The sequence below is a fragment of the Mercenaria mercenaria genome, chromosome 11 (assembly GCF_021730395.1).
Source record: "Mercenaria mercenaria strain notata chromosome 11, MADL_Memer_1, whole genome shotgun sequence".
Classification (NCBI taxonomy): domain Eukaryota; kingdom Metazoa; phylum Mollusca; class Bivalvia; order Venerida; family Veneridae; genus Mercenaria; species Mercenaria mercenaria.
In genome coordinates, this window is record NC_069371.1 from 47,279,748 (window position 1) to 47,351,836 (window position 72,089).

Here is a 72,089-nt window from a genome sequence, read left to right on the forward strand (position 1 = left end):
ACAAGTGCAAAAGGTAACATTCAGTTATTCAAACGTCTAACAGAAAATGAATTCATATTTTAAAGTGTGATAATAGGAATCCATGCAGCCGTACAGATAGCATATTAAAGATGTTGTCTGCTGTAATATACAGGATTCAATCGCATCTTCAAGAAAATTGACAAAAATAGCGCCAAATGTTTAAATCATAAAACTGTTATGGAACTATTATAATATTTGATTGTTGTAAGTAAGAAACCTTTCATACCTGTATTATACTACAAAGTTGTTCTCTAACACACTATTAATTTTGTCATAGTTTCAATTTGGACCTTAGGCTTTCAGTAAGCGTGGTGAATGTGTTACGTTCTTGGCCTACATACCTTTGTTATACAAAGTAATTCTTAGGTCGTCACACAATCAATGATATTATATTGTAGAACTGAAATAGTTTAAGCAATCTGCTTTATTATAATACATGTATTTTATTCACGTGTGTATGTCTTATTTTCTCAATTATTTTTTAAAGATTTGCTATGGTATGTTTTTCAAGTTGAGGACAAAATAATGCTTCAGCAAAACTTCAGTCATTAACTGCGGACGTATTTTACTAAAATGTATTATCGTATTTCAGATTTGGGTTACACATTTAATGGCATTTAAAGAAAAATCTGCGAAAACGTATATAAAACCTGACTATTCTGGCAATCCATTCAGAAACTTCGAACGATTCGCACCATGTCAATTTGTTTATTATAATAATAATAATAAGTGATATAACATTTTTATTAAAAGCCGAACATTATGCTTTCATCTTCAATTGTGCCTGACGAAACGGATGGAGGATGAGCATTTTTGTGTTTACATATCGCGTCCTTGTTGCCATTTAGTGTGCTGTGGATAAACTTTGGTAGATTTATTTTTAACACAATACTGTTACTTTTGAAACATAGTTTGAATAAACAATAATGTTTGGTGAGTAGACCCAATGTGAAGCGCCTAGCAGGGTTTTAGCCACTAACCCAGAGCGGTGTCAAGTTTTGTTTATTTATTTGATAGCTTTATTCTCATCGTCTATATGTCTATATATTTTGCGTGCAATTATCATGTTCAAATTCTTATACACACTGCTATAAGATTTCAGTTTAAGAGGGCTGTTTTTCTACATAATATTTATCTTCAGTGTGTATACGTTTTAACTTTAAAAAAATTGTAACTTATTTTCTCTGGACGCAATTTACAGTTCAACCAGTCACACTGTAGTTACATGTGTATTGCAATTTTATGTTTTAATTGTGTATAGCATGACATGACAAAAGCAAATGAAATACTTTGTGCAAGTGTATGTTGATGTCTAATATTCAATACTCAATATATATAGATCTATATTACTCAATATATTTAAGAAATAATTTATAGCAAAAGAGTGTTTTAACACTATTCATGCACGATGTGTTGTTATACGTCGGGCGTAATAATGTCACGAGTGAAATTATTTGTTCGACGTATTTACCGCCTGAGTGTATAAATAGTGTTAAAACACGGGTTTGCTATAAATTATTTCGATTCTAATATGCCCTTAATCCAAAATAGTAGATAAAATATAGAAGCGCTCTTTCTTTGTCGCAACAAAATCTTTGACGTCATCGCACGTTAACGTGACGTCATTCTAGCGTAAGTGTGTTTTAACAGAGACAAACATATTAGAAATTGGATTAATGTTAGTTATGTACATATCTGCACAAACATTTGGCCATGGCTTCATTTCGGTGAAACTGCGTGTTTTGAATATGGCTATTTCTATTGGATATTTTCTTTGTTTTAAAAATGAAATAACATGATTTCCTTGGTATCGAGTGTTTACGTCAACCTTACTAACCCTTTAATATCATGTACTATCATGTCTGTTTAACAAAGATAAATTTAATGGCTTCAAACCCATGAATTTCATTTGTATCCTTTCATCATCCATATTTTGTGTTTAGATATTTGACGATAGTGATTCATCAAAACAGAGTATGGATAAAAAATAAAATAAATTTCGTCTATTGTTGATACAATCAAACAATCGATTAACATTTTAGATTTAATCTTAGACAATGATGTCAGTCTTACTTTGAAATGTAATTGTCTTTTTCGATGAAACAAAGTTATGAAAAATTATATTAGAATGTGGATCATAAAATGCTGTATACTGAACGAACCGAACAGTTTCTAATACTGTAAACGAAGAGAAAGGAATACACTCTTTATATTCCTCTGTGAAGATAAACTGAAGTGTTGAGGTCGACAGAAAAAGAATGAGATGTGGCCAAAAGGCATTGCATCTTATTATTTAATATACTTGATTCATTTGTATTATTTCATAAACTTGATGTTACTATGTATAAGTACACCATGTTTGAATTTGACAGTGCCATGCTTTCCGTTTAACTGGTTTATTTATAGTAAAAATAAATTACGCGAACACTTTAATAATGCAAAACAGATTATTAAAATCAAGAGCTCATTTTGCAAAACAAAATTTCACTTCATGTCAAAAATGATTTCATTAAGAGCTAAGTATTAAATAGCGAATAAGTTATACATGTACAAGTAAATTATAATATATTATATATTCAAAACTTCATGTGTGATTTACGTGTTAACGTGTAATGAAATGACATCAATGCAAGATCTATGTACTAGTTTGAGCAATAAGGATTTTTCCTAACGGACAGACAGATAGACGGACCAACAGATCAACGTTTGTGCAAATATAACCTATGTCATGATACGATTCATCAACGAACATTAGTAAATACCTCCTGAATAAATTACGTTTTGCATGTGTAAACAGTGTAAAGATCTATGTTGCAAACTTCTTGATTTCATTGCTATATATACGTGTATCGTAGATACCATGTAATGGCTCGTACCCAATTGTTTTGTATTTTGTAAGTGTTTCAAGCTGTTTTAAGTACCTATGAACAGTATTCATTAGGCGTAAAAAATGTTTGTTTGTTTGGCCCGACCCTAAATGTTTTTGGCCTTGGAGAATATTTTTTTCAACTTTTTAACAAAAAGTTTAAAAAAAAATGCATTTTATATGCTTTGAACATGGTCAGTGATGTTAGAAATCAACTTACTGATGTTCTAAAGGCATAACCCCCTTATTTGTATTCATGTTTTGACAGAAAAATAATTTCCGAAAAGTCTCACATAATAAAAAAAAATCCAAAAAAGACCTCAACTTTTTCCGACCTACCTACCCTATTTTTTGGAGCATGTTACCGGAAACATAGAATTGTTTTAGGCCTTACAGGGAGGACGTGTCAGAGAATTGAATTACATCTGATAAAACCAGTACAATGGAATAACAACTTAGAGCTAATATTTATTGATATAGTGAAATAAGGAATGATAAGAATACAGGATACACGCACTGATTCATTTGGAGCAAACCACATAATATCGTACTTTAAAGACCTGATAGTTTGTACCTATTTATTTTAGCTCGATTGTGATGAACATTTCAAGCTTATCTCGATTTCGGTTTCTGGAAAACCCAGAACTGATATCAGAGACGATGTGGTCGTTATCCCAATGGGACTCGAACCCACGACTCTCGGTATGAGAGGCAGACACTTTTACCACTAGACCACCGCTCCTATTAAAGTCCCATTAAAATAGATAGAAACCTCTACATACTAAATAAGATTTTATATATAAAGTCTTGAACTGTGTCAAATCGGTATTTCGTATTTCATTGATATTTTACTAACTTTAATATCTGATTATTATCTGTTTGTACCTTAAAATATACACATACTTCTCCAGTATAAAGCGAGACTTCAACCACCTGCTTGTCATAATATGTTTTATATAGAAATGTTCAACTTTTCCATAAACTGATCTGTCTGCGAGGCATTAGTCAGTCACTGTGCTGTTTTTGGTGCATTAATGATACTGTTTTTTTTACGACAAAACCTTTTACGAGTTCGGCTTACATAAAAAGTCGCCTGAAAAGGAAATTTGTCCGGTGAATGATGTCTGAATATTCCCTTCTTTTGTAATATAAATGAACTGCCTTTAGCATGTTTTTGAGAGACTGAATGCCAGTATACTATAAAGGATTATTTGGCTACCAAACTATGCACTCTTTGAACTGATGGAGTAGGTGGTACTACTAGGTAATGTTGCTTGATTAAAATTAGGTTCATTTATAAGTGTAGTGTTTTGCTACATGTTTGTCCTTTCATTAATTTAAAGTGAGTCTCGATTATGTCAAGAAATTCCCAAGCATTTTTCTTCAGAAACACAGACAATACACCATTGCTTTTCCTGTACATAACTCCGCTGCTGTGAAGGAATTGCCAGAAATGTGTTGTGTTATTATTGTGACCTTTGCATCTGAAAGCAAGTCTGTTGATAGGATAGAAAGTGGCTGCCATGATTAAGTGTCTCTTCTTCTGCGATAAATGATCGTGATTGAACACAGCAGAAAATGGATGTTTAACGTATAGAAATAATTCCAGAAAATTTAGCTTGTTGTACACTCTTACGCTACAATGTACGACCAGCGGTCTAATAATAAATTTCAATTCTCCATCATGTTACGGTTTAAGCATTTATATTTACATTCGTCCTATTTTTCCATTGAAAATTATGACGTTCATTTTGTATGAACAGCAAAAGGAAATGCGCTAAAGTTACGACAACGCTGCTTAGTGATAACGGACCGCTTTTTTGACGCCGTCCGTGTATAGTCAAGTAGAACGTTCCTTAGAATGGCCGGGTAGCTGATTTTAATATCAAAGGCAACAAAATGTGTGCAATTTATAATATAACCTTGTTCACAGATGGAAAGGAAATATAATGTAAATATAAGAAATGAATTAATATTTTTCGGAGTTCATGCGAAATAAACGACAAAATAGGATCGGCAAATTAAACATGGATTTGCCGATCACATTCTGGCGTTCATTTCGCATGAACACCTAAAAAATTATTTCATTTCTTAAATGTTGCTATTCTATTTTACTAATTATATAGATAATGCATTAATGACATATGTTTTGAATTTTGCAAAACGTGTATAAATGTATTAGTGTAATATGATTTTAGACATTCATGTTTCAAACCAGTCCCAGAGATTGACCACCTAAAAAGGAGAGAAGTAAAATAACGGGAAGTTGACGTATGCAACAATTGAATATTGAACGTACGGTAACTTTAATATCTCACGACAGCGACTATTAAATATTAAACTTCTATGTCTGAGAGCATTACATACTAACACATTTTTTCCCACATATATTCCAGTACTTCATCAAAAATAGATTCGACTGTCTGAGCAGAGACAGTTTTTGTGTTATAACTTATTAGTCTCCGGGCTAATTTCAAAGGCCAAGAGAATTGATTAATCGCAATTTTTCGTAGACGGAACAAGTACAGTGTATCAAAAAATTATTCACTGACATTGGGCCAGTTCGTTTCACTCAACCCTTGACATGCCGGTTGAGCGGCAAATTCTAGTCCGTTTATATATAAATGAACGCTTCAGCATACGCCGGCAACGTGAGCTGCAAATAAAAAATTATAAAAATAACTTTCGAATTTATTATGATTTTCTATTACGGCCTGTTCAAAATAAGTAAGCAAAATATTTATTGCAATTTTTACCCCAAATTTCTAAATATTTACCCGATTTTATACATGATTGTTCACTTGCTTGAATAATCAATTTAAAAATAAATTTGAAAAAATGTACGTAGGGCTTCTATAGGGTCCTATAAATGGCAAATAGACACATTTGGAAAAAAAATTCATTCCTGGACAACAATTAACAGTTAATGAACTTTAGGATGCATTCCTACAATTGTAACAAAGTGATGCAAATTGGCAGGAATACTGTTAATAATTATTGCAAAATATATTGAATGGCCCTTGTACTACAAACGTGTTCACATTCCCATTAGAGAGAGCAAGCAGTATGATTTGGTTACATTTCTGTCTAAATTCAGTTTACAACAGAGTAAAATTACAGTGCTCTATAATCAAGAAAAAGTTTCCAATTGCTACATGTAGTACAATTATAATGCACCTACGTGGATTCGAGTCTCAATCAGGGCGTTGAATTCTGCATGTGAGGAAGCCATCCAGCTGGCTTACGGAACGTCGATGTTTCTACCCAGCTATCGCCCATGATGAAATAATACATGGAGGTTCACCTTGTGTCTTCCGCCACCATTAAGCTGGAATGTTGCCATATGGTCTATAGTTGTGTTTGTTCGACGTTAACACCCTTCCCCTTGCAAAAAAACAATGACGCGTGTCCCTCTTCTACTTGGCGCGCACTAATTAATTCGTTAAAGTTATTCGTCAGACATTATCAGTTACAACGACTCTAAAATTCAACATTTTAATGAAAAGAAATGTTAAAGTTAATTCAATGATTAAAAAAGGCTCTCCGTCAGCCACGAACATGCTAAAATGTTGTATTGTTTCAGTCATTGTTAAAACCATGGCGCTATATAATGTAATTGCTGGGCTATCATAATGGTAACAAATCAAATGATGTTTCTCTTCTGTTCATTACGTTATTTATATTTATATCTCATCATGAACACGTAAGTCTGATCATTGCAACAGCATGCGTGACTGGTCATATCATCACGGACAGCAATGTTCTGCATTCTTAATTCCGTTAAACAATATGCATTTCGCGTCATATTATAACGCGTTGTGCAGGTAATTTCCGTATTTGGTCGTAGAGGACAAATGTCAACTCAGTCCGGATACAGTGTTAAGAAGAATATCTGTTCAATCATCTGCATTGCGTTTCTGCCATGAATGTGTATTTATTATATAGAATTAGAGTTTAAAGTTCTCTGTCAGTCATGGTGCTGCAATACCAAACTCACACTAGGTAATATGGGTTCATTAAATAAATACTAATTGAATGATAACTTATAAAAATAGTTTTGTATTTGTCAAATAATATGTTATTGGCATCTTCAAGAACGCTATGTCGTGAGTTTTTTATCAAAATTTATTATTACTGTATTCGAACGAGTTTCCTCAGAGATCCTTTAGATGATAAAAATATGAGTTACTCCATTAAGTAATCATACAATCAGCATTCAAAATATCTATCGTGCTATGTCGAGCAATTCACCAGAGGATAACTAGTGAAAACTGCTTACTGACCGACTTTTTTATTCAATAAAACAAAGTTTATTGATTCTCTACAAATGTCAAACTAAATACCCTTCAGGAGTTTTGATATATACTACATTGAAGCAAATCACCAGCCTCATTACAAGTCGTTCACATTTGCGTCTGATATCTTAAGACCGGGACCTCTTCGACAAACTGGGTAAGTATATATCAAAATATAAAAGGTTAAATATGAAATTTCAAAATAACATGTGACTATCTGATAGCAGTTGACTGCCTTTTAGCTCTCACTGTTTCATATCAAATCCTTTATTATGTATAATACAATTTCGTACTTAGATATTAAGAATAAACTGTTTCTCCGATCATATTATTTTTAAGGATTATGCAGCAGACTTAGCAGAATGCAGAATAAATTCTATGAGGAAACCACTTTGCAGCAAAGAAAGAAAGCAAGATGAATAGACTACTTAATTATCAGACTCGTTTGAATTTAGTTCGATAACAGTTAATAAAATGCGCAACATCATTTGAGCTCCACCTTTAAAATGCTGAAGTGGAGTTGAGTTAGGTTCATGACCTCAAAGGACAAGACATAATAACAACACTGGGTCCAACTATGGAGGGACTTTTGTCACAGGGTACTTGGGACTGCTAATGTGTAGGTTATTAACATCAACGTATGAAGCAAAAAATGCAACCAAGCAAAATGGTAGTAGACGGCGTCTTATCGAGTCTGTTTATGTTAGGTAATGAAATATAGAACAACCTCGTGCACTAAATACCAGCACAAGATGACGTTGAAAGGAGTCCAGGTTGTAGAAGAACCAGAAATGATTACATCACTATTTGAGTAAAATAAACTGGACCTATGAAATAATTATTTGATATTTCTTTCAATTTATTAAAGTATATGTGTTAATACACTAAATGTTTGGATGAACAGTTTCTTCCGCACCTATCCATACGCTGTTTCTGAACCTGATTTCACACCCCTTGAATAAAACCATTTTCAGCTTCAGATTCATTAAGTTAAACATTATTTACTTCTACTGCGAATTCGAAGTCAGTACAATACAAGAACGTTTATCAAAAAGAATACTGTTCTGAATTTTTAAAAAATTCAAAGTAATGAGTTGATTTTATTATTGAATACTTTCATACTTTAAAAATAAATGTTACAGAGTCTTGCAGCTAAGCTGGCCATACAAATATTATTATTGTTTTCTTTTTTTGTTTTTTGTTGTTTGTGTTTTTGTTGGGTTTTTTTTGTTGCACGAAGTAATAGAATATTGTTATGTCGCAAAGGAAAATAGCCCTGATAAGAAATGATAGTATTTTCCCATTTCGCTGTTGAATACTCAAACAAATATCTACTGTTTACAGTGTTCCGTAATGATCAACATTAAGGTTAGATCCATTTTCACGTATCACTCGATGCACATTAATTTGTTTTATCAGTGTCCATATTTTGTGATCTATATGATATAGAATTGTGATATATCTGAACTAGAATTAATCAAAAGAAAAATAAAATACGGAATTTAATTTGGTCGTTTTCATAAAATCTAGCGAATCGATAAAAGGTTTAGTTTTACGACAATAAATATCAAGACGTAATCACAAAATGATTAAATCAGCTTTGTAATTGATTTGATTGTATATATTAACTCTATGTAAATACGAAATACATGGATCGTATTTTTGAAAATAACATAAACATAGCCAAATATAGCACCCATTTCTTATCAATTAAATTTTACAAGCAAATTGTTTTTCACTAAATTAAATGAGGACGAAATCAAATAAAAAGAGATATTAGTAATTTCTGTTTATTTTCGATTTTCCAAACAATCCCAAGGCGAATTTAGTCGCCAACGCACATCTACGTCACGGATTTATTGATATGCTATTTCATGATGTAATTTGCGTTTCATTGAAAACAAAATAGATATCTAAACAGTATTTGCACACAGGAACTAGAGAACTGACACTACTCGATTTTGGAAAGTTTTATTAAACGTATATCTTTGGGCTGCTATTTTTTATTAGGTTTAAGGCAAAAGTGATACATTCATAGGTTATATGGCGACTTTCCAACTTTTAATGGAGGACTACACCTCCGTTTTTATGTCAGGCATTGGCTTCTTTACATGACAAAATTTTACATCTCAAGCAAGTACATGACCCCGTACCTATGAGGCTGCAAGTGACTCGAAGCCAGTGACCTGAACTACTGGGCAATGGAGGTCCTCTATTTTAAGGATGTAACAAGATTTCTGTTATGTAAAATATATATAACATTGTTAACACAAATAAAAAGGTATAATGCATGTATAAAAGTAAATATCCTCGTACTTTGAATAGCTAAGGGAGAACACTGTTTTGACAATGTAAGTTTATTTAGCGTTTCTGTGAGGTATAACCCTTGAATTATTAAAAGATAAAATATAAGCGCTGTCATTTGAAAGCTTATCAAACCAAGTTCAAGATCATTTCGGTGCATAGAATGCAAGCAATATAATTATAGTCCGTATTTTAGGGATACTGAAATGTGGAGTATTCCCCCTCCCCTAACCCCCACGCAGCACCGGCATAGGTGGGTATCAATTATACAGTTCGTTGAATTAAATCTATGATCCCAAGGATTAGGAATTATCACAATTAAGAATAAGTGCATTGAGACTATATATATCTAGGGACATCTTATGATACTAACTGACTGCTGTTAGTATAAAAGCTTGGATATATCTAAACCCAGTTGTTTTTCAAAGAAACAATAAAACTTGCTAAGTAGATAAAAATAGCTTACAGTTATGTAATTCTTTAAATGTGCGAAACAGTGAAATGGTGACGCTGCGCGAAAAGCGACGTTATGGCTTTGAAAACAGTATGGATCAGTATCAACTCTGGATTGAAAGAGATATCTGCGATAAGGTATGTTAAATCTTGACTTTTCTGAGAATGTTAATTAAAAAAGTGGTAAGATTTGTGGTCATGCCATTGTATTTCAAAGGCCTTTCAAGTTATAGAACGTTTTATTAAAGAGGTTAAAACTTGACTCTTTTATGACACGCCTCAGTGTTGGTAGCCTATCGTTTACAGTTGAACGTTACCCTTTAATCTTTAATTGTGTCTGACGGAGCTGATGGAAAACTCCAGGACAAACATAAGAGCACTTTTGGGTTGTTTCCATTGCGTGTAATAAGGATAAGCTGGCGAGGATTAATTTTTACACAGTTACTTTTTCATGATTGGAATTAATAGTTGGTTAGGTTTTAACTCCCTGGTGGGGTTTTTGTCACTAACTGTTCCGAGGAGGTAACCAGTTGTGTTCCAGTATTTGTTCGCTTTATTTGTTTTGCTATATGATGAGTCTTGCTGTGTAAAGTAAACCTGTTCACATCCATAAACTGCTCTAGTGTAATGGTTTGATATGGCTTCATACCTTTAAGACATTTTGACTTTGCTTTTTAACGCATGTTTTTCCTTCTCCTTGTAGAAAATGTCCTATTTAAGAAGTAAAGCTTTGTTCAGGTAGTATTGGTGACAGTTCATGTATGAACTTTGTAATTTACGATAAACGTCAGTCATTTATACATCTATACAAACATTGTATTAGGGCTTCGAATACGGATAATTATCACATTGAGGCGAGAATTAAAGTCGCGCGAACAGGATTCCATATTCGAAAGATGAGACTGCGTTCTTTGATTTTGCTATTCCTATTGAATATTTGTCCGTATTTTATAGTGAAATAACATGAATACTTTTTATCGAGTGTTGGACCTTAAAAGCATGCCTGTTAAACAAAAATAAAATATAGTGGCTTCATTCTCATCATTTCCATTTGAATTTTATCAGTTTTCATATTTTTATGCTAAGACATCTGTTAATAGTGAATCATCAAAACACGGTCATGACAGACAATTAAATTGCGTCTTTTACTGATACAATCTAAGCAATCGACTGACAATTTAGATTTAATATAAGACAATGAGGTCGGTCTACTTCTAAATGTAATTGTCTTATACGATGATACAAAGCTATAACAATAAGACGAAGATCATAAAAGCTGCCTTTTGAGCAAACAGCCTACTCCCTAATACTGTAAAAGAAGGGAAAAGGAGCGTGTATATCTCTCTTTCTCTCTCTGTTAAGATAAGAGTGGACGTTGAAAGAAATCTCTACTTATTCATTTTAACTTTAAGATAAAAATGAATTGGAAATGAGGCAAGTCGGTATTGCCTTTCATTGTTTTAGCACACTTGATTCATTTGTGCTATTGTTTTGGTATTATTTTTATAAACCTGGCGATACAAAGCTCAAAATATACAATGTTTGAGTTTGACAATCATATGGTTTCCGTTTCGTAGGAAATAATTTGAGCCGTGCCATTAGAAAACCAACATAGTGGCTTTGCGACCAGCATGGATCCAGACCAGCCTGCGCATCCGCGCAGCCTGGTCAGGCTCCATGCTGTTCGCTTTCAAAGTCTATTGGAATTAGAGAAACTGTTAGCGACCAGCATGGATCCTGACCAGACTGCGCGGATGCGCAGGCTGGTCTGGATCCATGCTGGTCGCAAAGCCACTATGTTGGTTTTCTCATGGCACGGCTCATTTATTTGTCGCAAAAATAGAAAACATGAACATTTCAAAAATAAAAAAAGATGAATAAAACAAGAAGTCTGTTTCTGAAACAAATAACTTGATGTGTTTGGCAAAACAGAAAGCTAAACATTCAATAATATAATAAGCATTACCAAGTAATAACATCTATTAAGTCATAAAGCTACGGAACTACTTTTGGTTGTTTAACTTTTTACCAGAATATTTCGTCTAAAATGTTTTTATTTTATCTTTTTCATTTTACTATTAGAAGATCAAGCGATTATTAATTTGATCGGTAATGTACAGTGGATAATACATGCTCTGTGAAATTAACTACTCATCGCGAATAATTCGATCACTGAAGCATGTTCTCGACCTACAATATATAGCCGGGGAGCCAAGGCATGAAAAAATGGATTAACCTGTCCGGTCATGCTATAGTCAGTTTCTATACATATTATGAAAGAACAAAGTCTCGCCGATCAGAAAAATCGGGCCTGCAAAACAAAAGTTCTTGCGAAATTTGAAAATATTAAGGGGAGATAACTCTGTATATTTCCAGTTTTTTAAGATTCAAATCGGTTTTTTACGAACAAAACATGGCATCATGTTACTAAAATCAGTTCAAATATATATATTTCAACATTGCTTTTACACATAAGGCTTAAGGTTGAAAAATACGCAAAATGTACTCATTTTATATACATTTTATTATAAGATTTGGCACCTAAAATACCAGAGAATAAAATAAAAATATTTAACCTAAAGATCACAGTATGTAGAAGTAACCTTTAAAATGGTCTTATTTCTCAAAGTCATTTATTAATACCGCTGTGAAACAGCCCGTAAAAACAGAAAATTATCTAGATACACTAGTTCAGGTTTGGCTAAGAAATACGCTAATCCGGGGTATTTTATGTACCCCACCCACTTTATATAATGCAAAAAATGTATAATAAAAATATTCGACCAACAACCAAGAAGATATATTCTTTTTATTATGTATACAATATAATATATATTTTTGGCCATATAAAGCTGAATGAGGGTATTTAGAATATTTTAAACAAAAAAGGGGGTAGGAACCCCTATGTATTTTACAACCAATAATTAGAATTAACAACCCGTTATTAAATAAGAGCAACACTAATTAAAGGCGATGAAACCTTTACTTACAAACTGTTCAGTTGGAAAGTAATTTAATTAAATACTCTTTCGTGCAATCTACTCCAGGCGTGGCTAAGAAATACGCAAAACCGGAGTATTTTATGTACTCCACCCACTTTATATAATGCAAAAAATGTATAATACAAATATTCGACGAAAAATCAATGAGATATATTCTTTTTATCACATATACAATATAATTTATATTTATGACGATTTAAAGATGGATGAGGGGTATTTAAAAGATTTTTAATAGAAAAAGGGGGTAGAAAACCCTATGTATTTTACAACCGATAATTAGAACAAACAACCCGTTATTTACCATTTAATAAATACAAACATCAATAATAAAAGGCGACGAAATCTTTACTTGCTAACTGTTCATTTGAAAGTAAATAATTTAAATACTCTTTTGTGCAATTTTGTCAAAATTGTGAAATTGTAGGGGTATGAACATTACCACACCCATCTAAGACTATGTATAAAATGTGATTGATCGATCAATACAGTTTTTACAAATTAACAAAGTATAAATGCTTGCTTCGGGGTTGTACACATCTGTTTTTAACTTTTTACCTTTCTCATGATAAACAGATTGATGGAATGTAGTTCTGATGTGTTGAATGTATTGTAGAAGTTTGACATAATGTGTAACTTTAATGTTTATAAAATGAGGCATTTTGAATAATCTTTACTATTCAGAAGATTTTAAAACTAATTAATGTAATGATAATTCATTATATCACTATTCAAGAAATTTTACAAATCGTACAAAAAAGTCGTAATTATATCCCCCAAACATATATAATTAAAATAGATTCTGTCAGAGTTTTAGCTCACCTGTCACGTAGTGACACAAGGGAAGCTTTTGTGATCGCCTTCGTCCGTCCATACGTTTGTGAACACGATAGAAACCACATTTTACTATTGATTTTAATCAAACTTGCGCGCAACTTGTATAAGAGCTAGGAGACGAGGGAGGACATCTACTGGTCACCGGGAACAAAAAAAAAAAAAAAAAAAAAAAGAAGTCAATGCAGCCTTTCAAGGTTATGCATTGGAATGCAGAAGGACTCCTCAATAAGAACATGAATTAGAGAACATATTGTTTGATAAGGCCATTCAGGTCTGCTGCATCGAAGAGATTCACCTTAGCGAGGATAAATCCTTCAATGTTAAGAGGCTACCAGTGCTTCCGTTGTGACAGGTTTGGTAGGAGCAAGGGAGGAATCCTAACACTGATGAGAAACAACATAGCAACTTGTACTGGTATAAAATCTCGCTTTAACAAGAGCTGTCTCCATAGGATGACACATGCCCCCGATGGCATTTTGAATAAATAGTTATGGCCGATGTTAGAGTTTAGGACCTTTGACCTACGGACCTGTTTCTTGCGCGCGACACGTCGTCTTACTGTGGTACACATTCATGCCCAATAATTTTAAAATCCATGCATAAATAACAAAGATATGGACCGGACACGCCCATCAATGCACTATCATTAAATATGACCTTTAACCTCTAAGTGTGACCTTGACCTTTGAGCTACGGACCTGGGTACGGACCTGGGTCTTGCGCGCGACACGTCGTCTTACTGTGGTACACATTCATGCCAAGTTATTTGAAAATCCATCCAAGGATGACAAAGATATGGACCGGACACGAATGCACTATCATGAAAAATGACCTTTAACGTCTAAGTGTGACCTTGACCTTTGAGCTACGACCTGGGTCTTGCGCGCGACACGTCGTCTTACTGTGGTACACATTCATGCCAAGTTATTTGAAAATCCATCCATCGATGGCAAAGATATGGACCGGACACGAAAATTGCGGACAGACTGACAAACTATATGCCTCCCTTCGGGGGCATAAAAACTGGCCAAATCCCATAATGGGTTCCAGAGTTATGGCCCCTTAAAGAGCCAAAAGTTTCTGTTTTGGCTTGTGAACAGGGTAGAGACCACATTTTGCAATTGATTTTAATCAAACTTGCACATATATTCTATTGGCATAACATCTCGGTTCCTGTCAAAAACTGGCGAGATCCCGTATTGTGTTCTAGAGTGGTGGCCCCTTAAAGGGCCAAAATTTGCCATGTTAGCTTTTGTAGCCACACAGGCACTTCACTTATAGTTTGATTTGAAACAAACTTGCGAAATATCTTTAACAGCAATAAATCTTGCATTCCATGATGACTTCATCAGATCAAATCATAGGTTCTAGAATAACAACCCCTATTTGAACCCCGAAAGTCCCAAAATTTGTTAATTGTTACATTATGAACACGCTAGAAATGACATTTTACGTTTGACTTTAACCACACTTACGACTTGAGTCACGATACGATCTCGGTTCAGTTCGAGTTGACCGACCTTTTAGCCATAAAGAGGTTTCATTTATGCTTTGATCTGACACAAACTTGCAAACTTGATGATATTTAGACCAAGTTTAAAACTGGATTATGTGGGGTCAAAAACTAAGTTACCAGGTCAAATAAAAGGAAAAGCTTGATAGCACCGTTGAGGCCACATTAATGACGCTATCTTCACGAAATTTGGTCAGAATGTTTGTCTTGATGAGTCCTATGCCAAGTTAGAAACTGGGTCATATGTGATTTAAAACTAGGTCACCCGCTAAAATCAAACGAAACGTCTGTTAACATTCTTGAGGTCGTATTAATTACCCTATCTTCATAAAACTTGGTCAAAATATTTATCTTGATGATCCCTAGGCCAAATATAACAGGTGAACGATATACATGACCCTTTTTTCTCAGAAAATGCTAGTATAAATCTTAGATAATCTAAATTATAAACTTATTGAATGGCTTGTTTGTCATCACTTATAAATTACCTAGTATATTGCTCTATGTCTGGATGACAAACAACAAATAGTTTTGACTATTGATAGGCAAGCCCTTCAATTAGTGTTTTTATACATGACATTAGAATTAAACATCTGTTGTATTTTTTCACGAATTGAACAACAAAGTGCCACGAACATATTTATACAGAGTCATATTATTTTAGATAACATTTACTGGTTTGGCACTAAAGGCTATAATAGTAATTAGAATTTTATTTATATGCGGTCCAACTGGAGCACAATTTTAGTTACACATTCCTGCAGTACTAACGACAAATAGTTACATCTGTACGTGCAATTTAAGTAGACATTAACACAATACTTCATAATATCATGCCTAACTATTTTTCCGATCTGTATATAGAAATACTTGTATCAATTTAAACTTTACAGCTACACCACAAAAATGATTTTATGTCGTACTATAACTTGCACTGGCAGTGTAAATGGTGATACGTTATAAATATGTGATTTTAGACTGCAACAGTTCAGTATGTCTTTTTCGCAATTTATACACTATTATTAATCAAATTCATCTAATTCTGTGTCAAACAGACTGTGTTTTATTCTGCGACACTTTTGAGGCATTGCATTTAACACCAGCAGGATACAGTTTATTTTATATTAGATTTGGCGCAGATACAATATCGTAAGCATTTTCCATTCGTGCCATTGCAGAATAAATTTAGTCTGGTTTCCGCTCAGTGACGTTAAAAATCAGCTATCATTGAATTTAAAAGAATTATTTTCTACGGTCAGTAAATGAGCAATATTGTTTTGCGACAATTGATCAAGGAAAAAGGTCACAATTACCTAGCTCAAGTCTAATATGATTACCACTCAGTAAATAAGGAACGTTTTGTCTGTCGATCCTTTTAATATATAATGTTTGTAGTCTGTAGAAGACACCTGATGTTAATAAGGTCAATGTTATAAAATTAGAACTTACACTCCCCTTTGCCTTCAACAAACCATCATGGGGGCATATGTTTTTTACAAACACCCCTTCTTTATATCATATCTTATATAACTTCAGATAAGTTATATGAGCCGCACAATGAGAAAACAAACGTAGTGTATTTGTGACCAGTATAGATCCAGAAAACAAACATAGTGCATTTGCGACCAACATCGATCCAGACCAGCCTGCGCATCCGCGCAGTCTGGTCAGGACCCATGCTGTTCGCTTTCAAAGACTATTGCAATTAGAGAAACCGTTAGCGAATAGCATGGGTCATGACCACGGCAGTCTGGTCTGGATCGATGCTGGTCGCAAATGCACTATGTTGGTTTTCTCATGGCGTGGCTCATATTTAGTGCAAATCACTTTAATAATAATTCTAAGATATGTTTTAAAATTAGTGAAGAGTAACTGCCCTTGACTTTTCATTTATCTGTTGGATAAGTTTTGCAGTCACGAACTTTCCAAATAAATCAGCATTTAACTATAATCATTTGAACAGAACAACGGACTAGCAATATCGTTTTACGTGCATTTTCGCTATTTTTGCCCCTATGGTATAATCATTTGCCTTATTCAAGGTGGGTTGTTGAATAAATTACTTCTGTTGTTTTTTTTTTTTTTTTGGATTTGACAAACTTGCAAATGAAAGTTACTAATAATTCAAATGAGATAGTAAAAAATTAAAGTTTGAATGTAAAGGTTTCAGTACATTTCGGTAGTGTTGCTTGCATTTTATCGCATCACAATGAACAGGTTGTTAATTCTAATTATTGGCTACTGTTTTTAATCTAAAATTTCTTAAATACTCCGAATCTATCTTTAAGTTGTCAAAATATAGATTATATTGTATACGTGACAAAAAGAATATCTCTCTATGATTGATGGTCGAATATTTTTATTATACATTTTTTTTGCATTATATAAAGTGGGTGGGGTACATAAGATACCACGGATTAACGCTTTTTGTCGCCAACCCTAAACTAGATTGTACGAAAGAGTACTAAAATGAATTTCTTTTCAGATGAATAGTTTGCAGGTAAAGGTTTCATCCCTTTCATTAGTTTTGCTCGTATTTATCAAATGGTAAATAACAGGTTGTTAACTAATTATCGGTTGTAAAAGACATCATTTTCATATCCCTATTTTCTATTAAAATCTTTAAAAAATACCCCTCATCCATCTTTAAATTGTCAAGAATATGAGTTTCATTGTATGCGTGATAAAAAGTATCTATCTCCTTTATTTTGGTCGAATATTTTTATTATGAATTTTTTGCATTATACAATTACATAAAGTGGGTGGGGTACCCCCTTTTTCTACTTAAAATCTTTTAAATACCCATCATCTAGCTTTATATGGTCAAAAACATAGATTATATTGTATACGTCATAAAAAGAATATATCTCATTGATTTTTTGTCAAATATTTCTATAATATATTTTTCTGCATTATATATAGTGGGTGGGGTACATAAAATACCCCGGTTTAGCCAAACCTGAACTAGATTGCATTATAGTGTATCTAAATAAATTACTTTCAAAATGAATAGTTTGCAAGTAAAGGTTTTTTCGACTTCCATTAGTGTTGCTCTTATTTAATAACGGGTTGTTTATTCTAATTATCGGTTGTAAAATACATAGGGGTTCCTACCCCCTTTTTCTGTTTAAAATCTTTTAAATACCCCTCATCCAGCTTTATATGGACAAAAATATAGATAATATTGTATACGTGATAAAAAGAATATATCTACTTGGTTGTTGGTCGAATATTTTTATTATACATTTTTTTTTGCATTATATAAAGTGGGTGGGGTACATAAAATACCCCGGATTTGCGTATTTCTTAGCCAAACATGAACTAGAGTATCTAGATGATTTTCTATTCTAACAGACTGTTTCGCAGCGGTATTAATAAATGACTTTGAGAAATAAGACCATTTTAAAGGTAACTTCTTCTTACTGTAAATTTTAGGTTAAATATTTTTATTTTATTCTCTGGTATTTTAGGTGCCATATCTTATAATAAAATGTACATAAAATGAGTACATTTTGCGTATTTTTCAAGCATAAGCCTTATGCGTAAAAGCAATGTTGAAATATATATATTTGAACTGATTTTAGAAACATGATGCCATGTTTTGTTAGCAAAAAAGCGTTTTGATTCTTAAAAAACTGCAAATATGAGTTATCTCCCCTTAATATTTTCAAATTTTGCAAGAGGTTTTGTTTTGCAGGCCCGATTTTTCTGATCCGCGAGACTTTGCACTCTCATAATATATATAGAAACTGACTATAGCATGACCGGACAGGTAAATCCTGTTTCTAGGCACTTTTCGCACTTTTGGCTCCCTGGCTAATATGTAGCATCTTAACTTTTCAGAGGCTTACATATCCATGCAGTTTAACATAACATAAATGATATACTATATAACTTGTTTATCGCACAACAGCAAGACCAAACTTTCCTGAAACAGTTGAAGGGCTCAATAGCGTTTCTATGTAACTGATCCAATAAAACAAAACATCCTAAATCTTTAAATTAGGCATTACAAATAATAATTAAATGACAATTTCACTACAAATTCACTTAAGTCAGGAAAATTTAACAACACCTCACATAAAACTACTTTGTCTCGCATTTTTATCTGTTAGAATCAGAACTATCAGTGTTAAAAAACCAAAAGCAATAATAAATAGGAAAAGCCAAATTCCAAGAATGAAATATTCCCAAAACGAACTCTACAGCTGTGCTGGTGCGTGGATGTTAAATTATTGAAATTTCTACAAAATGCATGGACAAAGCAAACGAATAGGACAACAAGGACAAAGAAAACAAATAGTGGAACATATTGGAACTACGGAAAGTTTCACGGTTGATCTGTCAACCAAACCTCACTCCTAACTATTATTATTTTCCAAAATTACAGAACCTATCCGCGCCTGGTGAATCCCTAAATGTCCACGCGAATCAGACAAATGCTCGTGTAAAATATTATAACAAATAACTTAACAGACCATACACGCATGCACTAGAAACAAGTACAGCTATCGTATCATATAAAAGACAAGTATAAAAGACAAGTAAAGTTCATTGACACACTTTTGATCCATCATTTTCTTTTACAAATATTCACGTATCTGTTGAAATGCTTCTCATTCCTCATTTTCCCTTTTAAAATTGCGTTTTCAGTCAACTTTTGTCTCAGATATATGTTTGCAGAGTCTGTCGTTCAAATATCCTAAGTCAGGTCAGGTGTATAGACATTCTAATATGTTGAAAAATGATGTCATTATGGAGCATTTTCTATACAATCACACTATCTCTAAATACTGAATATCTTTGGTATCACATATTATGGGACACCCTATATACGTGAGTTGGTCCTGAAGTAATACCTCTGCGTCCATACATTCATCGTTATATCGTTGTAAAAACAACATCAAGTAGTACACGAATCAAATTCTGATGTCCCCGGTAAATATCATTTTCTAGGATTGTTACGTTTTAAATACATAGTAATTCGTGCATTTTCGCAAAAAAAAAGCGTTTATCGCATAAACAGAAAATACAACTTAACAAAGACAATCATCAACTACATAATTATATCATCAAAATAATACACCAGATACTACGGAGTAATAATATGTGAAATAACGCAGTCAACCGTATAAACGACGTCCTCGCATTAAAGTTCTTTTTGTAGTGCAAAGGTTTGCTATTGCTTAGAAATAAACTATTAATTCTGACGTCAATTACGTCAATGATATGTTGCGATCATCGATACCGTGTTTTCTGAGCATGAATATACCTCAGTAAGTAAGCATTTTTTTTATGATATTTTCAAAAATATTGCAAAACGATCAGATTTGAAAGTACTTGGGTAGAAATGTTTGTTGTTTTCTTTATTATACACGTTTTATAGATCCAGAGATACTTTTGGTTCATTCCACGTATATGTAAATGAAAAGTAGTTTTATGCGAAAAAAGTTTTTTTTTTTTTTTTTTTTTTGCGAAAATGCAAGAAGTACTATGTATTTAAAACGTAAAATACCGGTGTCATCATAATTTGATTAGTGTACATCTTTATGTAGTTTCTGTAATAATTTCTGTCTTCTGGCATTTTTCGTCGGGCCCTTAAGGGTGTTTCCCTTGTTGCTATGTCTTCTGCAAAGGCATCGAGTACATGCATTTTAGGTTCATAAGGATTGCTTTTTATATAAATATACAAGAGTATTTTTGTGTTTTACATAGCATGCCTTCTGTTGTCATTGCGTAAGTTAAGGTTTCACCTGGCGGGGTTAACTTTTATTTATACTGTCCTGTGACTTTGGAACATGGTGGGAGTCAGAGTGAGATAAGCTCCAGCGTGGTGTTTTTGCCACTGACCGTCCCACTGTGTTCCTTTATCTTTTGTTATTTCATAGTGTGTTTGCTTTTTGTGAGTGTGTGTTTGTTTTTGCGTGAGTGAGTGAGTGTGTATGTTGGCCATGTGTGTGTCCGCGTGCTGGGTTAACGCTTGGGGAGGCAGCGTTTTTGTAACGTGACTTTCCCTGTTGGATATTTATCCTTGTTTTTTTCCTTGCCTCTGAGTTTTTCGGACAGACCTGGGTACTTTTTTTTAACCATTGGGCAGTTATTGTAACTATCAAACGTGTGTAATTTGAATGTTTTAACGATTTTGACTGGTTGTCCATTTCTATTTTAGAAAGGGTATTATGCGTCACATTCAGACTGATTACAAAAATGACATTTTGTTTGTGGCTTGTTTCTCCTTTGTTTTTTTTTCTAAATACGTTTGAGTTTAAGGCGGAACTATTTCTGGCACTTTTAACAAATATTTGCATGCCAAGAATGTTTCGACATGTTTTAACACTGATATATAACGCATTTGTAGTGTTTTTATGATTGTGTGCGTTTCCTTTATTGTCGACAGGCAAAACCTTTTTTAAGTGTTTTGTCTAGTCCAACATATAACAAAGAAGCCAGACTGGAGGAGAAACATACAATGAATATGATCATCATGCCTTACGACTGATTGCCATATTTATAACTGATTTCGTGTATATAGTAAAGACGCAGCTTCTTCTGTAATGTTACAGGGGTTTCACTTGATCTGTTTTCCCCCGTTCTCTCTTTGATTATCAAGACGACGGCTTGACTTATTAAAGAAATCGAACGGCAGATTCGGAATATATTCACAATGTAAGATGAGTCTCGATTTCCTGATGAAATTTCGGTGCATTTTCTGTCATACATCCAGACAAATGACTATTCAAATTCTTGTAACATTAATATGCTGTAAAGATATCCCTTTTACAGTGTTCGTGTTGTTGTGATACTGGCATGTGAATGTTTCTGTATGGCCGATACATAGAGTAATAGCTATGATTTAGAGACTTTTCCTCCATTTGCTATAAACTGTCGTCTCTGAGCATTTTAGAAGACATGCGGGATCATAAAAGTAATCCAATTATTTAGTTTATTTCATACTTTAAGGCCTCGCCCTTCAGTTCAGTGAATAGTTAGTTTCATAATTTCCACTAAGGAAGCATCTAAGGAGAGACACAGTTTCAAAGAGTGTTGTTAAATATTCTGGTCCTTTGGGATCATTGAGTCCATTCAATAGATGTGTAATAGAATTCAGCTTAAGCCGTTGCTAGGGGACGTGAGAGGTGTTTTACATTTCACTACCTCTTCTGAACAGACACAATCAAACCGAGTCTGCTAGAATTCTGCTTGGTTGCACTCTATGCTTCCTAAGGATCGTTTTACAGATTAATTCTCTGTTTTTATGAATTTGGTTTGCAAGAAATGATTACTATTAAAATTTGTACAGCTTTCTTAATAACTTCAAAGTACAACTAAGTATTTTGCGTACGTATAGTAATGTACATATATTTATCAGAAATGCAAACGGATATTGAACATATATCATGTATACTATCTACCAATATGATTGCCTTTATTCAGACAGTATTTTACACAAAAAATAGATACGTAAATAGATACACAACCCGCTAAATGTAAAGTACTCTCTATCCCATTTTAGAGGTTTAATCAACGACAATAGTCAGTGTGAAAGTCATGTATTGCCCAGCTCCAAGAATGTTGGGTTCGCTGACAGCTCCGGACATTACACACAGCATATTGTGGTACTCTTTGTCCCCTAAATCTGGCGTGGCTTTAGCTCGTTCTGCCCATGGGTTCCAAACAACTGCAGAAATTAAACATTTACCATAGTATTCAATATAACAAAAACGTCATAAAAATACTATGATTATGCATGCACCATTAAGTTATCTGCATCCGTTATGACTTGGTTTGGTTCATAACAAATTTAGTTTGGGTTGTTTTTGTAGTCTCATTACATAGATCTTATGACAGAAATCCATTTTCTCTACAAGAATTCGTATTCAGCCGTCATATTATTTTACAATCAACGAATTCTTTTCAGTCATGTTCAGTCTTCAGACAAAAATTACATCATCTGTGAGGAATCTAGCAACAGAGCCTCAAAGTGTCAAAAACAGAATCTATTCATTGTATTGCTTAGTCCTTCAGATAACCAGAAATAACTTTACGAATGTGGGTCAAATAGTAGTTGATCATTTTGGGTCTTTTGAATAATTTCTTGATGTTTCTGTTTAACACAGGTTTTTTGATAACCTCTTCATATTTGCTATAACTACGTACGGTGTTGATCTCAAATAATTTGCTGTGTCTAGACTTGTATTGTTTTCAGAAATATGGTTAACTAATTATTATGTTTTGTTCTTTTTTTCAATTCAAAGTGTCAAAATTACAGCTATATTGGCACATAATCTAGTATCATATACTAAAGGTAACTGCCTTTTGCGAAATGCACGTCCCCGACTTGGCATGCCTAACACACGGTTAGGTTAATGTAACATATGCCTTTTAGGGAGCAAAATAAGAAGAGAACTCCTCTGTACTCACTTGTATCATTTAGATTCATTGTTACAAGCCTTCTTCGGGATGTTGTTTTATCCATTTCCGGAACCAGCTCAACTGGGCAAGGGCATTTCTTGTAAATTCTGAAATCAAATACATAACGAAAATTCCACGTTACACAAGTCTTTCTGACATCAAACATGGCATATTCCTCCGTGGTAAGTAAAACTCAAATCAACAACAAGCGTGCCTTCCATAATAGTCTGCAGTGTCCTAGAACTAACGTACTTGTATTAGATTACACAATTTGACAATACCTGATACGATCAAGAGAATGGTAGTGTGTCCATGGTTAATACCGAGGATTGAGAGTGAAACAGATCTGAGTGCATGTACAGAAATTAGATTGACTGCATCAGTACGATATTTAGACAAGCAGAAAACACGAAACACTTTAACATTATGCTACATGTACATACGTTTCTGTTTCCAAAGTATACGAAATGAATTATAGTGTTAATTTTAAACAGGTTCTAGAACAAAAATAAACATGTGTATATAAAAGTGTGCACACAATTCGCATAAAATAGGAGCTCTTGTCTACAATAAACACGTAAAATGATGTCTGGCCATGTAATACTGCAATACAGAGTCTCCTACCGGACGGAAATTAATTTTCTCAACTGAAGGTAGCTTCATAAAGTGATATCTGTTAAAGATGTTAATGAAATATTATGATATATACAATATGCTAAGATACAAAATATATGGATCTGGATTTGAATTGTTAATTAGTTTTAAATTATGGCAAGCATATTTGCATATTCATATTCCAAAATGTCATATTTGTACTTATAAGATATTTTATGATGTATGTTTCAATACTTTTGTGAAAATTATACCGTTATATTGATTTATATAAAGCTTATATAGCAGACACGAAACAGATCATGGTGGTACTATGTTAAACTTTAACCTTATTGTATTTACCGCCTCGCGGAATGAAGCATAATTTTAGAGTCCCTAGAATTAGTCGTGTAATATAAAGGCAATTTTCTCTAAATCTGGCATACAAAAACGGCACTACCAATATATACATAACAGTGTTTATTTCATTTACCCATCAAATTCCTCATTATTAATTGTTACAGTTTCTCGTTCTTCTAAATGTTCTCCTCCATTTATCTAAAAGTTAATAAATTCAAACAAAAATAACAAGAGTTGCTAAAAAGGACATAACCGAGGAAAAAGAAGTGGTTAAGTTTTTTTTTTTTCATAATTGGAATTAATTGCGTTATTGTGAACGGAGGTAATATGAAGGCATACAAGGAAACGTCGGAATACAGTCTATTGGTAACTTCAGGGTTCATACAGCCAGACTGACAAAAAATTCAAGGGGTTTTCAAGGAGTTTTCAAGGACTTTCATTACGTTTTCAAGGATAAGCAAAAAATTGAACAAGCACTTATTGCACATGAAATGACTGGCTTACAATTGGTGAACACTTCGTACATCCAAAATGACTATCACGTGATATACGTTTTTCTATAAAATTCCAATCTGCAATTGATCAACACTTTATCACACACAAAATAACTGGCAAAAAATTGATCAATACTTCTTACATCAACAGCGACTTATCATGTCATATAAGATCAAGTTTTAGGTGCCTCTTGCTGCTGGGGGCGAAGGTGGAATAGTAAACACATCAAGAGTGGCCGTGGGTGACTCGATCAGGTACAGTTTTCTTGTGCTTCTCAGACTTGACGTGCGATTTCAGCGCCGATTCACCCATTGAACTAATGTCAATAACTTTGTTACAATATTTGCACATGGCTTTCCGTTTGTTTTCGAGCTCGAGCAGCCACGGATAGGATACAAGCCACTTTTTGTTGAAAATACACGACATTTTCTTCGATATCGGTAACGGAAATGGTGTCCGTAATTCTTACACGTCGTAATTTTCCTAGTCCCGGTCTGTTTAAAACCCGTATCGTACGGTACACATAGGTTATGCAGACATAAAACATGGCGATGCGTACATATAACAAAGCGTCTTTTACGATCCTTTTTTATTAAGCTGACCAAAATTTCTGAAGAAGGAAATTCAAGGACTTTTATCATAAAATCAAGCACTTTTCAAGCAGTTTTCAAGGCAAGAAACGAATTCAAGGAGTTTTAAGGAGGTTTTCGCAAATTCAAGCACTTTTCATCTAGCAGCTTGAAATTCAAGGAGTTTTCAAGTCTGTGCGAACCCTGAACTTGTAATGAGTAATATCAAAGTAATTTTAAATCCGAACAGAATCTTTAACCTTGAATTCAACTATTTGGGCACAAGTTCTGGAACTTTGTCCTATATGGTAAGGGCGATCATAGCAAACAAGTAATGTAAGGCTTATACGTTTGTTGAGAACTGTTAAAGAATAAGCGTAAACATATATCTAGACTCTGGAAACGAACACGGTGGCAAGTAGATAAGTTTACACCACATAAGTGAGAAAAAATAAAGAAGGTCAAGAAAAAAGTTTACAAAGTTTAGAAAAGGTACGCAAACAAATGATGTAATTTTAAAATCATCAACCTTTAAATAAATTATTTAGTTTACTCACAGAATTTATTATTAATGTTAACAATTAAACAGTGTGCCACTAAGCATGCATTTCACATGATACACGTGATGCATTCCATGTTTTTGCCATTAGGCTATGAACTATGCAAACTTTATATGCCATATCAAGTGCTTTGACCCTTAGATTGATAACGCATGCTGTTAATTACATCTCAATGGAATCACTGACGATATATTCATCCATAAAATCTAGTCCATTTAATTCAGAGATACAGCACGTGACTGTGAATTGAGAACAACAACTTCAACTCCTGTGTGAGGCAAATGTTGGGTAATTTGTCCTAAATGAGGTTTGTTATTAGCAATACTTGATAAATGTTGTCTTCTTTCATCTTAATGTGATGTAAAGAGGGTTACCACGTAGTAGATGAAGTTGTCAATTATATGGCGAAAACAGGTCAGCACTTGTGCATTTTATAGAACTTTTTTACGATCACTAGATCTGCTTACTGACCGCGGTTTCAACATGAAAATAAACCTGCATAACTGCATTGCAAGTATATTAATCAATAACAAATGTAGGTCCATAAAACATAAAAGGAAAAGCATTTGTTCCTCGAGTATTAAGTTTCTTACCACATCTTTGTACTTTAAACCTTTCAGTCCCTTCACTCCTGCTTTAGTTACGTCGTCAACTCGAAAGTATGTATGCATTAGTGTCATAAAACTAAAAGCTTCATCACATGAAAACGAATCTAATTACGTTATCCAATGGGTACAGTGATGCGATAAGTTAACTGCCAAACTACTGATTCCATTTAAAAATGTGGTCATGTTAACTCTACTTCTATTTTCTATTTTTAAATGACCTATAGTAGAAATTTCAGTTATTGTAATTGACTACATGTTATTTCCCAGACGGACCTTTATGAACTTGATTGCCAAATATCAGTTTTGCTAGTGAACATCTTGCATCTAGATAATTCTATTATACATTGCAAAGAGTGAACAAACTTTGTGTACCTTTGTTGAAAACTTTTAAAGAGACCCTAAGAGAATCTTCAGCCAAATTAACTGTATATTCCAACCTAAACCTGAAAGCAAAGCAAATTGAAAACATGGTCAAGAGGCAAGTGGTTCTTAATCAGCGACCTTGACCACTCGGTCAGGATAGTGCCAGAACTTTTTGATTCATTGAAACATTGATGGTGTTTGTGAAATTCTTTCTAATAATACATACTCTCATCATTATTAAACAACAATGTTTACCAAACGAAGAGGTTTGCTTCAGGAATCTACAATAGCAATGTTTTCTCCTTAACAGTGGAAAGTTCTTAAATAGGAAAGCTTCACTCAGGGTGTTGATTTCTTCATGTTCATGTAAGGAAACCTTTCAGCTGGCTTACGAAAGGTCTATGTTTCTACCCAGGTGCCCGACCGTGATGAAATAATGCAAGGATGGGCTGGAAAGTCACCATATTACCTTTAATTGTGTCGGTCCGACGTTACACCCAACAAAAAGAATTGGAAAGACTCTCTACATATAAGTGGCAACCACAGTCTGTACAGGATTAAGGACACGAATATCGTCTGTTTTTTTTTTCTTCTTTTTTTTTAAATAAGGCGTCTTCTTAATCACTAGATCATATTATTTGTACGCATGTCTGCAAGTGGTTTTTGAAAAATATTATCTCACCGTTAATAATGTCGAAATGTAGTATTCAAAATAAATCTTTAGTAGTATTTTGAAGTTTTACATTAGGTGTTTACTTGTGGTACATTAAAAAAACAGGACTCCTTGGGTGATATTAGGTATGATCGACCTTTAACAAATAATAGCTATCGGCTAGCGCCTCAGAAAATGTTACTTTTCCCAGGTTCAAAATATCCTTAATCACCCTCGCTGGCCTATATTTGCTTTAAATAATCAATCACCTACAGGTCTCAAGTAAGGATGATAGAATCCTTTTTTAAAAATTGAATATCTTCAGTCATTTAGGTGAAATGGTCAAAAATCTGTTTTCAACTGAAATATCACTGAGTACATCTTCGGGTCCCAAAAACAAGAAAAACAAAAAACACGGTTCTTTAAGTTCCAAAATGTTTAATATGTTACATTTCCTTGACTAAAAACATTCTGGAGGTTAGGTAATGGTAATGGTTCGACAAAACTCTAGCTAATATTGCAATGTTTGAGACCTGAAGTGTCAATAAGCCTGTAATTTACAATTATTAAGGAGATTAAACCATCAACACAGTTTCTTTATGGTGCATTGGATAACAGTTAAATTGTACATGTTTCCGAACAATGACATTAGATCTAATTACAACTGTTTTTATCAGAACTGTTATTAAGAAATATCATCAATTCATTGCCGAGAACATTTAACGTGTCTGCAAACACGCCCGCAACCTCTTGACTGGTAGGCTTAAATCAAACTGTTTCCTATTAAGTATGTTAACATTTAATCATTTGTTCTTGACATCCTAAAAGAATAATACTTTAAGAAACCTGTAAACCCACGATTGAATACGTTAAATAATGTAAGAGAGACTAAAATAAGCTCTTCCATTCTTAATGCTTAGATGTTGGGTGTAAACCTAACATTGTCTTGACCACAACATTTCGTATGGTACCAGTAGTGAGAACAAGCCAAAGTTAAATGAATCAATCTGAAACTGTATACATTATAAAGCTAAAGTAGATTACTATAGAATAAAAAACTCGCATTCCAAGTCAGGTTATTTTGTTCTTTTTTCTTTTGTTAGAATTCAAGTCATCATTTTAGATTGTAGGAGTGGATGACGGGTTATAGCAACTTTCCATGAATCAAAGTTGATAGATTAGTAAATTAGTTATATTGTCCATAGTCTAAGTGTCACAGACAACATTAACTATAGGATCAAATATTTAGCGCTCATCTTGTTAAGCTAACTAATTATGCTCTACGATAGATACCTTGCATTCCACATATTCCTAGTCTCTTCGTCATCTTCTAAGATAAATACTCTGCAACTCGGATCATCAACTGACTAAAAGGACATTAAAAATATTCGAAATATATCATCCTAAATGTTTCATAGGCAAAACATTTTAGTTTTCGAAGTTCTTTTAACATAATTCCATTCGACTTCTAAAATGTGCTTTTCTTGACAAGCGCTTTATTACAGTAACTGTGGTATATTGACCAGAGTTCTGCGCTCTGGTAGTTATCATACGTATTTCACCAAAGATTTTAAATGGATGCAAAACGCGAAAAACAATATTCAACTTTTGATCACAAAGCGTAACACCCTGATTGTGCACCTAGTGACCTTGATTGTGCATACACTTCTTCGTATTATAACAGAGAACATTTATGCGTAGCTTGACTCCAATTGTGGGTAATAATTGAAAAAGATTTGAAAAGATTATACTTAAACTTCAGTACATAATTGAAATACTTAAATTAAAGAACCTGAGTGACGGTTTCTGCAACTTTCCACTGCTTGATCCTTGCAAACCCGTGCTTAGGTCCAAGGTTCCATAGTCCCATGTGAGCTGTATATAATTAAAACATCTATAAATCTGTGATGCATTTAAAAATTGAAATTTAGACATTGAGGTAGATCTGGTCAGACGCTAATCGCAAAAAATGTGGCAGCAATGGGTATATATGAAGAAACAATGTCCTAACGGCACCACACATGAAGAACTGCCATTTTACATGTTTTACCATGCCTCTATGTGTACAAAGAGAACTATGATAGCCGGCTAAGTTAGCCAATCAGGCCAATATCTAACGGTTTTCTCCCTGTCTGTTCAAGGAGGTTTCCTATCGACCTGTCCCACTAATCAGTATCTTTATTAGTAGAGGGCATCCTGTGTGGCTGCCCTTGTGTGTAAAGCGACTTTGAACGTGTTTATCATAAAAATGACGCGACATAAATCTGGAGAAATACAATATGACATACATGTAATATATAAATAGACAAACTTGGTTCAGTCCTAGCAAGGATATCCTTGGGTAGTTAACAAATGTGCTTCCTTTTCTCGTAATGACTACTAGAATTATATATTAATTCATATTGATTCATCCCCTCTCTCTCTCTCCCTCTCTCTCTGTACGCGCGTGCGTGCGTGCGTGTGTGTGTGTGTGTTCGGGTTTAACGTCTTTTTCAAAAAAAAGTTTAGTCATATAAACGACGGTGTCTACTTGTAGCAGTGAGCACATCAACTTTAAAGTGCTTCCTCACTAGAATATCATGCCGTAGACACTTGACTTGATTCCCCACCCAGTGACATTATACTGACGCCGGGCTGACCAGTCCTAGTGCTATCCTCGTAACACTGATCGCCAAGCGAGGAAGTTAATAGTACCATTTTTACGTCTTTTGTATGACGCGGCCAGGGATCGAACCCACGACCTCCCTCACTCGAAGCGAGCTCTACCAATAGGCTACCGAGACGGTACTACAGATTCCTAATAAAATCGATTTAAAAGAGTCTATTATCATCTTGCATCAATCCAACAATTTTAAACAATTCGTTTGCAGAAATTATTCTTCTCCAATCTTTTATAAATATATTATGAAAGCCATTTTAACATCTAAATTGTTTCAATAGCAAAGTACTACATCACATTTCTAGGTTTCTGCACAGCTGTCAGTACCGCAGTATATTTTATCCGTTTGAAGAACATTTATATCAAACACTATTGTTTCACATATTCCTATATGTACAAATCATTTTATTTGCATATCAATATTGTTTTCAGATTAGTCTGGCTCCGGTTTCAACGTCAACCATTTTACCGGTCCAGTGTTTTATCGGGCCTCATAAAAATATGCCCGCGTTTCTGGTTTCTTAATATTAGTCAAATTACTTAGTACAACAAAGAGGCAGAGTAATGAAAGTAAACAAATAGATTATACACAAGAAACTTACGGAAAACAATTGGAATTCCACCTCTAATGGGGCTCTTCCCATCAAACACTGCTTTTTCACTGTCAAAAAGACATTATACTATGTTGATATTATCAAAAGGACATGTTGACATTCTAACAGTTGTTATATTTCGCTGACGTATGTTCATATGAACATGTTGAAATTCTTTAAAAAAACCCAAAGGGTAGATCGCAGATATGGAAAGATTTCTCACTTAGTCTGACAGACCACTCTAACTGATTTAATAACAAAACAAGCGCCAAATAACATTTATAATTCACCAAAGATAACTATCAGTTAACGCTACCAACACAAAATTCATCAAGCTTCAATATAAACATCCTGATCTAAAACTTGATTATTTCAGAAGCTTTCTTCTTATGACTACACTTTTGTCATGACCAGAAATTACAGAACACAGTGATTCGGCTTCTGAAATCACTATAATTGTGTACTTCTGACATTGTTCAAATTTTCCAAATATTAGACCTAGCTATATGGCTTCAACAAGCTTTGTAAGAGACCAGTAGCCAGTGCGATATATAAACCATCTTTCCTCTAGCCCTTTTCACTTTTATGCTTTCTTAATTATCGGAATATGAGCTTTAAAGCTTTCAAACTCCTGGGAAGACTAATGACAACTTATGCCTCAAACTCCTGGGAAGACTAATGACAACTTATACCTCAAAAGATAATGAAGTAAAAAAAATGCGTAACATTTCTAAATCGTTAGTTCGCTAAACTGCCTGTGATTTGTAAAACTTTTAAGTACAAAACGTTTGGAAAGGAGTTATTTTGAAAATTTCGAACACGATCCAGATTCCAAATGTGTTTTTGTAAAATTTCAAAACAATTTTACATATTTTGCCAGATATTATGAATTGCGTGATTTAAAACTGTGTGATGACTATGAAATCAAACTTAAAACAAAAAGGTTACCTGCAAAAAAAGATGTCCTCTCCTTTATTCTTCCATGATGTAACAGTGGCACCTGTTGTAAAGAAATTAAGAGCTTTAGATTTAATTTACATTCAGTAAATATTGATTCATAAAAAGGGATGTTCTTTATTTTTGCAATCGCATGTTACACATGTTTCACAAGCGTTTTATAAGTATGTGTACATTTGGATAAGACAATAGAAATACATGAAACCAACCCTCATGTAGGTGTATCTTTTCATTTATTAAATTTTAACCTGTTTTTGTTACTTTGTGATACTTGAGTTTCCGAAGAATAATTTATCATGCTGATTATACACGATTTTAAACCCATAATACACAATAAAATGAACCAGAGCTGTTCTACAACTCGGAAATGTTCCTGGGCAGCATGATACAACTCCCTTGTTTGTCCCTATATATGGGTGCCTGTATATCTACGTGGGGTTAGCTACACCCTGATAACTCATTAATGTTCGGTTCCATGATATATCACAGGTCCCAATCCACAAGGTCAAATGATCGGTCTCTAAAACGTGATATTTCTAAATCTATGTGTCCCTTACTCTAATTCACAACTTTGGGAAGTTATGGGTTATTATTGGTACTTAACTCAGGGACAATGGCAGGTTCAGTGACTGCCTATTGTTGGAACAGTGTATTAACAAACAAAACAAATAACCAACTGAAGAAGGAAGTCAATGTGTCAGTCGCTCAACCAGATGATCTTGAGTGCGAAGTCCACAGGGGCTAGATAGTTTACTTTCTTATTTGACAGAATTACTCATATTTCTAGAAAGTGGACGCAAGTGTGATGAAACGTCTTGACAACTGAAGTAAAGTGTGCTTGTAAACATGTTAGATTTCATAGAATCCTTACCGTGTAAATTTATAGTGCATTCCGAGCCGTCACCAACTTTCAGTGTCACAATTTGGCTTCCTTTGTTACCTTTTGACATCATGAACTATTAAAAGAATAATGGTATCTGTTAACATTTTTACACAAAGAGCATTTATGTCATCTAAACAACCTATTTTGAGTTTTGGACCCTCTTTCAACTTCAATATATACAACTGCTGTTTACACCAAATAAGAAGTGATTACTTAGTGTTATTATGAATTAATCCAAAATGCAGTCTCAGGTTGGTGTGAGATATGGTATGATGAAAGCAAGGAAGAGTAACCAATAGAGAAAGCCACGTTCCAAACATTCAGCCACACGCGATCAAGGCACACACGATCAACACACACACACACCACTCACAAATCAAACATACAAGGACAAAACAAACAAATACAGGAACACAGTGGGGCACCGCCTCGGAACGGTCAGTGGCAAAACCACCACTGGGGACTTTAAACCGGTTTATGGTGCACCTAACCTCACTCTAACCCCCACCATGTTCCAAAGTCACAAGACAGTGTGAATAAAAGTTATCCTCACCAGGTGAAACCCTAACATACGCAAAGGCAACAGAAGGCATGTAATGTAAAACACAAAAATGCTCTTGTATATATAAAAGGCCAGACGAAGCAGGCCAGAAGACTGAAATTACAATTGCTCAGTCCTGGTGGGATTTAAGAACTACTTGTCATAGAGTCCTCCATCTGTTCCGTCAGACACAATAAAAGAGGAAAGTGTAGCGTCCAACTGTAAAAGGGCTAAACACCAAACATGCGGTGTGTCTCAACACAGTTGGGTCATAACCTCTTTTAATAAAACGTTTAATGACTTTACTAAATACAACTGGAAAATTGCCATGACCCAAATCTTACAATTTTTGTAAACCACATCCCAATAAAAAGCGCGTTTTGGTATACCTTCTCGCAGAAGTGTCTTTAAACTGATATTGTATTTCAAAATCAATTCTGAATACGATAGTAAAATTTTGAAAAGTTTTTACTTAATTTATAATAACGGTAGCCCTGTTGAAGAAGCTTATTTGTAATATATAGGTTACGTTCATTGAAATCCTCAAAATGACTACATGTCACGCTCTAGCAAACCGAATTAACTGAGAAATATATACCCCATAAGATGTAGCTTGGGGTACATCCCTATCCAAATTGGGGAAATTTACAATATTAAAATTAAAATCATCCCTCTTGTCATAAATTTCAGTATTTATAAAATTGTCGTAAATAGAGAGATGTAAATCTAGAAATGAAGCAATGAGTCAAATAAGATTGTGTAAGTTATATGTTTTGTTTAGTTTTAATTGTATTAAGAAAAGGTCTAGACAATTTTCAAATGGATAATTAAAAAAAAAAGGTTTAGTTTTTCAAAATCGATTATTTTTCTTATATGTCTAATAGCATCTAAATAAATTTTTATTTTGTTTGTGTGTGTTTGGAAGAGGGGGTGGGGCGGGGGTGGGTGAGTGGAGGGGGTGGTAAGAAAACATCTTATACTAATTCTTTATATATGGTTATCATATCTTTCATTGAAAGACTCGAAAGTACTGAAAATAAGGTCTCAAAATTTAACTGTTGATATGAAATAAAGAGGGAAATAGTTTAATGTAACCTTGCATTGTAATCGTAAGCAGTAGTTGGAAGTAATTAGCCATAATGGTCTCCCCTAAGACAACTATTTGTCTCTGGTTTGTTAATCCCCAATCATGTTGCTTTTAAATATGTCATTTCGCCTATATTGGCACCTCATATTTTTCAATTTATTACAAAAAAAATGATGAAGTTATTATAAATAACTAAAATGCTGTATTCATCCAATACTTAAATCAAAACGAGAACAAAATGATAATAAAAAAACATTATTTTCCAAAATCAATACAATCAACAACTATGTATTAGGAAAATAGGAAACACATTTTCCATTATCCTGGCCTACACTGTACTTATGTACTCCATATCCTTCCGTTTTCAGTTGCCCTTGCATACATATACTTATCAAAATTTCTTACAAGACACCTAACATATTCAATAGAATTTTCTTCATGAATACATAAGGGAAACTAAAAATTGCCACACATGATCTATGTCCTTTGAAATGAAAGTTTGCAGCTTTGATGACCATTAGTTGTTTTTTTCAGTTACTGTCAGCTTCAAAATCTACAAAGAAAACTTTGCAAGCGAATGCCACTTTGAATGAGTAAAACTTGCAATTTAGAATTTTTGAACGTTTCAATATAAAAACAAAATGATTAATTTTACATAATAAATATTATATGTACTGCATGCAGTAAAACATCACTAGAGAAACAAGTGAATGAAGTATTGCCACGCAATACAAAGTCCCCTATTGGGAGGCACATAATTTTTTCAACTGCAGTATAACATAATCAATTGATATCTGTCAATGATGTATAAACAATATTGTTCTATATATACAATATGTTATAATAAAACACTTGGATTAAAATTTGCATATATTAAAACCTCCAGTTGTTTTCATGTGGATTTTTTTGGCCAGTTATAAAAAGAAGTTATCATATAAGTTATTTATAGTAAAAACAAAGGGAAATTAATCCTAAAAAAACTCTTTTATAAGTTAACACAAAACTCTTTACCAGGTAGAAATAGGTCAAAATACACATAGACATTCGATGTAACGAGCATGTTGTACTACAGAAAGGTGGTATCGATTTTTCCCTACGGCCAGTAATGAAAAAGTAACAATATGATCTTTTTATATTCTAACAACAAGGGTGCCTCGTGGTGGTAAACAATTGTGCCAAGCTACATCAAAATCCCTCCATGCATGGAGAAGAAATGCTCCGGACAAAGTCATTCTTAAATTTAAAATTTGACCTCTAAGTATGACCTTAACCTTCGACCTAGGGACCTGGTTCTTGCACATGATAATTTATCTTATGGCGGTGAACATTTGTGCCAAGCTACATCAAAATCCCTCCATGCATAAGGAGGAAATGTTCCGAACAATGTCATTTTTTTATCTGACCTTTGGCCTCTAAGTGTGACCTTGACTTTAGACCTAGGGCCCGAGTTTTGCGCATGACATTTTGTCTAATCCAGGGAAATATTTATGCCAACTGATACTTAAATCCTGTCTTGCATGACAAAATTATAGACCGGACAGGAAAAAAATCCTATGTGACCTTGACCTTTAAGCTAGGGTTCTGGGTGTTGCGCATGTCATTGACATGTCGTCTCATCTTGGGGAACATTTATGCCAGGTAATATTGTTATTCCTTGATGGATGACAGAGTTCTGAACCAGACAGGAAAAGACCCCTATTAACGTTTGACCTTCAGTTGTGACTTTGACCTTTGAGCTAGGGGTCCGAGTGTTGCACATGACACGTCGTTTTATCATGGGGAACATTTGTGACAAGTGATATTAAAATCTCTTAACGAATGACAGAGTTGTGGACCGGACACCAAACAGACCCTGTTCATTCCATGTTTTAACATATCACTGCTAAGTGTGACATTGATCTTTGAGGTAGTGGTTTGAAAGTTATGCATGACACTTTTTGTGCCAAGTAATATTAAAATCCCTTCATGGTTGGGAGAGTTATCGACCGAACAGGAAAAAAGCCATGTTGACCTTTGATATCCAACTGTGACCTTGACCTTTAAGCTAATGGTCTGGGTTTTGCGCATGACACGTCGTCACATTATGGGGAACATTTGCGCCGAGTAATATTAAAATTCCTTCATAGATGACAGAGTTATGGACCGGACACGAAATTTCGGAGGACGGAAGGAGGGACGGAATGACGGAAAAGCGCATTCTTATAGTCGCCGAGACTGGACAGTAGGAGACTAATAATATGTTGACTTAAGTTCAGGCACCCAATCAAACAGGCAAGTGCAGTGAAATGGCTGTTTTTGTGGGGGTTTTTTATGGTTTTGTGTCTTGTTTGAAATTCACAAACCCGGTATTATTTGATAAATTTTAGCTATAACCTGGACGAAATTTCTTACCGGCCACATTTAACTTGAGAATATCTATTTCGGATGATGCATGTTATATGTGTGTTGTTTGTATCGACCTAACATTCAAATGAGCATAGTGTCAGCCTTTTGTACTAAAACATAGACATGATCGTTATTTGCAAAAGACCATTTTAGAAGTATCATAAATAAATTCGTTTCTCGAAGTATTTACCTGGAATTCACATGATAAAAAGTAAATGGTTAAAAGGTTAATACTATATTGAATACAGGAAAACTAGCCAGTAGTGGTTTTACGTGGCTTTGTTTAATAGGGTATGCTCATGGCCCTAGCTCTCACTGTGTACATAGGGTACTTGTGATTTTATGCGATAATATTTCTAGAATTGGAGGGACCAATTCTTAGATATTAAGTCGCACGAGACAGTAATGTACAATTTGTATGGGATAGATAGATTGAAAAGACAATTCAAGTCGTTCTTCTTTTATCAAATATTTCCGTGGCCAGTTGATATACTGCTTAGCCTTAAACTGTGCCACGCCTTTAAATTTATTTTCGACATTGTCGATATTGAATGTCCATAACTCTTTGGATTCAACATTACGTCAGTTAAAATGTGGACAACGTTCAGAGCAAAAGAAATGTTTAAGGTGACATTGGTGAAATATTCCAAAACTGAAAGGTAAATTAAATTTACCATGTCAAAATATCCGTTTCCATATTTTCTTTTTAACTTTCTGGCCATATCTTACATACTTTAGTCTTAAACGGGAAACATATGGCTTTATTTCCATTAATTCTTTACAGAAACAAAGATCTTTAACATATGTTGTACCATTTAGATCGAAAATACTTAGTGCAATGCAAAATTCTGCAGATCTAGCTGACTGATTAGGTTGCAACAGGTTAACGGGTGTCTTTAAATGGGGATAATGATAAAACTTTGTGACAGGCTTTCAGTCCGATTTCAAAGAAACTAGACTAAATACGTAAATTAAATTTCAAGAACGCAAAAATTAGACAACGTTGACCTTTGTAATATAACAAAAAGCCTTCTCTTACAAGGGCTGAATCGCTGCACTTCAAGTACAATGTGTACATTTAAAAATGTTTCCATAAACTAACTGCTATGACTGCAATACTGTTGAGAAACGGCGTTAAACCCAAAACAAACAAGCAATAAACCACACAACTAAAGAAGACTTTTGAAATAGGCAGGAAAGCGCAACACAACATTTAGTAACGGTGAAAAATCGAAGGAAAGAAAATAACACCATCTATAGAGTTGCAACAGCTACCGTTCAAAATATTCACATTGAAAAAGGAAAGTACCGTATATCCACATCTTATTTATTTATTTATTTGGGTTTTACGGCGCACCAGCACAGTATAGGTTATATGGCTCCAAACACGGCTGAGTCAATAGAATACAGCTTCATTTCAATAATACAACGTAAGGAGAGATTGTGTGTTTGCCGCTGAAGTTATTACCAAATCAAAGTCAACTCATCGCCAGCCTAATGACCATTTTTTGAGTCGGCTAAAGGCTGAAAGCCTTTTGACGAGTCCTTGCTGTTCAACGATTCTCTAAATTGACCGAATAACACGTGAAGTGATGTAGTTCCATTAGATTTCTCAAACTTCAAACAGTTCACTGCATGAATGAAGTTAAGTTGTGTCAATTCCCTTTGCTATGACCAATATACGATGTAATCAGTCATATTTATTACTTGTAATTGTGCAATACTCGAATGTAACTCATTAAGCATAAATGTGCATTTTAAGAATTGCGCAGGCTTACAAAGCTTGGGTAACATCCAGCGAAAGACAAAAAATAGTTCCACAGGGCTCCAGATAAGATGCGTATTAGCGTATATTATGTATAGAAATAAAGCAAATACGCATGTCTAATAATTTCTAAGCGTATAAAAACGTATATAAAATTACAGAAACGCACACAATGCTTTTTTAAAAACAAAATCTGAATCGTCTGGATGCGTTAGGTAACATAGCCGATCAGCCTTAATTCTCCCACATTGAACGTAAACACGCATCGTATGATTTCTATAAACTTTGCGTGGGTTGAATTTTGCAGTCAGTAAGCGGATAAATTATCGGAAGAAGAAGTTCTTACTGGTTTGTTTAGTTACTACTGATATTGAAAATGATTTTAATTCTTATTTTTCGACAAATAAACAAATCGGCGAAACATTAAATTGCATTTTCTTGTAGTTTTTGAAATCGAAAGTAGATCGTCTATGTTTGGCTGCTTTCACGAAACGAAACAACTTTTTTATGAAAAGATTTAAATAAGAGGTAATTTAACCGTAAACTTCAATGTCAGATACTGTCAATTGCTGCTAAATGTATTCGTATCATCACAATTTGTAAAATATATTGTTGAAACTGGAAAAAAGTGTAATCGTATCCGGATGTAATATTTTGGGTAAATATCGAGCTGTGCTATGAATTTTTAAGAAAAAAAAACTAAAAACAAACTGAAACTGGTAGACTATACTGTCAGTACATCAATCATTAGCCGACTCAGGCCCTTCAGGCCTTTGATTACAATTTTAAAAAGAAATACTGGTTAAACATAATACTTAATGGTACCTTTGATTGTGCTATCCAATATATGAATACTTTCTTATTTCACAAATATACAACAGAACCTAATGGCTAATACGTGGCAGGCTTCAACAATGCCTTATCCTTTAACATCGATCACACGTAAATATAAACGTTTTGCGTGATCACCCCGTGAATGTAACATATTTTGTTGTTACATAATGAACATACCGTATCTCACACATCGCTGGCGATAAGTAATGCAGCTGGTTATATGCACACTTCATTTACATTTGTCGTCTTTGCTATAGAAGGGGATATCCGTCAGTACATACAAAAATTTTGTTTATAAATCACTGCTTCATGGTAATTGTATCATTGCTTCTTATATTGTTAACACAAGACTGCTATCTCCCATGTGTCTTCGTTTTGTTTTTCGTTTATGTTTATGTTAGGTTAGTATATGTCTGATGGTTTATGACAAATGCAGACTAACTAATATTCGAATGTTTAATACCAAAATGGTAAGTCTCTTGTCCATGTTTGACTAACTTTATTTGAAATTGAATGTTTCACGCAGAAAACGACATGTTCGTTGCATTTTGACGGAAAGCCAGTCAAGAATACAGATTGCAGGTAGGAGTCCCGATATTAACAAGAAACGTTTGGACTATAACAATGGTTACTCACTTAATGTCATCAATATGACCAGAAAATAGACTATGACATTTTTTTATAAAGTGCAATTTTGAATTTAAAATCTGAAAGACGGTAGCTTTTGTTTTGTTTATAAAGATATGATCAATAAATAAATAATCATAGATTAAAATCAAAATACTCGATCTCACTTGTAAAGAAAAATAATTTGGATAATAATCTTGCAAGTATTTTTAAGGGCCTAACAGATGAGTAATACAACGATGTGTTTACTTGTTACATAATAATATTCCTTGTTAAGCACTAGCATGTCCGTTATAGAGATATTTCCATTGTTAAATATTTTTATTAAATGATTCAAGAATCTGCACGGTCAAATTGTTACCTGAGCAAGGCGGGAAGAAGCCATCGGTTCTAACTGATCTTTACATAACTGCGAGATACAGTGCACAGAATAAAACATTGCCGCTTAAAACACTCTATAGTCCAGATAACATGGGAGACGATAGTTATGAAGAACAGAAAAAGAACGGAAAAATAATTATCTGACTTGTGGGTTTATTTTGGTTTGTACGAAAAGATACTTTTCAGTTTACAAGGCTGTTGTGTTTGGACTCCTTCGGCGTGTTTCAGCTGTCTATGTTTTATTAATAGAACAAGTGCGTCGCCTAGAGTGTCAGGCGTGCATACACCAAATTAATTTTGATACAAAATAACCTACGCATACAGTAACCAACATCAAAAGCGCAGAAAACGTTGTTAAATATCATTAAAGTTCATTTTCTTATAAAGTCAGCATTATTTAAATTTAAAAAGGTTCTTAAAATTAATTATTATAGTTTATTTTATATATTTGATGGGGATACTTTTTCAGTAACAAAAAAAAAGAAGGTATATTTTTTGATGAAAGGTTCACAGCTTTATGCAAAGTTTCGTTCATTTTACGACATGGGACGATTTAAAAAAAAAGAAGAAGAAAGAAACAACGTCACAAATAATTATAATATTATTTTGTTACACAAGCATATACAATATGATGTGTAGAGGTTGACATTTTACTAAAATATGGCAGAATACAATAATGATATCACAGTTTTTTTTATAAACAGTAAGACCAAGAAATATTGTTTTATGCATTAGCTCTACATGTATCTTTATTTAAATATATTTAGTAACATATTAGAAGTTGATAAACTAAGATGATTTCAAGAATGTATTCGGATTGGAAAGAATCATACTGAAAGTTGCTTGAAAAAAATGATAATATGATTTTCATCAGTATATTATATATAATTATGTAACATTTTACCTCCCGTTTATTTTACATGTAAATCGCTGCGATGCGCCACAATTCACCACAAACCATCAACACTTGACCGCAATGCGCTGTTCTCTGTCATCGCTCCATACCGCAGGCGATTCTTTTGTATTAGGTTGCGATGGATGTGGTAACATGCACTGCGGATTGCCTGAAAAGGATATAATCCCCGTGCCTCGGAAAATTGTCCGCTTAAGGGTCCAACCACGGCAATAATGGATTCTGAAAAAAAACAACCTGTTAGTCAGGGACAGTCACTATAGCTAAAAGAAAGAAACTGTGATAAAGATCTGAATATTTGCTTTATCTTTGCTTAGCTTGCGGATCACCCTTTAACGTGTTTAAATTATAGATTAAATGGTTAACACATCACCTATGCGAAAACATGTCAGAATGGTGATATTTTCATTTTACTGACTAGAGGATAATCACATTTTAGATTTAATCATAAAAAAGAAACCTTAACTTTAAATATTACCACCATTAAAACATTTTTAAAAACTGCGATACATACAATATATGTTTACTCTTTTATCCAGAGGCATAGGCCTTTATTCGTTTACTATAGATTCTTTTTTTAGATATTGCTGTAATAGGATAATGTTTTAAACATTTCTTTTTATTCCTAAACAATAGTCAATATTGAAAATGTCTGCCATGTGTTGCATGTTTGTATATTCACAACCGTCCTTGCCGTGAACATTTTTAACATTGAGCTTTCCGAGAAATGTATCTCTACATATACATGATTATTTGAAACAATCAAGTTGATTAGGATAATACTACAGATGCACATGTCTGGTAACAGATGTTTACATTGAAATATAAAATATGCATCTTATAAAATGCAGGGATAAAAGAATAGTCTAAATTGTTAGGGTAATAATAGGTTCGATCATTCAGTTTAGAAGTACAAAGGCTGTACTCTCGTTTTCGGGTACTCCAGATAAAATTGTTGTCTTGAGGTGATGGTGGAGGGTAGTGTGAAGAAGAAATTGATGTGTGCTTATTTGCCGGTTATGAGTATCTATTAGTACATTATTTATCCTAGAGTTAATGGAATCGAGGTGTTAGTGTATTGGAAAGTAATAGAAGTGTTAGATGCACGATTATTTCGTGCAAGTCTCATTTACTATATAACCGAGTTGAATTGTCAAATTAGTTATTGGATGTTGTCAACATAGCTTAGCAGAACATTGTTACAACTTGTTACATGTATATAAACTGGATCCCATCTTGTCCATACTTTTACTGTGTAAATTTGCATTATTTTAAGTTTCATTAAAATAATTAATTTTTTTTCGCATATACACTATACCAGGTTGTCAATCAGCCCAATTAATTAGGTAATGAGTAATTGTTTAGGGAACTTTTTAGTATCGCACTTTTCTATGAAAACGATAGAAGATAGTAAAAATGGATAATTATGAACATTATAGACTGATTAGCTACTTTCTTATGAAATATGCAAATTTCTTTTATGACGGAGAGACAGTGACCACTATCTAATTTTTTTCTGCAGATAAATTAGTGGCTCATAAAAGTCGATAATATGAATTAGTTTGTTCAACTTGCTTTAAATTAGTACAATTTCAAAATGTGACACAAATAAATTGACCTAACTTTAATATTTGTTTAACGTAATGACAGTTTTCAAGATCATGTTCATATTCGTTCAATTCAGGTGATATTTTCTAAAATTCATTTCAAGAGATGTGGCGTTCTTTAAGACGTATTGTCACCTATATTTCTTTCGGATGTACTTTTCTGATAGAGAACTGTTCTATATTGAAATGGAGAACCACTGAACATTTCACCATAATTTATGTTTAACACCGACAGTTACATGTTCGTGTTATTTTACATCGACTTAAATAGGTAGAAAACCATTCATTATACCCAAAGAGCAAATTTTAGGTCTATTTATATTATATTTTCATTATGATAATGAGAAGAAGCCATATTTATTTACATGTCTTGAATATTTTTTATGAAACTATATGCTAGAGGACAAGCACATATAATAAATGAACATGCTTTGGTTAACAATTAAATACAGGGTTACAACATTTTCGTTTTCGCGTGTTGAGCAACCTGTGAAGTTTCCACTTTTCTCTATTTTATTATCACAGCAGCGTTGTTTGTGCCGTATGGCGGCCGTAAAAAGTCTCCCCGTACATTCAATCAGGGCTGTTATATTTCGATCTTCTCAGATCGTTCAGCACGACTTTTATGTCGTGTTATTGGTACTGTTTCTCAACATGACCATTTCGGCCTGAGTGGTTCCAATACTCCCGCTTTCATAGCCTTGGGTATTGTATAATCACCCCTTGGATATGGCGCCTGCTTTTTAATTTTGTCTTTTGACAGTTCCTGTGATACGCAGGCTCCATAATCTCAGATCCCCTTCCTAAATTCCAGTTTGTTTAGTTCTGCCCATTGTTTTCTCATTTGGGGCTAACCCTTTGCTTTATCTGGGGACCAAACGCCGCTCTTCATGGAATTACACACCTCAGCACGTTCCATGTTCACCGCCGTTTGAATACATCTGCGAATGTCTCTAAATTGCTTTTTGTACTTTTAGCATGTGTAAATGTTGAGTTCTGCTCAACCCGGGGCTAGAGGGCGTTGACGGTAGCATGCATTTTCACTACCGTCCATGAACAGGCTCAATCAAAGCGAGCCTGCAACATTTTCGTTTTTGTCGTGTTGATCGGCCTGTGAAGTTTCCACTTTTCTCTATTTTTTTTAAAACATTTTTCATTGAGTGTACTTTTTTCGGTCATGGATTTGGAAGGGAGGGTGCCAGAACACTTGAAGCTGGCGGCTGGACTAGAGACTTGATTTCTTTCTACTCCCTTTTCCAACGAGGAGTAGAGTTTAGTTGCAAAGGGACTTATGTACTGTAACAATAAGTTTTTATGTGATTGATGAAATATAGGTTGTACAATTGTTTATAATTATAGCAACAAAAAAGAACACAAAAAAACCCCAAAAAGACAATAAAATGACTGTACTGGTTGAAGAATGTAATCAATATAAAACATGCTTTCGATTAAACTGATGCTAAAGTCACTTTATTGTCACTTTATTGTAGACGTACCGAGAAATTAAATAAAAGAGTAATAGAGTAAGTGAAAAGTTCAATGATTCCAATGCAGTTAAAATGATGCCTATTCCTTGAAATAACTTGCGCGCAATAATTGAGAAGTTCAGAGTTATTTCTTTAGATCTATTCCATTAGACAAAAAATACTGCAACGCTACTAAAATGTTATTTTATTTTTGCAGCAGAGGGAAAATAAATTCGAGATACGTCCCAGAGACGTTCCGAATACGGTGTTTCTATCGATTTAATACAGGCTGCAAATGTGTTGCTAATTAGCTAAAGTAATGGCAGCATGTTTGCAAAAATGTTGTAACAGGTTCGTTTGCAATTTGCTAATAACATGAATAAAACACATATTATCGTTTCCTGTATATTTACATATCATTAACATGAAGTTCCAACAGATGAAAGGCTTAACAACATTTAGTATCTGTCAAGCACAAGATCAACATTCAAATTGTCATGCTACATGTATATCGAATATTATATATTATCAGTGACAAATTAACTTGCGCAATAAATAAACTTGTTTACAAATATTGCATTCTTAACCCTCTGCTGCGAGTTTTGATATAATTTGTAATGTAATAACCCAAATGTCATTGTCAGTCCTCACCTGTCGTCTTCGGTAAAACAGGCGAGTTGCATATTTTCATTAAGTAGTGTAAGTAATCGAATTTACCCGTCACTATATGATTCTTGTTTTTGGCCTTATTTACGTTCATTTGCTATATGGATATAAATCGTTACCGTGTAATGGAAACAGGACAAAACAGCTGAAATATGTAAATGCTTATGATTAAAATCTGAATTAAAAGAAAAAAATATATGGAAAGCAAATTAATCGAGATATCTTGCATACATTTTAACTGAATTTCTGTTAAAACAGTTTTATTCGTACCTAATCAGTGTGTGTTCATTATCTCTTTGATATGTCCGTCATGATGATTCTTCAAAAAAAAAAAGAAAACGAATTATGCAATTTAATGTCGTCATTTATTTCTTAAATCTTGGAAATTGATCAACAATTTAGATGCCATGTTTGACAATAGTGTTCCTCTAGTTTGTTCCAAACTGTAAGTTTGAATCCTAATTCATTTATTTTTTTCTCTGACAGTGTTACAAGTATGGATTGTGCCTTTAAGAGCTTAATCACAGTATACTTACCAAAATATGCCAGATTCGGTTTATATAGGTTAATTTCAAGTGACGTCCTTTTAATCTATCATGTATAAGATCTAATTTCTTCTCCACTACTTAACTATTTATAGTCTACGAGATACTGAAATGCAAAGACATTATATTAAATAATATATTTTTGTTTCGTTTTAGAACATGACTACCTGTGGAGTTTCCACGTTTTCTGTTCTATATATCTGAACTGTAAATGTATGCCTTTCCTAGTAAATATTCAAACCTTTGTATCAACTATATGAAAAAAGGAAAAAACAAAAATAAAATGAAAATAGAAATAAAGAAAACATGCAACATCTGGACACAACATTGTCCCAAATATTGAAGTTTTATATGTATTGAGATTATATACTATTTGCATTTTTTTTCCAATATTATGAACTAAGTGAGTACTACATTTTTGTACACACAACCTATTTACAACGAAAATGGCATAGTGTTAGATAAAAATAGTACAAGTTACTTACTTCAATAGCAACGAACATTCTCAGACTATCAGAATAAGTGTCAGATGAGTATACTTTAATTGATATACCGAGCAAATAGTTGTCGGTTGCTGTAAATAAATTCGCAGTTTAGTATAAGTTTGATACGCTACAAATTAATTTCGTAAGACTACATTTCAAGAAAAGTTGCGATTAGTATGTTCTGCTCCGTGCAACTGGTTATATCAGTTCTGATTGGCTGAAGCTATCTGATTGGTTGAAGATATTCTGATATTGAGAATATTTGTTATGTTTTTACTTTTTGATTGCTTTTGATTGTAATTCTAACCTATCAAATTCTTTCTTAAAGGACTCAAAACATGATTAAAGATTTATTTCGACAAAACAACAAAAGCAATTAATGCTATGGAAATACAAAGTACAGAAGATAACCAAACCAGTGTTATTTCGTTCTGAATATGTTTCCAATAAGTGTGTGTTCTATATTGTATATATGTATCATAAATCACAGAAAACAGTATCTGGGAAGACAAACTGAGAATAAAAAGGTGACATTTGTCTCATTATTCCTGACCTTCTCTTTGTCAAACTCTTGAGAAATATTTTACAACTGCTTGCTGTGTCCGGACGTTTATATGTTGTAGTGAACAATAAGAAAATTGCCACAGAAGTGTAATATCTATTGGTTGCACAAGTACCGTTTTGATGATTTTCGACAATGTGTCGTACAAGCTGTAAATCCTTATATATGCAATATCTATTGATTGCACAAATATCGGTTTGATGTCTTTTGACAACTTGCCATACAGACTGTCAACATGTATTTTCATATTTTTGTTTATGAACAACTGTATGTGATCACAATTAACAAAAGCTCTTGATGGTTAAGATCTCGGGTAACCGATCGTTTGAAGAGAACGAAATTTCTTATAATATCAAGGACAACAACACATGGCCAACATTCCAATACACTGACCAGTAGTTTCGGCAAAAGTAGTCTCCCTTGAATATACACGGATCGCGGACCCGATAACGTTTATCGATAAACAGTTTTACTATAGATTTGTATAGGAAAATATATTTCAAACATTAAAAACTTAATTTTATCGTTATTTAACAAAATTTTATAACCTCGTGAAGTAATCTTCATTTTTTGCCCTTCATTTCAATATATTTTTTATCGATGTGATACAAAAACTTATTGCTTCCATTTTTGTTTGAAGTTGATGACTATGGTTTCTATGTATTTCTATATAGAAATTTTGAAAAGGTCGGTTATGTCAGGTTTTAAAAGGCTATAAAAACATTTTCTATCAAAATGACATTATTTTATAACCTCGTGAAGTATTCTCCATTGTCTGAACATTGTCTGGGTAATTTTTATTCTAAAATTGAATTATGACAAATTGCTTCCATTTTAATTTGAAAATGAAGTAATCGCAATCTTGAGCACGCTTTTCACAAATATTTACTTGACGGTACGACGGCACAAGGCAATGCTTATCAATGTGTTGCATATCTGTTCGAGCATTTTATTTATTTATTTATTTATATAATATATTAAAAGTAAAACTTTTTTGAATTGGCAAACTTTAAGTCACATCTTTAATTGGAAATAAATTGGTCTTAAAAAGTCCGCATTAAATTAAAAAGGCAATTAGAATTAATTCTATGTAATTGCTTTACAAGCTGTGTGCCGGTATAATTGTTGACGATATTACAATAAACTGTTCAATAATTGAAACATTTCGCGAAAATTTTGTTATTTATGTGCCTAAAATATTACATACAACCATGGCTTCTTTGAACGTAAAAGTATAAATTACAAATTAATGAATGATGGTCATATTAACTGTGGTGATAATTTGATTTATTTACCCGTGCGTGCATTTCAGTAGAAGATGAAAAAAGGTACACTTTACGAAACTTATTATTCAAATTGAAAAAAAAAAAGAACAAGTATATATTTATCAAATACAATAATCACTTTCACCGGTATATGACCATTATCATGATATTGGCAGAAATCTTTTATGAAAACACAGACATTTTTATAACTATATTATTATTCTACATTCCATAAAGGAAAATTAATTCCTACTCTACAAATCTTCATGGTCCACGGGGACCCCTGTTGTGCATAATTGCCTCAATTAGCGACTATTACATAATCGCTGATAAGCAGCAGATAAGACGGCGGTTTTAGGTTGGTTTATCGTGTAGGACACCTCTTCACAAATGTTTTATGGTCTTACTGCGAATATTGTGAAACAGTGAAGTTTTATTGTAATACAATAATTTTTAATAGCAAACAGATACTTTAGGTTAATTGTAAAATGTATGATAGTATGTGTTTTAGACAATTATAAAATGTGTTGTTTTTTTAACAAATGTATGTATAACATAAATGTGCACAAAGATGACTCAAATGAAATGTTGAACTTATATGGTAGTAGATCTAGGCATTTAAAAACACACATGACACTAGAAATTGCCAAAATTTATATCTTCTGTGTTTAATTCAGTTTAGGTTGTATTGTCCAGCTGTTCGAAACTATTCTGGAACAAACTGCTTAACCGTCACCTAAATTTCTTTTATAATTTTCTACACCCATCTAAAATTTTATGCAAAAAAGTATAATAAGTAAAAAAAAGTACATCTATGATCAGTTTGCCGATAAATAATTTAATAAATAAATATCTGTTTTATCGTTTAAGCTATAAGAAGATATATATGGCAGAACATCTCTACTTCATGTCTCAGTTGATGATTTTTATTACAGAGTATTTTGGGGGTAATTAGCATAGGAGAGATCGCCGTGACGTCACGCGTTAACATCTGTTTATCTGGTGGTTGGCAAAACAAATGTTTTTAACACCGTTTGCGTGTTGAATCAGAATTTTTAATTTTTAATAACTTTTTTGCTTATTTATGGATTTTCAAAATTCAAAAAGATTTGAAATACTAACGATCTTCATATTTTTGTATCCAAATATCTTTTTTCAAATAAAAACCGTTTTAAATGACATATAATTTTAAAAGCGGCGTAGTGATTTTCACAACCTTTAGAAAAACAGTGTAAGTTAAGCGTTCATAATTAATCCATTTTATTTCGAAATAACAATTAAAAGTAATCAATAAATTGCTTGTTTTATAACCTTTCCATTGATCAAAAAATTATTTATGTAATTTGTGTTTTAAGAAAGTTTAGACCGTTAGAAAAACATCACTGTTTACAAAAAACATGGACGATCGGCTTCTGCCCACCCGATCACTGTCTTATCAGTTCTAAAAATAGAAAATACACCGGATTTGTATACAAACACGATCTCTCCTATAGCCTTGGGTGTTTATCTTGTCTCCATCCGGTGTATTCGCAAAGGTCCATAAAACATCACGCGTAAAACACGTACAGTCAATATGCAGTAATTGTCAAAATCGAAATTTTCAGGGCGATAAATTAAAAAAAAATAACTCGAGAACATAATTTTACAACATTACGTTTCACAGCAAAAAGGGGAAAGGCTTTCAAAAGGGATTTGAAAGAAAAGGAATCGTTTTGTGTGATGTTTTATGTATATCCTTTACCACTGAAAAGTGGCATTTTTTATTTTTATATTTTCGGTCCATGCATTCAACGAAACTTATAACTTCACTCAGCATATACAGGATAGAAAATCAACATTACATACGCATGATAAACAAGTATTTTTACTGTAAAATCGTACATTTTACTTATTGTTTAATATGATATCATTATTTATAACTCCTGGAACAATGTCGGTATCTAGCAAAGTCCATAAAATCAAAGAGTTATAAAAATAAATGTTAAAATACAATTAATTACAGTAGCTTAAAGATGTGTTATATTCTGCTTTAATTTGCATACTTCAATAATTCTGTATAACCAAGATGCGTTGCTCAAAAATGTAGAGCCGAGTTTACCTATAAATGCCAAACAGCAAGTTTATCGATAATTTAGTGTAAAGGGAAACAACTACAACGGCGCACAAGGCAAAAAATTAATACCGACAAGAGTTGCGGTTCTCGTATATTTCACGCTCAAAGTTGGGGATGAAATAAGCGAGAATTGCATCAGAGTAATGTTTTTATCCACACCCACGGGATAACTTATTTTTAATGTTAAAATTACGGCATGTAGTATTAGGACTGACGCCTCGCTTTGAGATCAGTTATATACTAGTTTCTTTTTATTATGATCTTTAACCGATCTTTCCTATTATGTTTGATCAAAGTGAACTTAAAATTCAGTGGGACCACGAGCATAGCATTTACGGACAGTTAATGATTAAATCTGTCAAACGTTTTTTTTTTTTAAATATATTGTTCCGAGAAACATTTTAAGTGTTTAGTCCTGTAACAGTGGGTGGCCATGTTTTCCTCTTGGACTGTCCAATTACGGGAAAGGTGGTTGCGTTCCTTGATTTTGGCTTTTCCTGTTTACCTTTTATCCTTGATTTGTTTTTGGCATGTAGCAGTATGTGTAGAAACGAGACAAACCTATAATTATAGAACGTTAAGATTGAGACAAAAGTCTGTAAAATGAATTTAAGCAATATATTTTAGCTCATGTGCACTCTTCTAGAAATGTTTATATGTTGACTTCCGATTTTACTGTTGTATTCATTTATACATTGAAATGAAATTTATTCTCATGGGGATTTATTTTCTCAGACTTCTTGATTACGACAGTCCTTAAAAATCAAAAATAAATTTTCCATTAAATTGATGCCCAAACCACAAATCTAGATGATTTAACATTTTTGTGATTAAACTGTTTCCAACTGGAGTTCATAGAATATAGGTGTACAAAACCAATGTGATTTTTCTTGAATAGTCATATTTACACAGTGCATGTCATATGAAGACATTCCTGACTTAAAGGTAGGAGAGGATTCGATTAGGTGCTTCAGAAATTATTTTCCTTCATAGTCGTCATTAAATAAATGAACTCTGAAGATTGTTTTGAATTTACAGCGATGAGGGAAGAGTCATTAAAAGTCAGCAAAGTGAACAACTTGGACACAAAAGCCCAGTATTTATTGAAATTAGCAAAAGAAGCAAAAACAGTTATATCATTGCAATTTCTTTCGCTTTGAACAGTCAGGTGGTTATACGAGTTTGCTAAATGGTTTCTGCTAAAATAAATCATATCCTTTTGTATATTGATAGGTAGATATACATTGCGACATTAGAAAGGCAGAAAAGCTGGATGTCTATATTTCTGTTTCCAGCTCATAGAACTAAAAGTTATATAGATGAACTATCCCTGATTGTGCAGTAATGGAGTCGTTTAGAGCGTGCTTTTGGCTACACATTTTATCAGACGCGATTATATTTACCTAGATAATAGTTCAAATTACATTCAGATGCAAGTGGGCGGAATTATATTTTGAAGTTTAAAATACTACCGACAGCGGTTATGTCAATGCCTACAAGCTCCAGCTCTCACACTGTTATTATTTTATTTAGCTAAAACGGCTTGATCACGCCAAACGTGGCATATCCGTTCACGTTTAAATTGCGTCAAAGTTAAAACTTTTTACCGCAGCAAGTCTTTTAATGAATTTTCTTTACAACTAAGATTTCTTTAGGAATAAACTCGATAAGAAGATCCTATAGAAGCATAGAACGCAGCTTGGGAAAATAATGGCAGACACGGTTTGATCGAGTCTGTTCATGAGAGGAAATTAATGTGCAACTCCCCTCACGCCCCGTACTACCGACATGCGGAATTCTATTATATAATAGTGCAATTAAATGGCCTGTATGATCCCAAAAGACTAGAAATAAAACAGAACTGATTCAAAGTTTGATGGAGATATTGTACATCCGTCATAAACGCTTACAGAATTCTCGACTGTTAGAGTTCTACAGAAAGCTCTGAGTTATTTCATACACTGTCAGATATTAAAAAAGGCAACACAGTTTTAAGCAAATAGTAAGTAGTAAAACACTATTATGTTCTGCAATAACGGCATGTATATAAAGTACAATTATATTTGAATTATACTTCTGTATTTTTAATATTATTATTTTTAAAAAATCTTTGGATATAGCATCCCTCGAACTATCTGGTGAAAACAAGAAGCTTAGTAAAAATCCACGTCATACAATATATATTTGAATGAAAACATTGTATTAGTTTGTATTAGTGTTACATTTAAAAAAAAATAAACATGAAAAGAATTAAAATTATTACATCATTCAATGATTATAATTATGGTCATTTTAACTTTTTCAATTCGTAATGTTACAATTCGAGGCATTTCTTTTAGCAAAAATAACATTACAGGTGTAACATGTTCATACAGAATCAACTAGACGACAGACTCTCATGACACGTTAAAGTTTTTACACTTTAATAATATCATTGAGTATATGTATTACGCAGCAAAATTTTACTGAATTTCTTCAAACTGTTGATTTTTAATATCCAGATAATTTCAATTGCATACATACAATTTTTTTTTTCAGAATGATTATGTTATAGATAACCACAATCTATAATAGTTTATAAACTGAAATTATGACAGTCTTTCTCCTTAAGTATTTTACGATATGAAAGTCCCAAATGAAGAATAATGTTATGCCATATATATTAATTAACATCATTTAGACTATAACGCATTTTTTTTAATATAACACATATTTAGTTTCTTTAAAGTCATACATGTTATCTAATGTTTAAATGCTTTTTTATATTAATATATTTATATTATTATTTTTGTGGTGGACGGATAGCTCAGTGGTTTGCACACTGCCCTTCCAATCCTGAGGTCGGGGGTTCGATCGCCGGCAGGTACTCGGGAATTTTCAGAAACGCTTTTCAGTGTTTCCCACCCAACTAGAGGTGTTCTGGTCAGGAACCCGGGCAATCCTTGCGTGTATCAGTGCTATACACTGGGCACGTTAAAGAACCAGGCTGTCTATGCTAGGCTAAGTTGGCCGGACAAGCCTGTATCTGATTTCTTATCTCTCTGCCGTGGGGGCTTTGTCTCACTCTGTCACTCTGGTCAGATCGCTCTGTGTCTGTACTAGTAGAGGATGAATTAGGATCCCTGTGTGGCTGCATTTGAACTATATAAAGCGCCTTTGAACATGAAATTGGTCATGAAAATAAATATAAATCTGGTTTAATAATAATAATAATAATAATAATAATAATATGTTTGTAGTACATACTTCAAATATATTTTGTTGCTATGTTTAGTTTATTTTCATGCCAATTCTGTCATGTTATACAATAGAGGCCTATACTAGTATATAGATTACACAATTTTTATACCCTTTGACATATAACTAATACTAATGTTTCTTAACTGATCTGATGTAATATGTGTTACAATTAACATTGTCTATATAAATAGACTACATGATAAGATTATTTGTCAACTATTGTTGTAAAAGCTGAACAAAACATTATTATTCCAAACAGACACATTTAATTGTCACCTACCCCTGTATCACTTTTGAATTAGATATATTGTCATATGACATTTTGATTTATCAATACCATGGAGAGTAACTATCCTCAAACCACAATGACACTGTCTCTTACTGACCATTCAGTTTACGGTTTTTAGTAAACCGATGATATATTTCATCTTTTGAATATTCATTGTCAATGTTGCATGTATATTTCAATGTCTTTCATCTATACAATCAGTTTTGAACTTTTGAACTGTCGTTTCATTAGATACACTGGAAATGTTTCAAATAATTGATTTTTTTATTGGTGTTCCAACAGAACACTAGAATAAACAGTATTACTGTTGCTCAAAATTAAGTGAAAGATAAAATGTTCCATTGTATGTCTTCAGACCCGCACACAACTTCAGGAAATATGTTCCTTGTTACAAATATCGTTTTAAGAACCCATTACATAACAACTTGGATGTAGAGAAATTTATCAAGAGAACTGAATTATTGAGTCACACCTTTGTACATTGTCAAATAAAAAACAACAATTTCGTGAAAAATACATTTTATGATACGAAGCAACAGCTACTAGATATTCACTTTGAATAAAGTGACTTACACAAAGATATTTTAATTTTCAAGAAAGGCAGACCAAATAAACTTTTGGCATAATTTTGGAATCATGAGCTTGGGCGAGTCATGGGCAACTAAAACCCATAATAACATGCAGTAATATGTATAACTAAAGCAGAGCAAAGGTGTCATTACAGAAAACTATTTTGTAACAGAAAGTGCCAGCATTTCATGATGTAGACACGATTGCAAATGCATTCTATTTCTTACTTCCGACTCATTTAATATATTGCAACAAATTTAGTGAATATTACTGTTCATTTTAAGTTTGTCAACACTGAACTGCGAAAAGTATATCCGACAGGAACTAGACGTATATTTCATTAAACATATTCATATTGAATTAAGCTATAAAATATAAAAACCATGTGTTTGTTTGAATTTTATTTCTTTATATGCATAACACGCAAAGAGATACTGCTTCTAATCCTTGTTCAATTCTGAATTTCCATAACTGTACACGTTCAAACACTTTCTGTATATTAATTATTTTTATTAAGTGTTTTGGTAAAAGCCCAATTGTGAGCACTCCTTCTTTTATCGATTAGTAATTTCAGCCTTCCGATAAGTGACTGATAGCTTGCTGACTGCATAGAAATCCCATCCATGAAGCAGAGTAGTAACGTCACAAACGTTATCATCTTCAACGCTTTTGGAATTTAGAACGTGCAATAGGGGACGGCTGCCCACCACGTCACTGCGTTTGCTGTCGGCATCGAAAACGACATTAAACGTTAGCATGGAGCAGATTTGGTACGTTAAAACGTTATTGTCTTAAATACTTTTTGAATTTAGAACATCTTGATGCCCATTACATCGCTGCATTTATGAACAACATATACGACATGTTTCAGTTTATAACTTAGTTTGATTACTGTGAAAACGTTTTGGCATTCTTCAGATGAAGATTTTACTGGCTGATCCTTTGGAATATATTTGGCGCCATTACTGACAAAACCTAATCAGCAGTTATCTATAAGGTTCGCGTAAGTCAAAGTCCAGCCAAATAATAAAATGTGCAAAATATGTAAATATTCTAGATATTGAAAGAAAGGAACAAAACGTAAGTAAATACAACTATATTTAGATATCAAGTGTAATGGAGCATCGCACAACATACATGAACATCGGAGATTTAGTTACATGTGACATGTTAATAATTTATGTATTTATTTATTTATTTATTTCAGAAGCTTTTATATATGGCAGTGAATTTATACTCCAGACTGATCATGCCCCATTGAGTTATATACAGAAATGTAAAGTAGAATGCTCAAGAATTATAACGTGGGCATTGTTTTTGTTATAAATTCAAGATCGAATGTATTAAAGGTGCAGAAAATGTATGGCTGAGTATTTAAGTAGACAATGATTGACTATATGAAACAGAGTTATGTGAAATAATAGGATTTGGGTCATTTATGGACGGTTTGGGTTAATTACAGTGATAGCCGGATCCAAGTATCACACATTAAGTTATACACAATAGTAAAAGGGAACCAGCTATTTGTTAGAGCAAGTACTCGACGTAAAATACTATGTTTGAATTTGGACCAATCAGAAACAAGTTCTATAAATAGCACCAATCAACGCGGACATCAGCTAGGTATAGATAGGTAGACAGGATGATACTGAAGTCATTCTGTATCCAGCGATTGATGTAAACACATCGATCGAGGATTCAACTTATGATTTATTTCAGTACTTTGATAAGTGAACTGATGCAGCTACACTGTCAGACGCTTGAGACTTAAGAAGAGTTGCAGCATTGTAACGAGGTTATGAGTGTTAGGACCAGCGCGTAGAAGTGAAACCTCTACGGATAGACAAAAGAGAAAAAAACAGGCTGAGCATCTGGAAGCAGAGACAGAGACATATGGTTTGGTAATCTGCTGGGACATTAGGAGAGGTACAGCTTACACACGAGGTTCAACGTGATTGGCGAAGTACAGCCAAGGTATTCGGTCATACCTATATTTATGTTATCACATATAGGCGCTGGGCATCCAGGAGTCAGGGAAAGTTGCAGCTTCAATAAAGAGGACATAAGCTTAACATCTATGCGAAAGGACTCGTTTGTTGTTGATTCAAAGACATCGTCTGACGGCAACAGCCTATAGGAGTTTGAGCTTATTATCATTAATTGAAAGTCGTTTGTTTGAAACATCGAGTGATTTGCCTGATCCCTGAAATTATCTAAAGCTCGTAATTGAAATCATTTACACGAATCATTGGAGCGATCGAGGTAGCCAGAGAAAAATTTATACATTTAAGATATATGGTCTCACCAGCTCTATGTTTTAAAGGACATTCTGTATAGTTTGTCAGCTTGTCTGAGACATAGTCACCTTAGCGATTTGATCCATTTCATTGCCCAAAGTACAAAAGGCGTAGGAACTTCCCTGGATCATATAACTCGTACCCTGACACAAACATATATTTAACAGTGTATTTTACATTCCCTTTAAACTGTTCTCCAGTTAAAAATTGCATTTCGTTCCAATTTGTTTAACGTGTACTACTTCTGTAATTTCTATATTTTCCGTCAACGGCAAAATGTCAATTAAGTCTATTATGCAAATAACATGTAAATCGTTTCAACCATTCTGTTGTATTTTGATGAGAAGTGTTTCTTGAAGCGGAAGCAGCAAAGACTGAAAGATTTCTGTTAGTCATGAGACCGCAATTACAAACATAAACTATGCAAGATAGATTTATTTGTAAGTATTGAGTGATAAATCAGGATAACGTTTGGTATCTGTCAATCACAAGAACTGTGATTTCTCTTTTAAAAATACTGCATTCTTTACCCTGTGAGTTTTGATATAATTTAACATGTAATATTCCGACCATCCTTGTCAGTACTAAAACATTTAAGTTCCTCACCTGTCGTATTCGATAAAATGGATAAGTTGCGAAATAATCGCTAATGCATTAATTACTCTACTAATCCATTTAGTTTAGGTAGTCGAATTGACTCGTCGCTATATGATTCTTGTTGTTGGCCTCGTTTACCTTCATTTGCTACATATAAAAACGTGACTGTGTAAATGAAACAGGACGAGGAATTAGCTGAAATACGTAAATGTTTAAGACTGAAATCAGAGTAACACGGACAATTACATGGAAAGCAAAAGAATCACATTTTCTTACTAAAAATCTTTATTCGCATTTAATCAGTATGTGTTCATTAGCTGTTTGACAATATCTTCAAAAAGAAAACAATCCAAATTACAATTTAATGTCGTCGTTTAATGCTTACATTTTTGCAATTGATTGTTTATTTCATTGTTTGGCAATCATGTACGTCTATGTTGTAAGAGGTAATGTTGAAATATAATTTATTTAAATTTGATCTCTCAAACATTGTTTCAAGTTTTAGTTTTTACATGTATTAAAAACACAGTATATACTAACCAAAATATGCTTAATTCGGTTTATTGTTTTGATGCCATAAAATTGAATTCCATTTAAATAAATGCATTTTTAATACAAATTGTTTCTTACCGACTATTTAAGTAATTGAAGAGATATTGAAAAAAGGCTAGTTAATGCAAGTTTCTTCGAAAGCAACGAACGTTCTGTAAGAAACATATACCAACGAAATAGCTTTTGGATGTCGTTGTATCAGCGTATAAAAAATAATAGTTGCATATAAGTACATAAGCAGATCTTTTCTTTTCGGGCTACAGTAACGGTGTATTATGATTTCAGTTTCTCTCTCTATCGGATAAATGAAGGGGATAATGTATTGTTTTTGATTTTGAGTGCACTTTTAACCTATCATATCCTGCTTTAAAGGACTCCATGACCTGATAAATAATTTATTCCGACAAAACAAAAAGCAACAAATACAATTAAAGGTACGGAATTGCAAATACAGACTATAACCAAACCAGTGTTGTTTTTTTCTGAATATGTTTCCAATATTATTAAGTGTGTGCTTTATGTTGTATATATATCATAAATCATCGAAAACAGTATCTGGGAAGACAAATTGAGAATAAATAAGTGACATTCGTCTAATAATTCCTGATCTTCTCATTGTCGAACTCGAACCCTTGAGAACTATTTTGCGACTGCTGGCTGCGTCCGGATGTTTATGTAGTATAATGTAGTTTACAATAAGAAAATTGCCCCAGAAGTGCAATATCTATCGTGTTTGATGACTTTTGACAAATTACCATACAGGCTGTAAATCCTTTAATGTGCAGTTATATCTGTTATTGTACAAATGCCAGTTTGATGACTTTTGACAATGTGCCATACAGACTGTCAACATGTGAATATATTTTCATATTTTTGTTTATGAACAACTGTTTGTGAACCGCATTTAACAAAAGGTCTTGATGGTGAAGATCTCAGGTAACTGATCGTTTGAAGAATAATGTTAAGGAAAATATCAACATGAGCGGGCATTGCATCAGAGTAATGCTTTTATGGGATAACTTACATTTAATATTAAAATTGAGGGATTTTGTGTTAGAACTGACGCCACACTCTCAGACGTTTATATAGATTTGATCTTTAACCGATCTTTCCTATCACGTTTGATCAAAGTGAATCTAAAATTCAGTTGGGCCACGAGCATAGCATTTTCGGACAGTTTATGATTAAATCTGTCGAACATTTTTTTTTAAATATTGTTTCGAGAATTTTAAGTGTTTAGACCTGTATCAGTGGGTGGCCATGTTTCCTCTTAGACTGTATGATTACGGGATAGGTGGTTGCGTTCCTTGATCGTGGCTTTTAAAGTTTGCTTTTTTCCTTGATTTTTTTTTGTTTTTGTATGTTTGGAAACGAGACAAACCTTCTATAATTATGGAACGTTATGATTGCTTCTTTGTTGTACTTCAAACACATAATAAATTACTTTTCCTGTCGGCAAAAGTTTGTAAAATGAATTTGAGCAATATATTTAGCTCATGTGCTCTCTTCTAGAAGGTTTATATGTTGACCTCCGAATTCACTTTTGTATTCATCTATACATTGGAATGGAACTTATTCTCGTGGAAACCACAGTGTTTTATCTTGAATAGTCACATTTACACAGTGCATGTCATATGGAGATATTCCTGACTTCCTGAAGGAAGGAGAGGATCCCATGAGGTACTGCGGACATTTTTTTCCTGCATAGGCGTCATAACATAAAAGAAGTCTGCAGATTATTTTGAATTCACAGCAGTGAGGGAAGGTGTTTCGAAGTCAGTAGCTTTAACAACTCGGCCACGAAAGCCCAGTATCTCTTGTAATTTGTGACAAAAGCTAAAACAGCGATATCATTGGAATTTCTTTATCTTTCTTATGCATTCTGTTTCTTACGTCCGGCACATTTAATATAGTGCAACAAAAGACTGAATGACTCAAGGGAATGTTACTGTTCATTTTAAGTCTGTCAACTGTGAACTGTGAAAAGTATAACCGACAGGGACGAGACGCATTTTTGATTAAACATTTTAGAAATTAATGCAGATATTTAAGATTCATATTTCATTTAGCTATTGCTAGCTTCTTCAAATGCATAACAATCAAAATGATACTGCTTCTAATCCTTGTTCTGTCCTGCATTTCCTAAACCCTTTCTGTATAACTGTTTTCATTAAAGTTTTTGGTATAAGCACAATTGTGAGCACTCTTTCTTCATCAGTTAGTGCTAAAACATTAAAATTCTGATTCAGTAATGTCTAATTCTTTTAAATTACTAATTGACGGCATTAAATTCCATCTATAAAGCATACTAGTAACGTCAAAAACGTTTTCATCTTCAACGCTTATGGCATTTGGAACGGATGCCGATCACGTCACTGCATTTGTTGCTGGCATCGAAATCGACCTTAAACCTTAGCATGAAACAGATTTGATACATCAAAACGTTATTTTCTCAACGCTTATGGAATTTAGGACATCTTGATGTCCATCACATTACTGCATTTATAAACAACAGATACGATAAATTCCATTTATAATTTAGTTACATTATTGTGGGAACGTTTTGGTATTCTTCAGATGAAGATTTTAATTGATGAATAAAATTTTGTTATTGTGAGCCTGTCGCGAGCATGAGAATTTTTTTTAATTAGCTCAATAAATTCAGCGCTGAAACAAAAAGATTTTAATGTTCATTTTATTACTTGCAGAAAATAATAGAAAAAAGAGCAAACATCCTACTGTTTAATGTAATCAGAACGGAATGGGACAATGGCTTAATACTTGAGTTCTTCCTCTTAAAATCAATTATATACGAACAACAGGTCAATTTATCAATATGAATACACAAAACAGTATCCATATGTTGGAACATGTTTCAATGTAAACCCTAAATAAGAAACTCTGGTGCCATACGCATTTCCACATGCATATCTATAATGGCTATTCCTTGTTGACATATTGTTTAATATGAGCAGCTGCGAGTCTTTTGGGAGTCAATGTTTTGTGACAATCGCAACATTTATACAGGGACAAGGCTGTTTTTATAGGTAGGCACTAATTTCTTGCCTGCATCCTTTTAATACAGCAGTACACGAACAGAACATTCTTCAATGTAAGCTTTACTTTATGTTATATTTTCAAACGTAATAATTGAACTAAGTAGGCGTTTTGTAGCAGATAGTGAGTAGATATAAGTAGTATTTAGTTATGTTACATGTTTTACATAATACAAATTTGATACTTGGGCGTTTGACAAACTTACGGGTTTCGTCTGGTGTTATCTTTAGATGACGTATAAAATACCCTGTTCCGGAAACACGTGCACGAAATATCATTTTAAGTCAAATTTCGGTTATCTCGAAGTTAAACGCTTGATCCCTTTGAATTTCAAATATCAAATTTCAACAGTATTTTTTTTCAGCAAGGGAGTTCATTGCTAATGCCGTTTCAGTCTCTGACTTTTAAAAATGTTAAGAACACATAGACATTCAGGCAAGATGAAATGGCGAGTGTGTGCTAAACTCATATCTCACAAAACAAAACAACGATGTAATGCATTTACCAGGAGAAATGATATAGGTTTTTGCTTTAATTTTACGCATATTTACGTTGTGTCAAATTGCCTGATCTTTATTAATTGATACTGTAAATTTGCAAGCATTGTTTGATGTTGTTTAATTTGTTAATATTTTTAAAAGCAGCAAACCATCATTTACAAATGTGTTTTTGGATTCGGATGAAAATGATGTACTGCATTGGTTCATTTAGTGTGAATTATCAGTATATGTATGCAATGTAGTGACGTTGCTCAGACAGACGTGCGCAAAAATCATCTGTCCTGTTATGACAAGTACGGTCAATTTTTTAATCCATAGAAATTCTAGAAATATCAGTTTTAGATAAATTTTCAAATAGTTATATTTAGCCCATTGCAAATATATTTTTGTCTTGAAAATATACCGATAAGTTTTATGACAAAATTTTGTAGCTGTTAATACAATAATGTATATCCATACGTAATAGCCCAGATAAATGGAGAGGTTCCGAGCTCTCTCAAGGAGGATATCCGTCAGGCATGACTATGATTACTTTGATAATAATGTCAATACAAGCACACCAATTTCTACGAAACTAACAACATGTATAATATCAATCAATGGAAACCTAACTGACATAATTTCTTATCAAACCAATAAATCAAGTGATCATTAATCCAAATTGACAATTTCCTATTGCTATGTAATTTCAAAAAGAAAACTTCAAGTCAATCGATAATTTTAATTTTCAAATGACTTACTGGGTTCGGATAAAAATGCTTAAATATTTTTTACTTTTGCAAGATATGACTGTGATTGAAAGAGTGTGCTCATTTAGGTACTTACCCTCCTGTTACTAGCACTGTTAAATCATTAATATTTTGGGGACTTGTTTTCGAGAATTTCGTGTTTGATTCAATCCACGACGATATTGAATCTCAACGAAGAAATAAAATGTCATTTCATTTAGAATTAAGTTCAAAACGCCTAATGCCACTTATTTTTATTCCCAGGAAATAGCTGTTGGGCCTAAACCACGAACTATTTTATCTACTGAATGACATGAATTTGAAGTATTTGTTGCAGTTCTGTGAGGATGTAAATCAGACCTTCCTTACTGATTCGATAACAGCATTTAACGAAATTTACAGTCCTTTCAATTTTTGTTTAATTTTTACAGGTTCAATATAAGATTTAAGTGAAATTCAAGTATTATACATAGATCATAATTGTTTTAATCATTTTTATTCTGTGCATATGTCATTTAGAACGTGTAATTACTATCAGTTTATGTTTTATTTGAATTTTAATCAACAAAGCAGTGACCTGCTAATCGTTGTATCTTGTCTTAAGCCTCGTCTACATACTGCAAGAAAATCTTGTAGGGCCCATTAATCACTAAATAATTCATCTCTTGTACAAGCAATTAGCGCTTTGCAATATTTCTTGAACTTGAAAGACACGTTAATTTTAATTGGAGGGCAATCATGACGGGTAAAAAAAAAAGATCGCCGAACTGATACAAAGAGTTTATAAATATCAAATATTTGAACATTTAACAAATGAATCATTAGTGCAAAATATTGATCGAGAAAAACCCTAGTTATTGTGATATATATCCAATTGAAGAATAAGAAATTGTATTGTATAAACATTACTTTTGAGCATAAGATTCAATAAAAAATCAATTTTGTCTGCTGTCCACACTGCCATGTTTATTTTTTAAATAAGCCCAGCATAAAATGGTGTTTGTATTAGATCTAAATACATATTTAATGAACAAGTGTAAACAAAATAACATACTGGGCAGGAACTCTTTATCAGAGCATTTGACAGCACAACCTAGCAAGAAAAATAGGAAGAGTTCTAAATGCTACAAGATCTTGAAGCCGAAAATTATCTGGAAGCTGCCACTCAAAAAGACACTAATGGGGGACACAAAGTACTGTCTATACTATACAAGTTGCCGTGATTGTGCAAGTGTTATTGTACAATGTAGTCGAGGCTTAAGGTTTCAAAATCATTTCGAATTTAAATGAAATTATAGGATTTCTTATTAAGTCTTAATACGCACCAGGATTCAGGAGGTACATTATTTAAAAGCTCATTATACAGTGCTTTATGAGATTATTACACTTCTTGCACCCCTCAAATAACACTACACTGATAAGAAATGAAAACAAAGTAAAAGAAGAATGCAGTCTCAAACGCAAGAAAGAAAACTTTTCAAATGCACATACCAAGTATAAAGATATTATGTTTAGTATTTTTGCAGAAAAAAAGTAACTTGAAGATACATGTAGCAGCAGGCGAAAGCGTAAAATAACTAGGTTTACCAGGAACTGGAGCGTCTACCAAATGGAGCTTTAGACATGTATGTTATTGTTTAAATACAGATTAAATCAAATTATGGAAGTACTTGACTATAAATAAAAAGCGTTTTCACATATTCTAAGCGTGAAGCAAGGGCTAATATTACATATATCAGAATAAAAAAAAATGTTATCCTCAGCTTCAAAACCTTTTGAAAGAATGTTAAGAAAGAAGTCTATCAAAATATGAGCTATGATCAGGTCATTGCTATACATATTTCAAATGAAAAACAAGTTTAAGAATGCAATGCCTTTTGTTTAGAATCACTTACATAGTCGTGATAACTCACCTGAGGCTCGTACTTTGACTTATTTTCTAGTTCTGTCAAGTAAGGGTCTACTTACTGAATCTGTTTGATAGATTCCCGCTTCAGCCTGTCCTCTGTGTCGTGATAGCTTTGCACGTTTCGTTATTTCATATGAACAGATGCAACCAAGCTTATCGTTAGGCAGCTATTACATTGCTTGGTTGCTTTGTAGCTTAACCCTTATCGTGCTGGACACGACTGATACTGCCGTGCAGTCTCATGATCTGCACTGTTCGCCATTCAGTGAGTATCTGTTTGGTTAGCATCCGTTTTAACAGTTAATAGTACTGTCCAAATTGAAAGATGAACAAGTTCATTATAGAAATTTAGCAGGGTAAGGGTTAATAACACAACATCAGTCATTCCGTTCCCCGTGGTGGTCATTAATGACCCTTTATCTGGACTCATCTCTTAAATTTAATATCATTTTATGTCTTTTGAGCTCATTGAGTCCTTTCCGTGTTAGTATTAAAAGGGGTTCCTCTTTACCGGGTGCTAGTGGACATGAGTATTTTTGCATATTTTGCCCATTTTGTCTTTTTATCTATCTATGCATACTGCCACGCCCTCTTTTCGAGTATTACATGCAGGTGCGCGTTTGTGCGGGAAATTTCAAAGAAGAAATTACAGGAGGGTAAAAGTAATACTAGTGTATTCGTAAAGTGTCGAAAATCAAAGATGACAGTGTTGTTTAAAAGAAGAGTACACAGTTAAAGGGATTAAAACAGCATTTATCACATTAGATCGTATAAGAACATTTGGTCACAGCCTGTCTGAATTGTTCCAGGGTAGGGACTTGCTCAACCTTGGTCGGAAGAGAGTCCTATAATAGTAGCTGGGAAGAAAGAGAACTTATAATAGTTACAGGGTGTAAGAATCAGCTGCTTGTAATACAAGAGGTGTACGTTTCCAGTAAAGCGGGTAGGAAGATGTTGCGTAGTAGGACATTAACATTGCAACCAGTCCATTTCCGAACATGGGTAGCCTGGCATCAGATCTTCAATCACTGTCTTTAAGCGAACGCCACCCTAGTTTGTTTACCATTAGGGAGACACTGCTGTAGGTAGCGTAATCATTGGAAAGCAATCGCACAGCCCTGCGCTGAATCATTTTGATTTATCAATGTTTTGTTTAGTATATGGACTCCAAACAGAGCTAGCGTATTCAAGATGATGTCTGACTAGAGGTTTGTAAGCAAATTCTTTAACCTTTGGTTGTAGCAGGGCTGTTCCTTTTCCAGGAACTTAAGAGTTTGACTTGAATTTGAGGTAACCTGATTAACATAGTTGTTCCAGGTAAGGTCTGAGGAGATAGTGACACCAAAATATTTTGCACCACTTACTGTTTCAAGGATTTGGTCATGGTGTGAGTATTTTATTTACCGTGTAATGTTTATCACAGTACATTTTGAGGGGTTAAACTCTATGTCCCATTTGTATGTCCAAATCTGTAACTGTCCAGATCTTGTTGTAGAATACCTTCATGAGAAGAGTTTTTGAGAACTAGTAAAACACTGCTGTTTTATTGCTTGGTTGTCTTAGTAGTCTTATTTGCTTCCTAGGTATCTTATCATAGATTATTCATTACTTAGTTTGAAAAATATTATTTAAAGGGTTTACCTTTTTGTTTTGCTATTATTGTTTGGACTCCTGTGTTTTGTCAAATATATATACTAATATAAACTTTGGTAACATAATTGATTTTAAAATAAACACTGTTAGGATTTCGTGTTGAGATAATTACGCTGCTAATGTACTTTATCTAAAAACTATACGGATAAATTTAGTGACCTTTCACAGATTTCAAGCTGAAATTCCAAAGATGTAACTGCACTCAAAAGGTCACAATGGATAGGTTCTTAACCATCCCTTGGACATTTTCCATTAAACGTGACCATAATTACTTTGATTGCAATGAAATTACAGTTCCATCAGTTCCTGTTGATATTCCTAGCTTTTGACCAATTTTTTTCGAACCTAACAGGACATAATTTGTATCTAATTGATGAACCATTTCAATTTTGAATAACAGCAGCTTTTGTCTTCGTTTGAACTCAGTACATTGTACATTTCCACGGCGATGTTTCTAAGCTAGTAAAGTTAAAGACGTGACAGAAAAACGGAGTAAACATATTTATTATAGTATATTACTTATAAATTACTTAAATATGATTATGCAAAGTATCACTGTGACTGCAATGAACAAGTAACTTTTTTATAACTTTGATTATTATTTTAAAACTGTAAATATGATAGGATTTATACAGAAGTTTGTAGAGCAAACGAGCCTGCATAATCTGCAGTTCCATGCACGTTAATTCCTTAAATGAGGGCGCGAAATTGGCATTCGTTTATTGATAGGCGTATTTGTTTCACAATCTTCAGGTGACTCCTAAACACCAAATATGCGTTTATTTCATTGTTTTAAGTTACATGGAAGAAGGCCAGATCATATCATAGATTTCAAATGTAATAAAAAATACGTGGAATGTCTCACATTGCTCCTCCAGCTTAATTTGGCGACGTACATGGTTAGTGAGATACATGAAAGCGGTTGATTTACTCGCAATATTAACATTGTCAGTTTCATTACCATGTTCCGTGCACATGAAGAATTATACTGATTTGTCACCTTATATATGGAAAAAGTACATAAAGAAATATTTTCTTGGGTTTTTAGTGACACAAAGATTTATGTCATATTGAAAGTTTGTACAATCGGTGTATAATATAAAGAAACCCAAGGTGCCCCTCCGAGTTACGATATTAAGAAACCGAAGGTGCCCTTCCGAGCTATATTTCGAGCCATTGCGGGCACAGCAGAAGAACCAGCAAGTTAAACAGATTCCTCACACGAACGAAAACTACGCCGGATTCGCAGAAACCAAAATACGAGAAACCAAAATACAAGGCATTGTTTGTATCCCATCTCGTGCCCTTTGCATTTATAGGTAAACTGTACTATCTACTGGACAACGAACTTGTTTGTCTCCCTGAATAAAAATTATTTCAGCACTGTTACATTTTGGACTGGTTTTGAAGTAAGAGTCATTTCCCAATAGGAATTCTAAACGAAAATGCTTATTATTAGACCAAATGTTCGTGGTGCACTTTTGTACAGTTTCTGCAAATAAAGTGACTGTCATTTCCAAATAGGAATACTCAAAATCTAGTTTTATCTATGCCTTGATGGATAATCCGATAGCGTGGTATATAAAAAATTATTTGAAGAATTGTCTTGTCTTTATTTCCAGACGGATGTCTAAACATATTGAACAGATTGAGGCCGGAATACTTTAAATAATGTGTACACAGTTCCTTGCACTAAGAAGAATTATATACTTTTGACTTACCTGTATATGAACTTGTAGACAAGAAATGTGTTGTCTTCTAAGTTTGACAATGACGTTAAGTTGGTAATATAAGATGTATACGTTACACGTCTTTCTCTTATAGTATTAATATATTTAATGTCATTAATGTCAAAAAGAAAAAAATAAGATAGTTTTAGACGGTACAAGAAAACTTTTTTAAAATCTTTCACTTGAACTTTAGTTCAGAGTTATATTTATTTTATTTTATTTTGTTGGGTTTAACGTCGCACCGACACAATTTTAGGTCATATGGCGACTTTCCAGCTTTTAGTGGTGGAGGAAGACCCCAGGTGCCCCTCCGTACATAATTTCATCACAAGCGGGCACCTGGGTAGAACCACCGACCTTCCGTAAGCCAGCTGGATGGCTTCCTCACGTGAAGAATTCTACGCCTCAAATGAGGTTTCGAACCCACATCGATGAGGGGCAAATGGTTTGAAATCAACGACTCTAACCACTCGGCCACGGAGGCCCCATTCAAAGTTATAAGTAATCCATATAATAAATTGTGTTTTTATTGCTAAATGTTGGCAACAAGTTATCCAGATAGTTATCCATCTATCCATCCATAAAAACCTCATCAGTTACTTATTTTTAAGACATAAGTGTTATAAGCAAAAAAGTGAGAAAATTCCAATAGTTATACCTTACACTCCTCTCAAAGACCACTCTCTTCTTGCAAAATGTTGTAACAAAAGCTTCTATAATTATGCTCCAGGCAAACGTGTTATGGCCAAATAAAAAGGAGATACAATGTAATAACAAAAAATAAGCAAGTAGATTGAACTATGGTTCTTATTGGCTACACTTTCAACATATTGAAATGAGGTAATTTAAACAGTAAGCAAGGTGTAGTTATGGTTCTTATACACTGACCGTCCTCGAAATGACCTGTGCGGTCTTAAGCTTAGTATTACGAACGCACGGAGGAACACACAGCACCACAGTCTGAGATATTACCATATCTCCTTCGCCTTTCGGCTGCGGAGAATGAACAGCCCTAAATTGTGTAAAATCATTTGTTGGAAAAATAAAAGCCACAAAAAATGATCAAATCAAATTATTTTGAAAACAGGAGGGGATTTATTGCCCGCTGGGTGAACAAAATATCCTAATATTTTTTTAATCTCTGACAATCCCTGCACATTTTTACCACTTGGCATGCATAATTACGACAGAAGGATTTGAATAGCGCCTTTAATTGACAACAAAAGAGAGAAACTAAAGAAATGCTCTTGGGAATATGTGACATTTTCAGTACTGAAACTCAAAACCAGACGAAAGTTTTCAGAAAGTTAAACCCATAGAACTTTAAAATGCTGGTTATATTTAGTACATACCAGCTTAAAAGAGAAGTAATTTCCGTTATATATACTCTGTAAAAAAGTCCTGCACAGCTCGATGTTTTCTTCATTATAGCGCAAATTCAAAAGTACATGCAGTTTTGGATTTACCATAGTCAACATATTTCTGTTACAAGGACACTGGTCGAAACAGAATGAAAATCAGTACATAAATGATCAACTTATAACAGTTTATATGCACTGGGGGTAAGCCTTCAAAAATGGTAAAATTAGCAGTAAATTTGAAAAGTGCTCAGAATAGTCTTGCCTGCGTTCTTCCTCACACACTGACCATACACACAGACAAAGTCCTGAATATGAGTACTTTGTTCTATTGTTGATCAATCAAGCACCTAGTAACTTAATTACTTAATTACTATGTTTGTAAAATGAATTTTATAAAAGAAAATAAACTTGCGATTCATATTCAAAGTTTGGCCACTGTCACAGTAATGGCTAATGTACTTCCAAGGCATCCGTTAAGACGACTAACTAATGAAGACCGGGCTCGTGCCTGGGACATTTACAAGCTGGTATGCGTCCCCAGGATGTTGCAGCGATATTTGGAATTCACCGGACTACTGTTGTTCGTCTTAATCAGCGGTATCAAGCAGAGTGTTACATTCAGCGTGGAGGATATACGCATTATTAATGTTTGGTAGTAAAACTGTGATTTAACCATTTTTAGACAGAGGACCCTTGGGGGCTTCCTTTATGGATTACTCAAGAACGGATACGTGGATTTTATTTTCGTTTTCAGTTTGTACTGTGTTAAGCTTTGATTAAAGTTTAATCTGGTATATTCATGTTTGTTTTGTGTCATATAATAAAAATATAGTGACCCAAAACATCCGTGTGTGCAGAACTTATTTTACCGAGTATGTATTTACACACAAAAAAAGTGCAGCAGTAAGCAACATGGTATCTAAAGTAACATAGGTTACCTTTAAGATACCATAAAGATGTTACTGAAAAAGCGAGGTTTAATAGCACCATTTACATAAAATAGAAAACAAATGAAATAAGTTTTTCGTTTTGTGTTTGCTCTCTGGGTAATTCTGTCTGTAATCGTGAAAATTCATGACAAGGTTTGAGGAAATCAACTAAATGCACGGAAAAGTTATTGAACAGATAAAGAGAAAGAGAATAGTACTGTTAGAATAGCGTTAAGAAGTACTGACATTATACATTGACTGATAATGGAAAATGCTTCAGTAAGTATATAAATATTACACCGATAATAAGAATTGCAAATGATTTGTTTAACTTTTCTAAATGCATGACATATGATACTTGCCGGTGAATTGAGCCATAACGCTGAAACACGAAAGAGAAAAGTGAACTCAAATATTTTTACGCTCTAAAAATGTTGTACCTTGGTCAAACAGAGTATTATATTCCTGCAACTTATGTCTGTTCTTGCTATATCTCAGTTTGTACACTAGCCTATTTGCTAAGTTCATAACCGTCTGAATTATTTCATTAAATGATTGACGAGACAACGTTATTAAATGTAATACAGAAGTAAACAGTAGCTTTTGTAAGTATACAAGTATGACCGACATTATGTATAATGATAAGTTATATAAATTTATTACAGTCGGTGTTGAAGACAAAATAAATACTTCTATCAATAACGCTTAAGTTATCACAATATGAAGCTAGAAAAACAGTTAGAAAACTAAATGTACAGTTAGATACAGATGACACAAGAGGCTCGCATGAAGAACAATATATCTCATCGGAAATATTCGTAAGTTAAAAGATTTTGTGTCATCATCAATTTATAACAATTAAACAAATGAAGTGACATGACCATATACAATTTAAATATCAGAAAAATAAAAGAAAAACAAGTTCACTATTGTGACAACACTGTTGTCGTGCAAAGGAATACAATGTCATTGAATTATAACGATACATACTATTCAGGTAAAATGTTCATGCAAGCCAATACAATTTTGCACTGCTTTTATCCCATGTCAATCGGTAAATCAATTAGCATCATGAGAAAAGCATGTTTAATTAGTAGGAGGTAATTTGAATGAGTATGATAAACATCTTTAATGACATTTCTGTTTAAAAACACTTTTCAAGTAATTATTCGAATCACAATTGGATGTAATCCGTGCCCGGTTTTTCGTGCATTGTCTTCCATTAGATTCATCAAAGGAGACAAAAGACAGTTCAATTTCGTCTTTTTCCGATTAAATCTATGATATTGATTAACAATTTAGATGCAATTTAATGTTCATCTGCGTTTAAATGGTGATAACACTGCAAATCAATCATGCTTATTTGCTTTGTTTCTGATAAATGCATCACATTCGTCTATGATAACACAAAGCAATAATGTGTTAAAGGTACTTCCAGGCAATAATCTGTCTGCTCATTACTTTGCTCTTGCAAACTTTTGTTCAAAAAGTCAAAACCAGTAGTCCATATAAAAGGGTTATTATATTTCATGTAAATAGATCCAGATAAATATCATGCAGTTTCAAAAACGAAAAGTAAATATATTTTTTCCGAATAATTATCCAACACTTGTGGTGAGATTATGTAGGACACCACTTCGATCATTTGATATTATTTTCAAAATAAAACAGTGTTTACCAAACATTAAAACGTCGACACTTTAGTAATTTGTTTATGTAGCTCTTTATGTGTTTTTGGTGAAATTGTGATTGCTCTTGAAGTTCCTTTCGAAAGTTTGTGGAGCAAACTACTTCGGAAATATTTCATGTCAATGTCCTACTAATGTTTGCTCTAATGTGTAATTATGGGATTGTCTTGGATGAATGAAACTGGGTAGGATGGAATCATATCATTTTGTTCTAACTTATAACAAAGTATCGGGTATTTCAAAATTTATAAAGGTCAACGGCAGTTTGGTAAACCACACTCTATATGTTGTTTTGCCAAGAATGTTTTCTTTTCTCCGACAAGGTTGTATTCACGGCGTATAACAACTTTAGCTTTAGTTAAACTTACAAGCCAACATAATGTCATTGACCATATTTGTGCATGCATGTTCAATGTCAATAGCTTTGAATAAACTATTGATTAAGTTTAGCTTGAAACAAGTAGCAACCTGACGTGGTGTTACAAATTATTACAGCGAATAAATTTCTACAGTTATTGTCAGAAAGGCATTAATGATAATGCAACTGTTTAAAGTCTTACGCTGACATTTCGTATGTATTAATTACCAAGCGACATTAGTGGTTCAGGGCAATTACTTGCATCCAGGTTTGTAATGTTTTCTTACAGCAAGGCCAAATGAAAAATTCCACTGTATAATTTAATAACATTTTTTTCTCAAAGGTCATACAGACAAATTACCTCTTCTTGAAAACAGGCTGTATAATCCATTTTCAGTG

General features: G+C 33.4%; 1 protein-coding gene across 1 annotated transcript; it reads right to left on the reverse strand.

The window, feature by feature from the left end:
- Positions 1-22,781: 22,781 nt before the first annotated feature.
- LOC123531979 (uncharacterized) lies at positions 22,782-39,777 on the reverse strand. The gene is made up of 11 exons (XM_053518081.1): positions 39,594-39,777; positions 32,979-33,063; positions 32,099-32,150; positions 31,160-31,218; positions 29,691-29,773; positions 29,192-29,265; positions 27,247-27,326; positions 26,869-26,987; positions 24,785-24,849; positions 23,710-23,807; positions 22,782-22,966 (listed from the first exon to the last, which is right to left on the reverse strand). The coding sequence occupies exons 2-11, from the start codon at positions 33,058-33,060 to the stop codon at positions 22,806-22,808; spliced, it is 873 nt and encodes a 290-aa protein (XP_053374056.1). The 5' UTR covers positions 33,061-33,063; positions 39,594-39,777; the 3' UTR covers positions 22,782-22,805.
- Positions 39,778-72,089: the final 32,312 nt, after the last annotated feature.

What these genes read in the sequence shown, in the direction of transcription:
- LOC123531979 (XM_053518081.1), bottom strand. Translation starts at nt 33,060, where the DNA reads ATGATGTCAAAAGGTAACAAAGGAAGCCAAATTGTGACACTGAAAGTT. An exon ending in TGGAATTCCAATTGTTTTCC is followed by an intron (nt 29,774 to 31,159) that starts GTAAGTTTCTTG and finishes AATTATATACAG; the next exon opens with CTCACATGGGACTATGGAAC. An exon ending in AATAATGAGGAATTTGATGG is followed by an intron (nt 23,808 to 24,784) that starts GTAAATGAAATA and finishes ATTTGATTTCAG; the next exon opens with AATTTACAAGAAATGCCCTT.